Source organism: Nerophis lumbriciformis, linkage group LG11 (genome assembly GCF_033978685.3).
Source record: "Nerophis lumbriciformis linkage group LG11, RoL_Nlum_v2.1, whole genome shotgun sequence".
Lineage (NCBI taxonomy): Eukaryota > Metazoa > Chordata > Actinopteri > Syngnathiformes > Syngnathidae > Nerophis > Nerophis lumbriciformis.
In genome coordinates, this window is record NC_084558.2 from 5,035,474 (window position 1) to 5,107,562 (window position 72,089).

Consider the following 72,089-nt stretch of genomic DNA (forward strand, 5'->3'; position numbering starts at 1 on the left):
TGGACAGCCAGCACTTCATCCATGGCCACCGGACCTGTGCCCCCCCCCCCCCTCAAGGAAAAGGGGAGCAGAGGAGAAAAGAAAAGAAACGGCAGATCAACTGGTCCAACAGGGGGGCTATTTAAAGGCTAGAGTATACAAATGAGTTTTAAGATGGGACTTAAATGCTTCTACTGAGGTAGCATCTCTAATTGTTACCGGGAGGGCATTCCATAGTACTGGAGCCCGAATAGAAAATGCTCTATAGCCCGCAGACTTTTTTTGGGCTCTGGGAATCACTAATAAGCCGGAGTTCTTTGAACGCAGATTTCTTGCCGGGACATATGGTACAATGCAATCGACAAGATAGGACGGAGCTAGACCGTGTAGTATTTTATACGTAAGTAGTAAAACCTTAAAGTCACTTCTTAAGTGCACAGGAAGCCAGTGCAGGTGAGCCAGTATAGGCGTAATATGATCAAACTTTCTTGTTCTTGTCAAAAGTCTAGCAGCCGCATTTTGTACCAACTGTAATTTTTTAATGCTAGACATAGGGAGACCCGAAAATAATACGTTACAGTAGTCGAGACGAGACGTAACGAACGCATGAATAATGATCTCAGCGTCGCTAGTGGATAAAATAGAACGAATTTTAGCGATATTACGGAGATGAAAGAAGGCCGTTTTAGTAACACTCTTAATGTGTGATTCAAACGAGAGAGTTGGGTCGAAGATAATACCCAGATTCTTTACTGATTCGCCTTGTGTAATTGTTTGGTTGTCAAATGTTAAGGTGGTATTATTAAATAAATGTCGGTGTTTAGCAGGACCGATAATCAGCATTTCTTAACTTAGTTACATGGAGAAAGTGTTATGATAATAAAGTCATGTTTTTTTTCCCCTCAGGAAAACAGTATTATTAATGTGTGAGGTACTAACCTTAGATTGATTCATAAATGTATGATTATCAGCATGAATACTTTGCTGATCCAGAGGAAGAGAATGCGTCATGCTCATGTGTTTACACACTAAAGTGATCGATCAAACATTGCGCGCGCGCGCGGGTACATGTGTGTGTTTGCTGTGCGAGTGTGTTGCCACTCTGTAACTTCTCATGTCGCAGAGCGTTGGTGAGAGCGAGAGGCTGATGCACAATGGCAGCTCCCCCCTCGCAGCCACGGGCCAGCCCAGAGCCACTGCAGATGATAGTTTTAATTGCTTTCAATCTTTCAGGCTAGGCTCTGCCCACTGGCACAGGCTGCTTGTGTGTGTGTGTGTGTGTGTGTGTGTGTGTGTACCAGTGGCGTGTTTACGTGCTGCTTGTCTAAGGATGCTCCTCACATATGGTTAAGTGATGGATGTGTTTGTCCATTATGAGCAAAAGGATGGGAGAATAAAGGCCTTGCAGTGCTACATAAGATGCACATATGTTTCTCACCAAACGGTGTGAGTGTGTGTGTTCTCATTAAAGAGTATGGTGCCTATGATTAAATAAACCTTTTTTTTTCCATAGAGCTCACGCGTGTCTATAAATAATAAAACTCCAGCATTTCATGCAAAGACCTCAAAACATGCACTCGTGTCCTTAAAAGCATTTTATAGGCGGTGAACTACAAAACCAAGACATCAATAATTCACGGCCAAATGCCGAGATGGCATAACAACACCTAAAAAAACATCCACAATTTGAATTAAGAATTCAAAATTCAACACTCTTTTGCCAATATGGTCACATTTAAGCAGGATATAAACTCCCCAGTGTGGCAAATAAATGTGACTAATGAGGTATTGCATTAAAATAACATGGATTTGAATTACAACAGTGGTCCTCAAACTTTTTTCACCAAGTACCACCACAAAGAAAACTAAAGTAACAAATAAAGTAGCATGGCAGGCCTCAGTATTCAGTAAAAGTAGGGCAGAGGTCTTACTTAAGTATATTTTATAGGGCTGCGAATCTTTGGGTGTCCCACAATTCGATTTGAAATTGATTCTTGGGGTCACGATTGGATTATAAATCGATTTTTTCGATTCAACGAGATTCTCGATTCAAAAACGATTTTTTCCCCGATTCAAAACGATTCTCTATACATTCAATACATAAGATTTCAGCAGGATCTACCCCAGTCTGCTGACATGCAAGCAGAGTACCGGTAGTAGATTTTTGTAAAAAGCTTTTATAATTGTAATGTTTTATCAACTGATTGCAATAATGTCAATTTGTTTTAACTATTAAATGAACCAAAAATATGACTTATTTTATCTTAGTGAAAATATTGGACAAAGTGTGTTGTCAAGCTTATGAGATGCGATGCAAGTGTAAGCCACTGTGACACGATTGTTCATTTTTTTATTTTTTTTATTTTTATAAATGTCTAATGATAATGTCAATGAGGGATTTTTAATCACTGCTATGTTGAAATTGTAACTAATATTGATACTGTTGTTGATAATATTCATTTTTGTTTCACTACTTTTGGTTTGTTCTGTGTCGTGTTTGTGTCTCCTCTCAATTGCTCTGTTTATTGCAGTTCTGAGTGTTGCTGAGTCGGGTTTGTTTTTGGAATTGGATTGCATTGTTATGGTATTGTTGTGTATTGTTTTGTTGGATTGATTAATTAAAATTTTTTTTTTTTTTAAATCGATTTTTGAAAAATGAGAATCGAAACTGAATCGTACAACGTGAGAATGACGATTTGAATTCGAATCAATTTTTTCCCAAACCCCTACTATTTAACATTTTTGGCCACGGACATCACACACAGTTTGAATACAGGAAAACAACTGTAGTTTAATTGAGTGATTCTTTGGCGTACCACTAGATCAGGTGTGCCCATTATGTCGATCGTAGATCGCGCAGGGTGTGTCAGTCGATCGCCAGCCAGGCATTAAAAAAATTGTCTTAAAAATGAACGATCATCAATCTTCACCAAGACGTCACTTTCGTCACTTGATTGACATTCGCGACACCTGAGGGTCTTGTGAGATGACCTGCCTACTGCGAGATCATTATTAAGAAAAAAATGACTGGCAGGAAGGAGAGAAACACTTTTTATTTCAACAGACTCTCGCATCGTACCTGCTGTCGAATCCCTAAAGACCGACCGCACAGTTCCTGTCTTCACAATAAAAGCGCTGCTACATCCTGCCTGTGCTAATAAAATAAGAGTCTCAGAAAGCGAGCACGCACAAGCTAGCATGCTACGGAGTTTGCCGTCAATGTGTTTCTTGTAAAGTGTTAAAAACAAATATGGAAGCTGGACAAATAAGATGCCAAAACCAACCACTTTCATGTGGTATTGGAAAGAAAGGAGGACTTTTTCCCCCCTCCACATTGTAAATTGGAAATGTGGACGTTATCAGCTCTACTGTGAATCCTGTCTGATTTGAAATCAATGCAAGTCATCAGAATAAGATATTACACCAACTTATGTTCTAGTCTTCATGAAAGAAAGGAATCTAATATATATATATATATATATATATATATATATATATATATATATATATATATATATATATATATATATATATTAGATATCTTTGGTTTATCCGTTATACAGTGCTCAATAGGGGTAGAACGGTATATACGTTAGGTCATATATATATATATATATATATATATAATATGTATATATTTATAAATATATTATTAATATATACAGTATATTATATGTATGTGTATATATGTATATATATATATATATATATATATATATATATATATATATATATACACATACATATAATATACTGTATATATTAATAATATATTTATAAATATATACATATAATATATGTGCTCAATAGGGGTAGAACGGTATATACGTTAGGTCATATATATATATATATATATATATATATATATATAATATGTATATATATATATATATATATATATATATATACACATACATATAATATACTGTATATATTAATAATATATTTATAAATATATACATATAATATATATATATATATATATATATATATATATATATATATATATATATATATATATATATATATATATATATATATATATATATATATATATATGACCTAACGTATATACCGTTCTACCCCTATTGAGCACTGTATAACGGATAAACCAAAGAAACCTTGACTAACACACACACACATTTATATATATATATATATATATATATATATATATATATATATATATATATATATATATATATATATATATATGTATATATATATATATATATATATATATATATATATATATATATATATATATATATATATTACGGACGGTAGATGGTGAAATTCCCAAATTTCTTGTAACAGCTGGTTGAGAAAGGTTTTTCTTAAACTGTTCAACAATTTGCTCACGCATTTGTTGACAAAGTGGTGACCCTCGCCCCATCCTTGTTTGTGAATGACTGAGCATTTCATGGAATCTACTTTTATACCCAATCATGGCACCCACCTGTTCCCAATTTGCCTGTTCACCTGTGGGATGTTCCAAATAAGTGTTTGATGAGCATTCCTCAACTTTATCAGTATTTATTGCCACCTTTCCCAACTACTTTGGCACGTGTTGCAGCCATGAAATTCTAAGTTAATTATTATTTGCAAAAAAAAAAAAGAAGTTTATGAGTTTGAACATCAAATATCTTGTTTTTGTAGTGCATTCAACTGAATATGGGTTGAAAAGGATTTGAAAATCATTGTATTCCGTTTATATTTACATCTAACACAATTTCACAACTCATATGGAAACGGGGTTTGTATATATTCATTAGGTCAGGAACAAACCCACAGGCTATTTCATCCCTACAAGCCTGTTTTTCAGATTTCCCTGCTCTTCAGGGGAGTTTATAACTCCCCTGCATCCGACAGTGAGACGTTTGTAATATTGTGGTTTTCTTACATGGAAGCACACAATAAACATCAATCATCAATCAATCAATCTTTATTTATATAGCCCTAAATCACAAGTGTCTCAAAGGGCTGCACAAGCCACAACGACATCCTCGGTACAAAGCCCACATACGGGCAAGGAAAAACTCACCCCAGTGGGACGTCGATGTGAATGACTATGAGAAACCTTGGAGAGGACCGCATATGTGGAGACCGAAAGCAATGGATGTCGAGTGGGTCTGACATAATATTGTGAGAGTCCAGTCCATAGTGGATCCAACATAATAGTAAGAGTCCAGTCCATAGTGGGGCCAGCAGGACACCATCCCGAGCGGAGACGGGTCAGCAGCGCAGAGATGTTCCCAGCCGATGCACAGGCGAGCGGTCCACCCCGGGTCCCGACTCTGGACAGCCAGCACTTCATCCATGGCCACCGGACCTGTGCCCCCCCCCCCCTCAAGGAAAAGGGGAGCAGAGGAGAAAAGAAAAGAAACGGCGGATCAACTGGTCTAACAGGGGGGCTATTTAAAGGCTAGAGTATACAAATGAGTTTTAAGATGGGACTTAAATGCTTCTACTGAGGTAGCATCTCTAATTGTTACCGGGAGGGCATTCCATAGTACTGGAGCCCGAATAGAAAACGCTCTATAGCCCGCAGACTTTTTTTGGGCTCTGGGAATCACTAATAAGCCGGAGTTCTTGAACGCAGATTTCTTGCCGGGACATATGGTACAATGCAATCGACAAGATAGGACGGAGCTAGACCGTGTAGTATTTTATACGTAAGTAGTAAAACCTTAAAGTCACATCTTAAGTGCACAGGAAGCCAGTGCAGGTGAGCCAGTATAGGCGTAATATGATCAAACTTTCTTGTTCTTGTCAAAAGTCTAGCAGCCGCATTTTGTACCAACTGTAATCTTTTAATGCTAGACATAGGGAGACCCGAAAATAATACGTTACAGTAGTCGAGACGAGACGTAACGAACGCATGAATAATGATCTCAGCGTCGCTAGTGGATAAAATAGAACGAATTTTTGCGATATTACGGAGATGAAAGAAGGCCGTTTTAGTAACACTCTTAATGTGTGATTCAAAGGAGAGAGTTGGGTCGAAGATAATACCCAGATTCTTTACTGATTCGCCTTGTGTAATTGTTTGGTTGTCAAATGTTAAGGTGGTATTATTAAATAAATGTCGGTGTTTAGCAGGACCGATAATCAGCATTTCCGTTTTCTTGGCGTTGAGTTGCAAGAAGTTAGCGGACATCCATTGTTTAATTTCATTAAGACACGCCTCCAGCTGACTACAATCCGGCGTGTTGGTCAGCTTTAGGGGCATGTAGAGTTGGGTGTCATCAGCATAACAATGAAAGCTAACACCGTATTTGCGTATGATGTCGCCTAGCGGCAGCATGTAAATACTAAAGAGTGCAGGGCCAAGAACCGAACCCTGAGGAACTCCGCACGTTACCTTAACATAGTCCGAGGTCACATTATTATGGGAGACGCATTGCATCCTGTCAGTAAGATAAGAGTTAAACCACGACAAAGCTAAGTCTGACATACCAATACGTGTTTTGATACGCTCTAATAAAATATTATGATCGACGGTATCGAAAGCAGCGCTAAGATCAAGAAGCAGCAACATAGATGACGCATCAGAATCCATCGTTAGCAGTAGATCATTAGTCATTTTTGCGAGGGCTGTCTCCGTAGAGTGATTTGCCCTGAAACCGGATTGAAAAGGTTCACAGAGATTGTTAGACACAACTAGACAATTAGCTGCTGTGCGACAATTTTTTCGAGGATTTTCGAAATAAAGGGAAGGTGGGACACCGGTCGGTAGTTTACCATGAGGTCAGGATCAAGGTTAGGTCTTTTGAGCAGAGGATGAATAACCGCTTTCTTGAATGCTAGGGGAACAGTGCCAGAGGAAAGTGATAAGTTTATAATATTTAGCACTGATGGACCTAATAATACAAAAAGCTCCTTGATAAGTTTCCCAGGGAGTGGGTCAAGTAAACATGTTGTTTGTTTTATCCCACTTACACGCTGTAATAGTTCCTCTAATGTTATTTCATCAAAAAGAGAGAGACTATTTTGTATTGCAGTATCCGTTGTAGATACAGTTGTATCTGTGTTCATAGAACCCAGTTGTAGCTGGGATGCGTTGTCTTTAATCTCCTTTCTAATGAGTTCAATTTTCTTATTAAAGAAATTCATAAAGTCATCTGCCGAGTGGGTGGAGCTATTGGGAGGAGTCCCTTGTTGGGTTAGCGATGCTACTGTACTAAACAAAAATTTAGGGTCGTTTTTGTTGAGGCGGATGAGATTTGAGTAATATTTAGCTTTAGCTAAGGTAAGCATGTTATTGATAAAGAAATAACTCTGTGACACTGCCATTAACCATTGTAGAAAGCCAGTACAAGCACCCCAAAAACGTAGAAAAGTATTTAATTCATGTAGAACACCACCCCCTCCCTGCCTGGTCTCACACACACACACACACACACACAGGCTTGTGGCCGCAGGGTAAATTAAGCCCTAACATTCCCACAGAGGCTAATCTCCATCCATTTAGAGGGCTGTAATATTTAATCAGGAGGCCATGGAGCGTCTCGCAGCCTCGTGCACACTGGCAGCACTCATATGTTGTTGGTTTTTTTTTGGGGGGGGGGGGGGGATGCAGGAGCCCACAGGCCACTGAGGAAGAGGAGGAGGAAGAAGGGCTAATCTGACGCTAAAAGCTGCAGCACGCTCGACCACAGATGTCCACGGAGGTTAGACAATTTGGCAATGTGTTTTTCTGTTGTGCACTTTTATCCATGCAAGAGTTTGAAGCCTGATGTGTATTTGCCAATCATGTACCAGCTGATTGGATGGGCCAGTTGTTGTACTTTTTCATTTTGTCCAATTTTGCACACAAATTATGTTACAAATACTTCATCTTTTTTCACAACTTACATTTTGTAAGGCAATCAGAGCTAGTTTTTCTTCTATTTAAATTAGATGCTAATTCTAAAAGTTTTATTGTTTTGTATTACTCAAAATGGTGTTCTTTTATTTTGTTAAGTAATCCAAACTACTTTGTCTGTTTTAGCCTTTTTTTTTTACATGTATTGATTTAAAAAAAAAGTTAATTTTTTTACTTAAATTGTATTTATTTTCATTGTATGTGGTCATCACAGCTATTTATTTCAAAATGTATTTACTTTTTTTTTTCTTAATTTTGTTCCCACCTTAATTATATTGAAATTATTTTAATATTTTATATTCTAAATTAATATTTTACTCAATTTTTTTGAGCTCATCTGAGCAACATATTTTTACCACTTAAATTATGATGCTAATTAATTGTATTATTTTTAATTTTTTAAATTCATTATTTTACTTAAATTCTATTTATTTTGTGAGGTCATCAGAATTATTTTTCTGTTTTCACCTAAATTATGATGCTATTTTTTTTTTTTTACATCTCATTTTATTTTGTTTTTTCTAATGAATTAAATACTGTATGTAATGTCTCTTTAAATTTCTGATGCATGAATAATGCAAAAGTTACTTTGGTCATTGCATGGATGTTATTTTATTGTGGTGGAGAGGCTCTCTGAAAAGAACAGTAAGTAATAATTGTTAAAAAAAAAATGTTGTCCAGTGCTCCACACACAGTAATGTTGTGTACACTACATACTTTATTATTATTATTATTATTATTATTATTATTTCTAAGACGTGACAAAAAGCCACAAAAACAGAAATACCGACTAAAGACATTATTTTCAAACCGTGTCAACAGCAACAATGCTAAGGCAACAGGAGAGGTGTACAGGCTGGTCCACCACGATGATACAGCAGTACTAGAATGCTGTAGCATCCAAGGCTAATTATTTTGAGTTTAAATTGTTACACATTGTGGCTCTAAAGTCTTGTAATTTGCCTGGAAGTATGATAATACTTTTGGGAAAAACTCACCAAAAACTCACAATAGCAAGGATGCTTGTGCAAACAACATGTTGTGTCCTGGCTGGTCCATTACTATCATCAGACTACTAAAGGAGTACGAGATATTCTCTATACTTTATTACAAGGCAGCATTACAGTCCAAAATAAGTTAGTTTTGATGAAATTGTTACATAGTGTGGCTTTATAGTCCAGTAATCTCGATAAAAAAAACTAACAAGATAGCAAAATAGCAACAATGTTTGTTTGAACACATGATAGGTGTCCTGGCTGGTCCACCACTAATATAAGACCACTAAAGTAGCAGTACAGATACTCCACACAGCTTATTACGAGAGAGTGTTCCATCAAAATAAGTCATTGTAAGTTCAAATTGTTCCGTAGTGCAGCTTTAAAGGAGCCATATGTAGGAATCTGCAGAGATTTGTGTGCGCAGTGACAAAGAAAACATCTTGTATCTTCTTAAAGTCAAATTGTTGGATAGTGTTTCTTTAAAGGCCAGAAATCTGCCTGGCCCTGTCGGTAAGACTCTTACCATGTACATTTAGTCACACAACAAAGAAATGGTCGAGAGCTACATAAATAGAAACTCATTACTTCCAAACAGTAGCAAAAATGGTAACGCTAACTCAAAGTAGTTATTTTAAGTTCAAATTGTTACATAGTGTGTCTTTAAAGTCCAGTGGTTATTTTAAGTTAAATATTTTACATAGTGTATCTTTAAAGTTCAGTAATCACCCTAGGTATAAAACACAGTCAAACAGAAATAGCATGATATGTGTCCAGGCTGGTGCACCACTACCATAAGTCCAAAAAAGGAGCACTAGAGAAACTGTACACATCTTATTAAAAGACAGTGTGCCATCCAAAATGAGTCATTTTAAGGTCACATTGTCACTGAGTGTTTGTTTTAATGTCAAAGTTGTCATTTTAAGGTAAACTTGTTACATAGTGTATCTTTAAAGTCCAGTAATCTGCCTGGCCTTGTAGGCAAGACACTTACCTTTAGTGAAATAACAAAGACATGGTCAAGAGCTACAGAAACATTGCTGAAAAGTAGCAAAAATGTTCACGCTAGCCCAAAGTGGTTATTTTAAGGTCAACTTGTTACATTGTGTATCTTTAAAGTCCAGTAATGTGCCTAAAGGCGTGACAACGGTGCTTGCACCCTCACCTACTGTAAAGGTCAGGCCTCGCACCGTCGGTGTGAAAGGCCGCGACTGAAAAGGGTATTTGTCCGTTTGTTTTTAACTAACCAGGACTGCTGTATACGTGTGTGTGTGTGTGTGTGTGTGTGTGTGTGTGTGTGTGTGTGTGTGTGTGTGTGTGTGTGTGTGTGTGTGTGTGTGTGTGTGTGTGTGTGTGTTGTATTTCTACCCTTCTTGAGACATCAACTTGGAAAAGTACCTTCCATATGAGGACCGGTGAACAAGTTAGGACATAAATCATGGTCCCAATACGGAAAACCATTGCATCTAATAGAGAATGTATTGTATGCACTCCCGGGTGGTGAAATCTATCAAAATGAGGGTGGTGCCAAAAAGGAGGGATTTTTCAAAGTGACTTGTGTGTCGGTTTTAAAAGTGCTCCCCCCTCTGGTCAACATATGAAATAACAAGTGTGTGTAAGAAATTGAAGTGCTCCCCCTCTGGCCAACATATCTAATAACAAGTGTGTGTAAGAAATTGAAATGCGCCCCCTTTGACCAAAATTAATTAAAAAAAATAAAATAAATATGTATATATATGTAATAGCTTGAAGTAAATAATGCAGATTAAAAACCAATTACAAACAAAAAGCAGTCTTTTTCTCACTGTCTACTTTTTTCTGATAAAATGTATTTCCGTTTCTGTAATATTTCTCGTAAAATTATGACTTTTTGTAATGTAAAATTATTAATTTTTAATGCAAAATGGTGACATTTGTCATATAAAATACTGACTTTTATCACAATATTGCCAATTTGTTTGTTGTTCTTGTAAAATAGTGACATTTTTTTGAGTAAAATTCCGATTGCTATTTTTTATTTTTTTTTGTCCTGTCCAGCTTCTCAGGCAAATCATATAGTTGATGTAGATGCCCATGTCGGCTGTTCAGATTTACTTTACAAAAGAGAAGTGTAGGATACTTCTCTTGTTGCCTTATTTGTCCATCCATCCATCTATCTTCTTCCGCTTATCCGAGGTCGGGTCGCGGGGGCAGCAGCCTAAGCAGGGAAGCCCAGACTTCCCTCTCCCCAGCCACTTCGTCCAGCTCCTCCCGGGGGATCCCGAGGCGTTGCCTTATTTGTATTTGACTTTATTAAATGTATTTATATTATCATTTGGTGCAGCCAGGCCGGAGCAAGAGGGGATAGAAAGAGAAAAAAAAGAAGACAGAGGGGGAAATTGTGGGGACAAGAGGGGGATTAAACAGAGACAATAACAACAACAACAACAACAACAATAGAGCAGCATCAGCAAATACGACATGTACAAATATGATGGTAAAAGTAATAGCAAATAAGCAGTTAGCGAAAAAAAATAATAATACAGAAGTGATAATGAGCATTATTACACTACAAATGGAGCAATACAAATACCAATAGAAATAGCGCTATTGATAATGAACTATACCAATACTTTACTTTTATTATCAACAAAACAGTTGTTCAAATGCAACAATACATATACGTAATGATAACTTGAGATACGAAAGAATGCAGAAAAATGGAGGGGAAGAAAGAGATGCAACCTATATTAACCTTGTAGATTGTTATAGTAACAATAGGTTAAGCTTTGTCAGTGTGCCATGTGTTACCCAGTTTACCCTAGGGCAACAACGTTAATATATGTTTGATGAAATGTAATTATGTGCAAAAGTGTATGTATGTATATGTACTTGTATATGTACAGAATGTGTATATGTGTTTGTACAGTGAGTGTATATGTACAGTATGTGTATTATATACAGTATGTTTGTATAATGAATGTGCGTGTGGATGTACGAACTTTGAGTATGTAAATATGTACTGTATTTGTATATGTATGTGGGAGCGTAGGTACCTATGTATGTATGTATATGTGAATTTGTATGTACAATATATTTGACTACCAGTGTGCGTGGGAGCCAGAGTACGGCCCCAGCCTCCCTGAGAGCCCAACCCACAAACAGCAGGTGTGGTGCCCAGGGAACCAGGGACCACCGTCCCCACGCAGCCAAGCCGGCCAGCGACAGGAACCCCAGAGCCAGGCCCACCGTGCCGCCCACAAGGGCCAGCAGCAGGTCGCAGACAGGCACGAGAAAAGCAGGGGACAGCCAGACACCAAGCCAGCGAGAGACCACACCCCACATGGGCAGAAAGGCGGGACGCCCCGCCCGGGGGGCCCAGAGACTCCCCGCAACCGGACGGGAAGACCCCCCCCCCCCCCTCCACCGGCAACCGGGCCCCCATGAGCCCACCCCCCCACCCCCGGAGAGCGCGGCGAGGCCAGCCCCCGGCCACCCCACCCAAGTCGGCCGCCGCAGGACCACCCAGCACGGGGCCACGGGAACCACCCACCAAACGATGGAGATGGAACAACCAGCAACCGCCCCGCCGAGTTCTCCCCCTGAAGGAGGGGGAAAATACAAAAAATAATATTAATAAAATATATTTAAAAAATAAATAAATAAATAAAATTAAAAAAAAAGAATTAAAAGAAGATCACAGACATGCTGACACACAAGGTCACTACCGCAGCAACTGGCCGACTCGCAGCACCTCGGAATACCTTGCAGCACCAAGCTACCACAATAGACACAGGGACTAGACCCAGCAGGCCCCAACCAAGACGGGCACCCGGAAGGGATGGACAGTGGGACCCAGGAGCTCCAGACACGCAGTCCAGATGCAGTAGCCTGTGGCGCCAACCCCCGCCTGACAGGCAGGTCCAGAGTGTACCCCCAGAAATATACATGCATACATACAGTATATACATATACATACGCATACACATACACATATACTGTACATGTACACATACACACACATACACATATATACATATATATATAAATATATATACACATACATACACATATATACACATACACATACACATATACAGTATATACATACATACATACATACATACACATTAGAGATGCGCGGATAGGCAATTTATCTCATCCGCAACCGCGTCAGAAAGTCGTCAACCATCCGCCATCCACCCGATGTAACGTTTGATCAGAACTGCATCCGCCCGCCATCCGCCCGTTGTTATATATCTAATATTAATTTAAAAAAAAAAAAGGGTGAAAACTACGCGAATTGCACCTTGTGCAGACAAGATTTTTCGATCGGACACGGAGGAATTAGCGATGTAAAAGACCACGTTGGGACAAAAAAACACAAGTCTAATGCCGTTGCTAGCGATACAAGTGGAAAACTTTCAACGTTTTTCGTCGCCCAAACAGATTCTTTGGATGTGATAAATGCCGAAGTTTTATTTACGGAGGCAATAATTGAGCATGGACTTCCAATTGCACTGGCTGATCACATGGGACAGTTAATAATGTAATGCAACCTTTAAAAATCATTACGCGGTGATCGCGATCCCAAAAATAAACTTTTCTTGCATGATAATGTCCAGAAAAATTCGCTTTATATTACTATAGAGTCCTTTTAACGAATGAGTTTGATGGTTTATCACAAACCTTAAATGAAATTCCATGGCCACTGTCCTGCTCTCTATATCAACCAGGGTGAGCCCCACCCCTTTCGTGAGCGCACTGAGCGCGGAGTGACCCCTTTTACGCGCCCCCGGCAACAGGGGTGGCAAGCAGGTAAGCTGCGCGGGCGGAGCGCGCGGAGTGACCCATGTTACGAGCCCCCGGCCACGGGGGTGGCGGGCAGGTAAGCTGCTTACCTGCTGAGCGTGACGCCGGCCGCGTCGAAAGCGGACGAGGCGGGGTGTCGGTGCGGTGGGCGCGGTAGTGACCCTGGACGTGCGTCAGGCCCTTCTCGCGGATCGCCTCAGCTACGGCTCCCGGTGGGGCCCTCTCGGGGGAAGGGGCCTCGGTCCCGGACCCCGGCGAGGCGTCGGGGGCCTTCTCCGCTCCGTAAAAGTTTTTTTTTTTTTCTTCTGTTGTGGCATATGCAGCAGGTGCCTGCTCGTTTTTCGTATGTGGGTAACAACATTTAACTATGTATATATATTTCCCAATTGGTTTAACTGCCACCCGCAAAAAAAAAATAAAAATAAAAAATAAAAAAAATATCTAATTAATCCGCCCGACCCGACCCGCGAGCGGATAAAATCTTTTTTTTTTTTATTTCATCCGCCCGATCCGCGGATAATCCGCGGACTCCGCGGTTGTGTCCGCAAACCGCGCATCTCTAATACACATACACATACATATACACAGTTCGTCAGCCCCGACAACCACCAGTCACATCAGCCACCCCCCTGCACCAGACCCAGCAGCCACGGGCGCCTGATTGCTATTTTAATATTGCCAACATTTTGAAAGTTTTTTTTATAAAATTGTGACTTTTGTCGAGTAAAATTACGACTCTTTTCATAAAATTGCCAAAATCTTGAGCTTTCCTTGTAAATTTGCAACTGTTATTGAGTAAAATTCCAACTTTTATCATAATATTGCACAAATGTTCAGTTTTTCTTGTAAAATTAGGACTTGCGTTGAGTAAAATGACGACTTTTATTATAATACTGCCAAAATTCCAAGTTTTTCTCGTAAAATTCCAACTAATTTTTCACAACAAGCTTTTTTATATTTGCATAGTATGTATATATTATTAATGTTGTAAAAAAATCTTTATATATGTAGAAAGGGTGGTCCTATAGAGGTAGGCATTTTTCTCAGGTCTCGAGAAAGTAACAAATGCAAGAATGTGTGTTTGTGTGAGTGTGTGTGTGTGTGTGTGTGTGTGTGTGTGCTGAAAATGCAGCTGACCTAACCTGAAAGGGGAACATCTTTGCAGTGATTTTTGTGTTTGATAAACACAACATTTGCGTTGCTAAGTGTCAAGAGATAAAAGTGTCGTGTCGGTCCAATGCGACGCGTTGCTCGCTGATTCGGAGTGACTCTAATGGGGAGGCCTGGTGAATTTTTCATACAGCCCAGAGGGGGAGGACGAGCGGCCATACTGGCACATTACATCCACTTTCTTATTCCCGTGGAGGAAGGAAAGCTACGTTGCTGCCATGAATGAGGAAGGATGTGCGATCAACAAGAGCAGCTCGATCCAAACCAACAAAATGCCCAAGATCTCACTTCAATGGGCAGAAATGTCTACAAGAAAGCTGTAGAAAAAAAGAGCCATCTGCTCAGTGCACACACGCCACACACAGCTCGCCGGGATAGCTCGTAGCACCGTCTTGCCGTATGCAAATACGTTTTGCCTGGAAATCTATTTGGAGTTGCTCGAAGGAATCCAGAACGGCCCTCCTTCTGTCTCCCCCTGCGCCCAGCTCACGCCGCTTCTCCTTCCTCCCGCCCGTCGTCTAGCTCCTCTCGCCTGGAAAACATTTCACCAGCTCCACACGCATGTGGAGTCAGCGGCACCTCCTCGCCGCCGCAGACAACTCAAAGCACCGTGGGCCAATATGCAGATCTGGCGGGGCTGGCCGCCAGCGGGACATGGAGGGGTGAGGGAGGGGGGTGGGGGGGGCTTGGGCCTGCAACTGTTTGCTCACTTGGATGAAACATGTCACATTGGACGCACAAGGAATAATTCAAAAGCTACTTATCTCCTGCATCTCCAATAATGAACACGCTTGGCTTGTGCACATACTTCATTCACCTTTTTCTCCTCCTTTTAAGCACTTATTTGAACTTTACATCATCTCATTTTCCAGCAACCATCTTCAAAGGGCAATATTTTTTTTTTTGTGTGTGTGTAAAAGTAGACAGTTTTATGTCGTCCACAGCTCCTTTACCACATGGGGTCCCCCAGGGCTCAATCCTTGCCCCAATTTTATTTGCGCTTTACCTTCTCCCCCTTGGTTCTATTTTTAGGAAGTACAGTATTGCATTTCATTTTTATGCCGATGATTGCCAGATTTATTTTCCCATGGCACAAAATAACACGGTTCAACGTCTTATTGACTGCCTGCACGATATCAAAGTCTGGCTTTCAGCTAACTTCCTGAGCCTAAATGAAGATAAAACAGAAGTTATGTTGTTCGGTCCAAGTCGCTCTCCCTCCCCCAACGTTGACCTCGGCACTCTGACCCCGTATCTCAGCGACTCTGTCACAAACCTGGGGGTAAAGTTTGACTCAGATTTTAAATTCGAAAAACAAATCAGCAGCGTCGTTCAAAAAAGCTTTTATCAATTACGCCAAATAGCGAAAGTGAAACCGCTTCTATCAAGACATGATCTTGAGAAATTAATCCACGCTTTTATCTCGACTCGTCTTGATTACTGCAATGCCCTGTATGTTGGCATTAGCCAGGCCTCCCTCGCCCGCCTGCAGCTCGTGCAGAACTCTGCTGCTCGTCTGCTAACACAGACCCGCAGACGTGAGCACATCACCCCTATTTTAGCGTCCCTTCACTGGCTCCCTGTGCGTTACCGAATACATTTTAAACTCCTTTTATTTGTTTTTAAATGTCTAAACAACCTCGCGCCAACCTATCTCTCCGACCTCCTTCAGCCTTACTGCCCCACCCGATCCTTAAGATCAGCCGATCAGCTGCTGTTGACGGTCCCTGACACAAGGCTGAAGCTTAGAGGTGACAGAGCTTTCGCCGTTGCTGCTCCCAAGCTCTGGAACGACCTACCCCTGAGTGTTAGACAAGCCTCCTCTCTTCCTGTTTTTAAATCTCTCTTAAAAACATACTTTTATTCCATGGCTTTTAACACTGAGTGATATCCATCCTGCAATGGCGCCCCATAATACACCTGCTGTGATCCTGTTTTTATGTTTTTATGTTTTTATTAATTCTATTTTAATTATTTATTTTTTATCGTGTTCTGTTTATGTTGTGTTGTGTTTGCTCGGTACTCGTTTTATCTTTTAACCTGCTCATTGTACAGCACTTTGGCTACCCCTGTGGTAAATTTTAAATGTGCTCTATAAATAAAGTTGATTTGATTTGATTTGAATATTATGGAAATTAGAGTAGTCCGTGTACAGCTTGTATAGCAGTTTAAAGTTACTATCTGAAAATACCTCAACACACATTGAAATAAAGTATAAACAAACACTTTTTAGTAGCAAAAAGGTACCCATTCATAAAGATTAAGTTGTGTTTTATTTATCCGTCTAACAAGCAGACTACCCTATGAGCTGTTTGTTGTTGTTTTTCCTATTGTTTCCCTTGGATATTGCACATATTGTTTCTACAGACAGAAAAATAATACATATTTTTTTTATTTTAATTTGAAGTCTCAACAAGTCATCCAACAATTTGATATGTTTTTCTGCATTATATTTTCAATTATTTCAATATACATGAAGTTTTATGGTTAAACATTTGAAAAAGGAGGTAAATAGCTTTTACAATAACATCTATTTTTTTGTTTAGTTTTTAAACATACTACAGTAATTCTATTGGGTCATTTTTAATGCATATGTATAAACATAATTTGTTATTAATATTGTAGTATACGCATACATATATATATATATACTTCCATGCCTCTCTGCTCTGTAAGGTTAAATATAGAACAAATAAATACATTAAAAAAACTAAATATACAAACCCCGTTTCCATATGAGTTGGGAAATTGTGTTAGATGTAAATATAAACGGAATACAATGATTTGCAAATCATTTTCAACCCATATTCTGTTGAATATGCTACAAAGACAACATATTTGATGTTCAAACTGATAAACATTTTTTTTTTTTTGCAAATAATCATTAACTTTAGAATTTGATGCCAGCAACACGTGACAAAGAAGTTGGGAAAGGTGGCAATAAATACTGATAAAGTTGAGGAATGCTCATCAAACACTTATTTGGAACATCCCACAGGTGTGCAGGCTAATTGGGAACAGGTGGGTGCCATGATTGGGTATAAAAACAGCTTCCCAAAAAATGCTCAGTCTTTCACAAGAAAGGATGGGGCGAGGTACACCCCTTTGTCCACAACTGCGTGAGCAAATAGTCAAACAGTTTAAGAACAACGTTTCTCAAAGTGCAATTGCAAGAAATTTAAGGATTTTAACATCTGCGGTCCATAATATCATCAAACGGTTCAGAGAATCTGGAGAAATCACTGCACGTAAGCGGCATGGCCGGAAACCAACATTGAATGACCGTGACCTTCGATCCCTCAGACGGCACTGTATCAAAAACCGACATCAATCTCTAAAGGATATCACCACATGGGCTCAGGAACACTTCAGAAAACCACTGTCACTAAATACAGCTGGTCGCTACATCTGTAAGTGCAAGTCAAAGCTCTACTATGCAAAGCGAAAGCCATTTATCAACAACATCCAGAAACGCCACCGGCTTCTCAGGGCCCAAGATCATCTAAGATGGACTCATGCAAAGTGGAAAAGTGTTCTGTGGTCTGACGAGTCCACATTTCAAATTGTTTTTGGAAATATTCAACATCGTGTCATCAGGACCAAAGGGGAAGCGAACCATCCAGACTGTTATCGACGCAAAGTTGAAAAGCCAGCATCTGTGATAGTATGGAGGTGCATTAGTGCCCAAGACATGGGTAACTTACACATCTGTGAAGGCGCCATTAATGCTGAAAGGTACATACAGGTTTTGGAGAAACATATGTTGCCATCCAAGCAACGTTACCATGGACGCCCCTGCTTATTTCAGCAAGACAATGCCAAGCCGCGTGTTACATCAACGTGGCTTCATAGTAAAAGAGTGCGGGTACTAGACTGGCCTGCCTGTAGTCCAGACCTGTCTCCCATTGAAAATGTGTGGCACATTATGAAGCCTAAAATACCACAAAGCAGACCCCCGAACTGTTGAACAACTTAAGCTGTACATCAAGCAAGAATGGGAAAGAATTCCACCTGAGAAGCTTCAAAAATGTGTCTCCTCAGTTCCCAAACGTTTACTGAGTGTTGTTAAAAGGAAAGGTCATGTAACACAGTGGTGAACATGCCCTTTCCCAACTACTTTGGCACGTGTTGCAGCCATGAAATTCTAAGTTAATTATCATTTGCAAAAAAAATAAAAATAAAGTTTATGAGTTTGAACATCAAATATGTTGTCTTTGTAGTGCATTCAATTGAATATGGGTTGAAAAGGATTGGCAAATCATTGTATTCCGTTTATATTTACATCTAACACAATTTCCCAACTCATATGGAAACGGGGTTTGTAATATTAAATTAATTATAGCGATCGTAAATATTACTGATGACAAACATTTGGAAACAATCTTAAATGATACTATAATAAAAAAGAACTAAGAACATATAGTATTAAATAAATTAGGTCAATCTATCCTAAATATTACTGGTGACAAATATCTTTCTTGATACTATAATAATAATGAAATGAGAAAATGTAATTCTAAATCAAGTAAATCTATCATTGATATTAATGGTGAAAAAGACAATATACTAATAATAAAACAGTCAAAATGTAATATTAAATAGACTTGTGCGTCATTCTAGGAATCAATCAGTCATATATTACTAATTACAAAGATTTTCAAAAACATTAAATGATACTATAATAATAATGAAAGAAGAAAATGTTATTATAAATAAATTAGGTATAACTATCATATATTACTGAATTTATTTTAAAGTATTGCAATGATACTATAATAATAATGAAATAAGAAAACATGGTATCAAATAAATGAAGTAAATCTATCATAAATATTACCGATATATTTAAAAAAAAATACTATAAAAATGGCGGATCGGTGCGGCATCTTCAGTAATGCGGACGCTGTATCGATCCGTTGTGGTGAAGAAGGAGCTGAGCCGGAAGGCAAAGCTCTCGATTTACCGGTCGATCTACGTTCCCATCCTCACCTATGGTCATGAGCTTTGGGTCATGACCGAAAGGACAAGATCACGGGTACAAGCGGCCGAAATGAGTTTTCTCCGCCGAGTGGCGGGGCTCTCCCTTAGAGATAGGGTGAGAAGCTCTGTCATTCGGGGGGAGCTCAAAGTAAAGCCGCTGCTCCTCCACATCGAGAGGAGCCAGATGAGGTGGTTCGGGCATCTGGTCAGGATGCCACCCGAACGCCTCCCTAGGAAGGTGTTTCGGGCACGTCCGACCGGTAGGAGGCCACGGGGAAGACCCAGGACACGCTGGGAAGACTATCTCTCCCGGCTGGCCTGGGAACGCCTCGGGATCCCCCGGGAGGAGCTGGACGAAGTGGCTGGGGAGAGGGAAGTCTGGGCTTCCCTGCTTAAGCTGCTGCCCCCGCGACCCGACCTCGGATAAGCGGAAGAAGATGGATGGATGGATGGATACTATAAAAATAAAAAAATAAGAACATTTAATATTAAATAAATTAAGTATATGAAAAACATTTGGAAAACTCTTAAATGATGCAATGATTATAAAACAAAAAGTACAAAATTAAATAAATCTGTCATTTTACATATTACAAATGACAAACATTTTGAAAACAATCTTAAAATGATGTAAGTAAAAACAATTATTGGGTATAATGGTTTACCATTTCAATACTTCAAATTTGATCAAAAATATTTGCATACCAATACAATGTTAGTGGGTGTAAATAAACCACAGGACATATTTCATTCAAACAACATATTTCTAACTACACGTAGGAGGAATTAGTATCGCTTTTGGGCGGAAATGCATGAAGGCGTTTGTGTGTGTGTGTGTGTGTGGGTGTGTTTGTGTGTGTGTGTGTGTGTGTGTGTGTGTGTGTGTAGAGGGAGGCAAGGCTTGGTCCACCAGATGGTCCACAAAGGTGTTACCACACAGTGAGTGGGCACCACGATTGATGCATTGCAACATCCAAGAAGGTGGAACATTTGGCTGCTGACCCGCAGTCAGAACTCATTGGCCCTGCCTTCTTATTTAGCAGGAGCTAGAGAGAGAGAAAGCCCACGGCAGACACGTTCTACATACAGACACACACACACACACACACACACACACACACACACTCAAAACACGGCACTTTCCCACCCTCAAGGGAGCCTGGGCTGCGCGCCGCAAACTTCTCGGTGGTTTTCTGCAAGGAGGTCACGATGGTTGGAGCAGGCAGGGATAATGAGTGCAAGGAGCCATGGACACAAAGTGCAACTTACACTTGGATGGAGAACATCTGACCTAAAGCTCATTCTTTGCTACTCCATATGGATTCTAGTAGTAACAAATCCTTCCTTTCATGTCTCTGCTGAGAGTTACATGGAACAAACTTCTTCCTTTGACCATAATATGAAAAGAAATACCCAGAACTGCCATGGCACTAAATCTCCTTCAAGGCCTAACGTTCCAAAACATCTGACATAAAGTTCCCCTCTGGTCCTGTACATGTTCAAAGATGATTTTATTTTTTTCTTACAGTAATGCTTTTCCATTTTGTTTTGTCATTCATTTTAACCCTAAAATTTGATTGTTAAATTGCAAAAATAAAACTTTCAGTAAAGTTGTCATATGAGATGCCATCTGCAATAATATACAGTATATACATATATAATATATATATATACATATATTATATATACATATATAATATACATACACTGTATATATATACCCTGTTTTTATTAATATAATGTATATACACACACTGTAGATACATATAGTGTGTGCATATATATATATATATATATATATATATATATATATATATATATATATATATATACATACACTGTATATATATATATATACGTTAGGTCAGGAAAAAATACAGAGGCTATATCATCCCTATATATATATATATATATATATATATATATATATATATATATATATATGTGTGTGTGTGTGTGTGTAAAGAAGAGCAATTTGGATGCTCACAATTCCAATAATTACAGACCTGCATTACACTTACCATTTTTCATTTTTAAGTAAACATTTAAAAAAAAAAAATTGTTTTTAAACAACTATTCGATTTATTTAAATAAATGCAATATTTTTGAGAAGTTTCAATCTGGATTTAGGGTGAACCGAAATCCTTTTAAAGATCGTGAACAATCTCCGGTTGTTTACGGACTCTTAAAAACTGTCAGTCTTGGTTGTACTGGATCTTAGTGCTGCCTTTGATACAATAGATCACCTTATTATTTCAAATACACTGAAACACCTGGTGGGCCTCTCCGGTACTGTTCACGAATGGTTCACTTCCCATCTTTCAGACAGAAAAGTCTCGGCAAGTATGGCTAAATGCTCCTCAAAGACCCATGAAATCACATGTGGTGTGCCTCAAGGATCAATTTAAGGTCCTATTTTTTTTTTCAGATTTACATGATTCCACTAGGCTCTGTCATCGGGAGACATGGAATTCATTTCCAGTTATGCTGATGGAACAAGGTTGTACATCTCCATGCCTCCTGATGACACAAGACCATTTGATACTCTCTTTAATTGCATTTTAGTTATTAAGTCCGGGATGGCAGATCAAATCAAATCAAATCAACTTTATTTATAGAGCACATTTAAAATTTACCACAGGGGTAGCCAAAGTGCTGTACAATGAGCAGGTTAAAAGATAAAACGAGTACCGAGCAAACACAACACAACACAAACAGAACACGATAAAAAATAAATAATTAAAATAGAATTAATAAAAACATAAAAACATAAAAACAGGATCACAGCAGGTGTATTATGGGGCGCCATTGCAGGATGGATATCACTCAGTGTTAAAAGCCATGGAATAAAAGTATGTTTTTAAGAGAGATTTAAAAACAGGAAGAGAGGAGGCTTGTCTAACACTCAGGGGTAGGTCGTTCCAGAGCTTGGGAGCAGCAACGGCGAAAGCTCTGTCACCTCTAAGCTTCAGCCTTGTGTCAGGGACCGTCAACAGCAGCTGATCGGCTGATCTTAAGGATCGGGTGGGGCAGTAAGGCTGAAGGAGGTCGGAGAGATAGGTTGGCGCGAGGTTGTTTAGACATTTAAAAACAAATAAAAGGAGTTTAAAATGTATTCGGTAACGCACAGGGAGCCAGTGAAGGGACGCTAAAATAGGGGTGATGTGCTCACGTCTGCGGGTCTGTGTTAGCAGACGAGCAGCAGAGTTCTGCACGAGCTGCAGGCGGGCGAGGGAGGCCTGGCTAATGCCAACATACAGGGCATTACAATAATCAAGACGAGTCGAGATAAAAGCGTGGATTAATTTCTCAAGATCATGTCTTGATAGAAGTGGTTTCACTTTCGCTATTTGGCGTAATTGATAAAAGCTTTTTTGAACGACGCTGCTGATTTGTTTTTCGAATTTAAAATCTGAGTCAAACTTTACCCCCAGGTTTGTGACAGAGTCGCTGAGATACGGGGTCAGAGTGCCGAGGTCAACGTTGGGGGAGGGAGAGCGACTTGGACCGAACAACATAACTTCTGTTTTATCTTCATTTAGGCTCAGGAAGTTAGCTGAAAGCCAGACTTTGATGTCGTGCAGGCAGTCAATAAGACGTTGAACCGTGTTATTTTGTGCCATGGGAAAATAAATCTGGCAATCATCGGCATAAAAATGAAATGCAATACTGTACTTCCTAAAAATAGAACCAAGGGGGAGAAGGTAAAGCGCAAATAAAATTGGGGCAAAGATTGAGCCCTGGGGGACCCCATGTGGTAAAGGAGCTGTGGACGACATAAAACTGTCTACTTTTACACAAAAACTCCTGTCGGTTAGGTACGACCGGAACCAGTTGAGGGCGACGCCCTTAATGCCCACACAGTTCTCAAGACGAGTGATTAAGGTGGCGTGGTCGACGGTGTCGAACGCAGCAGACAGATCTAAAAGCACCAGGACAACATATTTACCAGAATCAGTGGACAGGAGGATATCGTTAAAAACTTTTAGAAGCGCTGACTCTGTGCTGTGGAGGGCTTTAAAACCGGACTGGAACAGCTCAGTGATACCATTATCCTCTAAGAAGGGCAACAACTGACTGTAGACAACCTTCTCTAATATTTTGGAAATGTATGGAAGATTAGAGATAGGTCTGAAGTTAGAGAGGAGAGAGGGGTCGAGGCTGGGTTTTTTAAGTAGAGGTCGTACCACTGCATGTTTAAACTCTACTGGATAACTTTTTACAGCTTAACAAGGACAAGACTGAAGTTTTAGTCATTGGCCCTGAGGCCCTGAGAAAAATACATATCGAAACTACAATCATTGTGTTTAACTCCCTCACTACAAGTGAAACATTTGGGCGTCGTTTGACTCTGACCTTCGTTTTATACCACATATAAAAAACATAACAAAATAGTTTTTTTATTATAACAATATAGCCACCGTTCGCCCAATTCTCTCTCAGGGCAACACGCAGTCGCTAATGCATTCTTTATTACCGGTCGTACAGATTATTGTAACACCCTGCTTTCTGGTCTTCCTAAAAAGGTTATTGCACCTTTACAACTACTGCAATATTCAGCGACACGTGTCCTGACAAAGACTTTATAAAAAGCAAGCTCACATTACACCAGTTTCTAAATCTCTGCATTGGCTCCCTGTTTGTTTTAGGATCCATTTTAAGGTTATTCTTATAAATGTTTTATGGTACTGGGCCTTCTTATCTTTCAGATTTGCTTTTACCCTACGACCCTTCACAGACCCTGAGATCCTACGGCACTCATCTCCTAATTATTCCAAAAAGTCAGGACACAAAGTCAGTGTGGCATCTTTACACTATTATGGCCCCCGTCTATGGAACAGCTTCCCGGAGGACCTCAGGGCTGCAGAGAACATTCATGTTTTTAAGAGCAGGCTTAATACTCACCTTTTTGATTTGGCTTTTAACTAATCTTTATTAATTTTATTGAAGTCACATGTACTTTACTTTTTATCTTACTAGTTATGCAAGATTATATTATATATATTTTTAATCTTAATATGTTTTACCTGTATTTTAACCTTTATTCCTACTAATAGTTCTTGCTATTTTAAAGGTTTTATTATTTTTACTTTCCAGCATTTCTCAGACGGACAATCTACATCAGGGGTTATCAGTCGTACTGCGGGGGCGCTTTGTGTCAGCGTCCTTGTGGCCGTGGTCTGGTGACCTACTGGTGGGGCGGTATAGCTCGGTTGGTAGAGTGGCCGTGCCAGCAACTTGAGGGTTCCAAGTTCGATCCCCGCTTCCGCCATCCTAGTCACTGCCGTTGTGTCCTTGGGCAAGGCACTTTACCCACCTGCTCCCAGTGTCACCCACACTGGTTTAAATGAAACTTAGATATTGGGTTTCACTATGTAAAAGCGCTTTGAGTCACTAGAGAAAAGCGCTATATAAATATAATTCACTTCACTTCACTTGTGCAGATGGCTCCTGTGATAGTGTTTACTCACCTGTCTCCTCTGTACTCAGCCATGCATTCATTTGTTCATATAAGTGCATATGCGTGCGTGTGTATGTGTGTGTGTGTTTTAGTATTTGTGTGCATGTGTGTGTGTGTGTGTGCGATGATAATAATAATAATGGATTAGATTTATATAGTGCTTTTCTAGACACTCAAAGCGCTTCCCAGAGAAGTGAGAACTAAGGATGTCCGATAATATCGGACTGCCGATATTATCGGCCGATAAATGCTTTAAAATGTAATATCGGAAATTATCGGTATCAAAATTATCGGTATCGGTTTCAAAAAGTAAAATTTATGACTTTTTAAAACGCCGCTGTGTACACGGATGTAGGAAGAAGTACAGAGCGCCAATAAACCTTGAAGGCACTGCTTTCGCGTGCCGGCCCAGTCACATAGTATCAACAGCTTTTGACACACTCACAATTGAATGCAAGCCATACTTGATCAGCAACCATACAGGTCACACTGAGAGTGGCCGTATAAACAACTTTAACACTGTTACAAATCTGTGCCACACTGAGAACCCACACCAAACAAGAATGACAAACATATTTCGGGAGAACATAACACAACATAAACACAACAGAACAAATACCCAGAATCCCTTGCAGCACTAACTCTTACGGGGCGCTACAATATACCCCCCAGATTACCTCAACAAATTAACAGCTAGAATGCCAAAGGTCTGCAATGCTGTAATTGCTGCAAATGGAGGATTCTTTGACGAAAGCAAAGTTTGATGTAAAAAAAATCTTATTTCAAATACAAATCATTATTTCTAACCTTGTCAATGTCTTGAGTCTATTTTCCATTCATTTCACAACGTATGGTGGTGAATAAGTGTGACTTTTCATGGAAAACACAAAATTGTTTGGGTGACCCCAAACTTTTGAACGGTAGTGTAACTTTTAATATATATATAAAACAATTCTTAAAAAATGTTGTCAGTACTTGATTCTTATTTGGTTCTGTTTATTTAGTGTGTTGAATCAAATTTCACATTTAAATAGAGTGTAAATAATAATACACAACTCAGTTTGACATGAGCGGGAGTGCCACCCGGTGGATACATGGATAATGCAATAAATGAAATAAATATAATTATCCCTATTGTTGAGTGTTGTTATTATTTTAAGTATGAAAAAATTAGTATATGTGAAAAATAAATAAAAAATACTATCAATTATACTCTTATTGTACAAAGGAGTACAATTGGGGGGGAAACAGCAAAAAGGTACAATGTAATGACAAGAAGTTTAAATGTTTATCTATCTATTATCAAAGATATTACCAATAATGACAAAATTAAAACAAAAAATCTTAAATAATACTATAATGATAAAAAAAATAGGAAAATGTAATATAAAATAAATGGCTAATAATTATTAATTGTTTTACTATTATCATTATGGATGCATCATGTTGCTTAGAGTGAAACAAACACCTATTGCCGGACTGCAATTGTTATATTTAAAATGACCGTATATCAGAAACCAAGCACATTGAGGCCTGTAAGGTAAGATTACATATATAAAAGTAAGGCACACTTCAGGAGCAGTCCAACACAGATGTTTATCACCCCTCCACATGATGCCACACTGAGTCAGTCGTCATCCACCACCTTCACGTTGCCAGTCAGCTCATACTCAATAGTGGCCCAGTTAAAGATGTTGCCTTCAGGGACCTTGCGGCCAGAATGCCAAGCCTGAATGGTACTCCCGGACAGAACAAAGTCCCACATATTCACATCAGTCATCTCCCCCACGAAGCTCTGCAGGGCCTCCAAGCCCCCTAGGTGTTTGTCAGGGTCCTGGCCCAGAAGGACAGTGCCTTTGGGACTGATGCTGTGTCCAGGTTTGTAAACCTGGTATGTACTGCGCTTCCCGTCGACCCAAAAAGCAGTGAGTCCAGCAACTGACTCCCATGTCAAGCACAGGCTAGTGCGAAAGGTTCCCAGCGGTGGGAGGTGAAAGAAAGTGCCGTCGCCGCTCATGTGAACGGAAATACGCCCGTCCTTCTCTCGCCACACGTTGAGCTCGTCATAGTCGTCCGTGCGGTAAGCAAACAGAATGATCTGGCGCTCTTCGGGCAGCTCGGTGGCCACACGTAAGCACAGAGTGAAGGCCTTGAGAGTCATCTCCTTGAGCGGAGTCAGCGTCACGTAGCTGAAATCCGTCTCATACGGGAAGAGCAGAACCTTGGCGCTCAGACCCACTGGTGGACATCAGACAAGCGTCAGGACAGTTTGCTACACCCTCACACAACAAAGCTGATCAGTGTGACATTTTACCTTGCGTGGCTGAAGACGCCAAAGCAAAGGCACCAAAAAGAAAAACAGCTGGCATAGCGAAAGTCTGCAAACACAGACAGGGAATCAGCATATAGAAGTCACAACAAAGTCTAAAAAATATCCTCTTACCATGACGATGCTGTGCTGTTGCCTGCCAGTCAACACTAATGTCTCCTCCTGTCCTCTGCCCTCCTTGTACCAGCCATGATGTCAGCTAAAACAATGGGCTCGCTGTCCAACCGAGCGTTCACATCTCATGACCAACAGCCAAACACAAAAGGCTTTAAAGGTTGGGGCTCTGTCACAATTTTTTTAAATCTCCATTGACAAACGTGAATTCTATTAAAATAACTGATCTGTACCGCACCACTTATTGGTGAGTGGTAGAGTACAGCGGAACTTCAGTCTACGGACGCCTCTATTTGCGTATTTTTTTCGGTATAGGAATGTTTACATCGAGCCAAATATGTCTCGATGTGCGACCCATGTCTCGGTGTACGATCGCTTCTTTCATTTATTAATTAATTTTGTGTGCCGCTGGATGCTCTATGGAGGCTGCCAATTTGAAGACATCGCTACCTGTACACGCCGTTTTGAAGAGGTGGGTCCCCGACGTTTACATATTTGCAAGGAGTAGAATGCGGCGGTGGCGCCATAGGCACATGGAAGAACAAAGTCCGCAATTGCAACCATTATCAAAAATTAACGTTTATATGGTTGCTGACTTTGCAAAAGCAAAAAAATACCTCCGCAAGGTCAGAGACAAAGCGCAAGACAAAGTGGAAAAGTTTCACCTCCTACTACAGGGAGGAGGTGAAACATCTAGTTGACTGGTGCAGAACCAACAACCTGGTCCTGAACGTCGACAAGACCAAGGAGATCATCGTTGACTTCAGGAAGCACCAGTCCAGCCACGCTCCACTCTTCATCAACGGCACAGCAGTGGAGATGGTAAGCAGCACCAAGTTCCTGGGGGTGCAGATAACTGACAATATGACCTGGTCCCTACACACCGGAGCTCTTGTAAAAAGAGCTCAGCAGCGCATGCACTTTTTGCGTCGGATGAAAATAGCACAGCTTCCTCCCCCCATTCTCACCACATTCTACAGAGGCACTATAGAGAGCCTGCTGACCAACTGCATCTCTGTCTGGACTGGAGCCTGCAGTGCCTCAGACTGGAAGTCTCTTCAGAGAGTGGTGAGGACGGCGGAAAAGATCATCAGGACTCCTCTTCCTCCTATCCAGGAGATTGCAAAAAGCCACTGCCTGACCAGGGCTCAGAAAATCTGCAGAGACTCATCCCACCCCCACCAAGGACTGTTTTCACTGCTGGACTCTAGAAAGAGGTTCCGAAGCCTCCGAAGCAGAACCTCCAGGTTCTGTAACAGCTTCTTCCCTCAGACCGTAAGACTCTTGAACGCATCATAATAATCCCCTCAATTCCCCCCAAAAATGGATTAACTCGCTGGAATATAAAGACAATATAACATACATCCATAAACCTGGATGAATATGCAAAAGTGCAATATATTTATCTGTACAGTAATCTATTTATTTATATCTGCACCTTATTGCTTTTTTATCCTGCACTACTATGAGCTAATGCAATGAAATTTCATTCTTATCTGTACTGTACAGTTCAAATTTGAATGACAATAAAAAGGAAGTCTAAGTCTAGTCTAAAAGCTGTATTTAGATTGGATAAATGAGAAACAGCTAACCTGCGATAGCATTTCCGAGGCTATCACTTGAAAGAAGGCTCGCCATCCATATGGCGACTTGATGTCCAAAACTGACCATGCTCGAACCCAGCATGCAAGAACAATTTAAGGCGAGCCGTGGGTGTTTGGTAAAGTTTATAAAAAGACGAGCCGTCATTCACAGCGTCGGTGCAGCATTGCAAGGCTGCTCAGACAAAGCTGCCATTTCAAGGATTTTATCGGTGCAGGGGGATTTGTACCTTGACAACATTTTAACTGTGATAAGATCGGACCTGGAAAAAAACGCCAGGGGACCTTTATAACAGCAAAGGACAAAGACAAGGCGACAGAAGACCGCCTCACACTAGAGATGCGCGGTTTGCGGACACAACCGCGGAGTCCGCGGATTATCCGCGGATCGGGCGGATGAAATTAAAAACAATAAGATTTTATCCGCTCGCGGGTCGGGTCGGGCGGATTAATTAGATATTTTTTTTATTTTTTTATTTTTTTTGCGGGTGGCAGTTAAACCAATTCGGAAATATATATACATAGTTAAATGTTGTTACCCACATACGAAAAACGAGCAGGCACCTGCTGCATATGCCACAACAGAAGAAAAAAAAAGAAAAGAGATGGACACTTTTACGGAGCGGAGAAGGGACGCCTCGCCGGGGTCCGGGACCGAGGCCCCTTCCCCCGAGAGGGCCCCACCGGGAGCCGTAGCTGAGGCGATCCGCGAGAAGGGCCCGACGCACGTCCAGGGTCACTACCGCGCCCACCGCACCGACACCCCGCCTCGTCCGCTTTCGCAGTGCGCTCACGAAAGGGGTGGGGCTCACCCTGGTTGATATAGAGAGCAGGACGGTGGCCATGGAATTTCATTTAAGGTTTGTGATAAACCATCAAACTCATTCGTTAAAAGGACTCTATAGTAATATAAAGCAAATTTTTCTGGACATTATCATGCAAGAAAAGTTTATTTTTGGGATCGCGATCACCGCGTAATGATTTTTAAAGGTTGCATTACATTATTAACTGTCCCATGTGATCAGCCAGTGCGATTGGAAGTCCATGCTCAATTATTGCCTCCGTAAATAAAACTTCGGCATTTATCACATCCAAAGAATCTGTTTGGGCGACGAAAAACGTTAAAGTTTTCCACTTGTATCGCTAGCAACGGCATTAGACTTGTGTTTTTTTGTCCCAACGTGGTCTTTTACATCGCTAATTCCTCCGTGTCCGATCGAAAAATCTTGTCTGCACAAGGTGCAATTCGCGTAGTTTTCACCCTTTTTTTTTTTTTTTATTAATATTAGATATATAACAACGGGCGGATGGCGGGCGGGTGCAGTTCTGATCAAACGTTACATCGGGTGGATGGCGGATGGTTGACGACTTTCTGACGCGGTTGCGGATGAAATAAATTGCCTATCCGCGCATCTCTACCTCACACTGCTAATTTGTGCTCACGCTAGCGGTGGCTGGAAGGTGACGCTGTGCTTGTTTACCACTCCCAGACTGTTCAACAAATACCACAAATATTCAAGGAGACGTTTAAGGATTTTCCTTTTTTTTTTATTGTAGCAACATGTTTGGTAACATGGACCAAAATGACTTTTGTGTGTGTGCAGACACATTGACAGATGAGCTGGCTGTTGTTGTGTTTGGATAAAATAATAAGATTGTTGAGCCATTACCCGCTTGTTATGTTAGTTTGATACATATACAGTATGTACACACATGACAGTGTCTTCAAAGTGTGCATTTTTAATATAAAATAAGGACTTTTGTCCAGGCTAGAACCAATTATTCATGTTTACATTGTTTATTATGGGGAAATCTGTTTCAAGATATGAACCTTTCGGTTGGCGAACAATGTTCAAGAACTAATTAACTTCATAAATCGATATCTCAAGATTCATGGAGATGAGAATCAACACTTCTACACAACCCTGGGAACAGCGTCCATGGGAACACAAATTGCACCCTACGGCCATTGCTAGCATAGTGGTTTGCATAGCTGAGTTTTATCACATGCCAGAAATAAATGATAAATAAATAGTACCTCAACTTGAGTGTGCCCCCAATTTAAGAGAAGAGCTGTCTTTCGGCTAATTGTCATGCTTTATGTTACAAGCATCCTTGTCATTAGTTGGCTTACAAAATGTCACAGTGAAGATCTGCCTAAAACATCTGGTCTTATTCGCTAGAATTAGCGTATGGATACGAAAAAATGGACATAACTTTGTTTTTCTAACAAGGGAAGAAAGTGGGTGTGAGGGACAGTGCTGATAAGAAGAAATTGTTGATATTCATTGAATTAATGCAAGAAACCATCAAAAACATGAGTGAGTGGAGAGTATCAGTGGTAGTCTGCACCATACTGAAGCATAATGTGTCTAACGCCAGCCAAAAAATGTTAACATATCTAAACGTCAGATATTAATCTATGAAAATATGGAGAAGCTGCTTATGGTGTGTTCGATGGAGAAGTAGCTAGAAGGAGATACTGTAGTGTAGAAGTCCACTCTCTAAAGTAAATTCTTAAATTGATGTCAAAGAATATCAATGGGAGACGTTGACAAGTATTTTGAGTTAAGAACTCCATTACAGAACCAATTAAGCTCGTAACTTGAGGTACTACAGTACACAAATGTCCTCCATTGTTGGGTCTCTGTTGTAGCGCTAATATCTACATAAAACTTAACTCATATTTAGACAAAACATTTGTTGGACCTTAATTGTATGAAAGTATACAAATATTAAATATCTGTTAATAGGCTTTTGTCTTGTTTTTTTCCTGTATTTCAACTAAACAAATTGGTTATATGCTAATATTTAAATGAATTATCTGATTGATTTGATATAAGTGGTTATAACTCATGCTATGCCAGTCCTTCTCAAATAGTGGAGCGCGTATAACCTCGGGGAACACACTTTTCTTTTGCCGTACCAGAATATGACGAAGGGTATGAAGCACTTGGCTTCACTGTAACCACAAAATATTTTCTTCTTCTTAGGGGGGCGTAACAGAAAATTATTGAGAAGCACTGTGCTAGGCTAATATAACTGGACTTAAAAGGGGAACTGCACTTGTTTTTGGAATTTTGTCTATCATTTACAATCCTTATGTAAGACAAGAACACGTGTTTTTCCTTTTTTTTAATGCATTCTACCTTGTAAAATACGGCACGAGGTGGCTTACAATGCAGCTAATGAGAGTACTCTGTTGTACCCATAAAGCCCTCTAAAAACATCCAAAAACCACCAACAATACCCCAAATGGTCTGTATTTATATAGCGCTTTACTATACCTGGAATAACACAAAAAGTGCTTTATATCAGGGGTTCTCAACCTTTTTGACCTTGAGGCCCAACTTTTCCACTACAGAGGAGCCCACTTAAATATTAACACTGAACTAGTAATCATACTTTTTATTCTAATCGTATTCAATAATTAAATCTAACCTACTTACATTTGAACTAGGATAAACCTTATCAAATGATTTGAAACCATGCTAATCACAAAAATTATCATCAAGGCTTAGGTCAGACTAATTACAAAATACATACTCATCAAACATACTGCAAAAGAGGGAACTGATGACAATAATAATAATAAAGAGTTGTATCATAAAAATAAATGTACATACAAATATACAGTGCTAAAAGGAACAAAAAAATGTATTAATAATTTAATAATAATTATGTTTCTTAAACAAATTGTAAATAAAATTTAAGTGCAAATTAAAAAATACACCTCCAACGCTTTGGATCGAATTGGTAATCCTTCGGTTACAAGACAGCCGCTCCACACACTGGGTCATGCCGCCCCATCTTATTACATGTCGTGATCTACATATTAACCAAGTATAAGCAATATTTTTATTACAAGCGCTAACACAGGCAAACTACTTTTATCAGTGCTCATATAGAGGTAACTAGCAGCTACAGTATTGAGCTGGTTAAAGTAAATTCTAGATCAAGGGTGTCAAACGTACAGCTGAGTTGGCTGGAGCCTATCCCAGCAGCATTCGGGCGGAAGGCAGGGCACACCCTGGACAAGCCACAACTTCATCGCAGCCTCCTCCTTATATTCAAGCTTAAAAAAGAAAGGTTCTGAAACATAATTTGTCCCAAAGCAGTCTTTATTGTCTCTCATTAAGCCAGTCATGATTAGTAGTGTTGTTGTTGAACGGAAAAGCAAACGTTGTGATGAGTCTGTGAAATGAATCCGCCGCTGTATGCTTAAAATGTGCAAAAAATGTAAATATCATGTTGTTATGAATACATTAAATATATAGCGTGTATATAAAACTTTAGGGGTGTTGTGGGTGTTTTTTTTAGAGCGCTTTATAGGCGGACTAGAGCAACTCCCATTGTCTCCATTGTTAGTTGACTTTTGCTAACGTTTATTTACTAGTTAGAAAGCATAAAAAAAGAAAAACGTGTTCTTGTCCTAGATGGGGATTGTGAATGATGGTCAAAAAAAAAAAAGGTGCAGTTCCCCTTTAAGCTAGCTTCTATGAGCAAATAAAGACACGGAGTAAATGCCAGCTTTTACATGATATTCCAATTAACATGAAAAGACAATTTGTGAATCATGGAGAGGATGTGGAGCCTGTTAGCTGCTATTTGTATATTTGAATATGTGAACTGGAAGCTATTTGAATACACAACACTGAATTTGAGACACTTTTTTGAGACATAACATAAAACAAAATCAAATCTAGCTATGCCCAAAATAAAGGGGACAGATAATTCAAAGATTTTGATTTTATTCACAAGTTAATGTCGTTTGCTTTGTCGTATAGCTATGATAATCGCCAAAAATACAATACTAACGTGAAAGCAAGAGTTGGCATGTTAACATCCTGAATGTATTTTGAATGATACTTTTGTGTGCAATATCACAAGGTTGAATCAATGGGGGTGAACAAGAAAAAAAAAACTGAACCGGGCCTTTATGTTATCAACATATCTACATTTAATACACCGGAGGACAGCAAGAAAGAAAAAAATAACAAAAATAGCCCATTTTGTCAGAAAAGAAGATCTGAGATACACAAAGCTAATAATTATGTACACTGTCTGCAGCCGGTCGTGATACACTTTGCTAAAATATCAGTCAATGCAAAGTGGAGTTTTCAGGAAAGCTGGGAGGTATGGATGATAAATTACGCTCTCTGTCCAGCATTTCAGGATCACGGATGACACAGTGAACTTTGACCTATACTTTTCCACACTGATGATTGTTTAAGCAACAGATTTCTCATGAAAAGATAACCGCTAACAGCAATTTTGTATGCGTCGCTGCGCAACTTTGTGCGCATCCAAAGTGGCTTGTTTTAAGTGATGTCTTTAGATCAGTTAAGTTCTTTTTTTTTTTTTTACTTTAAACAAAACTCACACATTTAATGGAATATTCAGCATTTATAAAAATCCAGCAGCCATTTTTTTCATTAATTTCTCCAGTTCGAGCCTGATTTTTAAGAGAAGAACGTGTCCTGTTTAAAAACATGTTCAGCTCCATACTAAACAACACAGAATGCATACATTCATCTTATTCAATTGTCTGTACTTGAGTTTAACAAGAAGAGCTCATCAATCAAAAGCGTGCAGCCGAGGCTCAAAAGGGTTTGTGTCGCCATCTAGAGGTGAAGCTTGTAACAGTGAAAACACACACTTTTTTTTTTCCCCCTCCACTGTCATGTAAACTTGCATACAAAGTAACCCCCCTCAATGACAACGTAATTTTTTGGCATAGTTACCATTTCAGGTTGAAGTGTTTCAATGAATGCAAAAAACATATTTTCCCTTGGCAGGACACGAGAGCATTAGGTGATGCTTTGCTGGGATTGTGGCACTCGAGATAGAAATAGACCGAGAGAATGGCCTCCATGTTGTGGAAAGAAATCGGAGGATGAAAGTGTAGACGGTGGGACAGTCTTAAAGGGAGTACAGCCTCACAGGTTCAGAGCAGGATTCAAAGGGTTGCGGCATCTCCTGTTTGGTCGTCCATAGTGAGACAGTTCATAACTGCGCAAAGGTGAAGTGTCCTCGACAGTCTCATGTTGATTTAAGATGGAGAAATGGGGGACAAGGTGGCCAAGGGGGGGTTCCAACTCTTAGTAGTCCTCCACCCAACCGTTCTCCTGGATAAAGGCATCGATCACTTCCTTCATTGCCAGGTTGGGGATCAGCTGGTCCTGGGTCAGGGGGCTTCGAGTGACCGGGTCAAAATGGCCCACTCGCTGAATAAAGTGTTAAAATGGGATGTTGAAAGTGACAGAGTTCCACCTTGTTATTTCAAAACTACGCATATCCACTTAGGCCATGTTCACACCAACACGGATATTTCTTTTTTTTTTTTTTTTAATTTTTTAAACTCACATTTTCCACACTTTGTTAAAAAAATATCCAACAAATGTGGAGTTAAAAATAAAAACCCTGTCCACATAAAAACAATCACTGGCTGTCAGGCGCAATCTGCAGAAACCTGAAAAAGCTACCACAGCTGACCTGTGTAATCAATATAGTGATATATTAGAAATTAGGGAGGGTAATCTTACAACAACTAACAATTCGATTTGATTCTGATTCCTGTAGTGACAATTCGATTCTTAATCAATGCTCGTTTCTAACTGATTGTCGCAATATATTATTTGGTATAAAATGATAGAGGTTACAGATTACAAAAGCTCCTTTGGTTGCTGACATATGACGTACACGCACAGCCAGTAAAGCCTGATATATACTCTCTCGTCACGTAAATTATGTTAACGACGGCGTCTTGCTCCTTCCTCCTTGCGCCTCCCAAAAATCCTAGTGGCGACATGGACTGCAGAGCTGATTGGTCAGCTTTTGCCAATCAGGTTCCCTGAGCACAGGAGAGCAGACGTTGTGCTTGAAATGCACAAATTATTGCATGTAATAAAGCAAAAGTGATAGAACATTTGCATGCAGACTAATATTGTGTACTTAATATCTCAGTGCGCAATAAAAATTATTATTGAATGTGTTGTTTTTTAGCTTGTTCGGTTGTTGTTGTGTCCAAAAGAAGTTATACAATCCTATATCCTGCCGCTTCTCTCTTTTTGCCCTCTTCTCTTGCAAGGAGAGGATACCAGTCTGGAAAATGTACTAACTATTCTAAGTCAATACCTTCGGGAATATCTTATCCTTTGGTTTCTGAGTAAAACACCCATTAAAAGAAAACTGATGTTTCTGAATGATTAGTTCCACTGCCAACAAAGATGTCTATGTTGCATCTGTCATTGTCACTCTTCACAAGAAGGTAAATATCAAGTCAATGACAGCTATAGTTGCTTCTTTAAGAGACACTGCCCTTAAGTGTTTCAATGAGAATTACAAGTCAAGCGCTAGCCCCACAAAAGAGCTATAAACTAATTACGACGCAGGGGATGCAAGCTGAGTGATGCGAGAGTATATACCAGCCTTAAGCGCAAAGATGGCCTAAAAAAATATTTTTAAAAGACGGATTCTTAAAAAAATATATATATATATATATATATACATACAATTATTTTTTTACATTTATTCTTGGGTGTACATTATCTTTAAAATAAGCACACACTTACACGGTGCCAAGGAAACATGAATGTTTATTTTTTAATTCGCCTGTCCGTGCATGTTATAAGGTGTACAAAATTAAAACAAAAACCCAGAAGTCAATATCTTTGTCTTTGGTTTAAAAACATTAAAAAATAATGTTGCACCTTTCTACTGCCACAAAGCAAAAAGCCCCGCTGTACTCATAAAAACACACACATGTTGAAGCCAGAGTTTTTCAAAATGTACAGTCTGGCCTGAGTTTTCCCAATAAGCTCTGTTTTTAAGGAGAAAAAAAAACTATGTTTGCGTCTGGACGAGATGCCAAAACACAAGGGAAAATATGTGATTTTAAATATGCCTATTCGTGTGGACATGGCCTTACTATTGTCCACCTCTTTTCTACATATTGCCTTGTTCCTGTGTTTAGAAAATATACATAGATGCAAAGAGCCTATTTTTGCAGAAAGATTATTTCTTGAGATTTTATTTTTTTATCTTTAAGATTTATCTCCACCTGTTTTTAAGAACAATGTGAAGATGACAGGCTTGTTTTAACAAGTAACACTAAGGGCTTGATTTACTAAAGGTTTGCATGTACTAAAAAAACACGTGCAACCCTGATAGCAGATGCAAAGCTGATCTACTAAACATGTGCAAAGTAGATTGCGTCTTTACAACGTGATACGCTGATCATCAAAACGCCACAATACTGGATGGAGATGATGCAAATACAATTATTTAGCATGCCCAATGTGATTTTTCAAGCACCATTTTCTGTTTTATTTAGCAAGTGTCAGAAGGACGTGGAAACTGACAGTTCCACACACGGCTGCAAGATCAGTACCACCGCTGCACAGACATACGAGAATCCTCCGTCATTTGTGTGGGTGTCAACACTTTGGACGATCAGATATATAAAATATTCAACATATCGTCTATTTAGCAACATCATTTTATAACTTTATACTTTGCTAGATGACTTAAACGGCTAATTAAAACAAATTAATTGATGCATTTTGAGCTCCTTTAGTATTTTTTACTGATGTTCCTTTTTTTTTTACACATAATATATATTATTAAAATATTTTTTGTATGAATAAACTTATTGTAGTATGCATTTTTTGCGTATTGAGCGGAGTAATAAGTGCAGCGCCTCCCTTCCATGCACCTTCAGCGGTAATGAAAAAAAAAGAAGAAAAAAAAGAGGTCTCATTGTAGTTGCACTGCACGACTGCTTCTAAAATGTCCATAAAAAGAGGAAGATGTCTCCTGCTTGTTTAAAAACATAGCAACACCCCACAGATAAGGAGCATGATAACATGAATGTAAAGTAAATGAGTTTCACAGTGGTGATGTCCCATATAGTACACACAAAAACCTCATTTAGATAAGGCGGTCTGCACCACTTTTCAATTGCACACGCTTGATAGCAAGCAACACGCCCACTAACAGTACATACAATTTTATAAATTGCACACGCTGTACTACGTGGTGTTTGGATCTTAGTAAATCAGGCCCTAAGTATTCTAAGCCCACTGGCCAGAAATGAGGCAATGAATATAGAAGTTTCCCTGCAGGTTTTCTATTAACTACAGCTTTTCTTTATAAAGCAACTACTGATTAACACACCATACACATTTGATAAGTGAGCAGACTATTGGAGTTGTTAGTGCTACTTTTAAGTGTATTTGAACACAAATACTCTCAATAAATTCATGTCATGGTATTATTATCAAAGGTTTTTGTTCCCGTGTACGTCTTGACCGTCTATTGTTAAATATTTGTACCTGCAGGTGCTCCTCGATGTCCTTGCGGTCGTAGGTGATCCCGCTGGGTGTGATGCACGGCTCCCTCATCAGCTCAAAGCTGATCTTTCCACACAGATAATCTGGGATCTCGCGTTTCTGGTGAAACGCAAAACACAGCTTGCTGGCCAGAAGATTCTGTATTTACTCATCTGCACCTTTTACACACAACACCGATTTGCATTTAAGATTAATTTAACCTAAATACAACTAAAAATGACCACAGTGTACATTAGAGATGTTCTGCATTTTCACAAGCATTTCCAAAATGCAAGTGCACCTAAAAGTGTAGGAAAAGGCAGGGATGTTCAGTGAACAGTCAGGGGACCATTAGCGGCCACAGCTTATTTTATTCGTTGGCCTTTAAGTCTAAAAATAACATAAAACACATAAGAATGTAACAAAGGAGGATTAGAGTTACACTGAAAACATTTTTTAAAAGTTGCTTTGAGATATCATATCTTGACTTACAACAGACTGGTTGTAGCCATAAATAAACAGGCATACTGTATGCATATATCATGATGTATATAATGTATTGTATATTTTTATAATGTGATTGTTTCGCCACAAACAGCAAAATGATTGTCTGATTCTCAGAGGGACACAACTGTGATGATTATTGACAGTACACACACCATAGGTCTGTGCTGGTATCATCACTTTACTCACTTTTCTTTTCTCGTCGACTTGAGAGAAGAGCTCATCCATGTCCATTAAGTACTTGTCCTAATCAAGTCACATTCATGTTAGTCAAATGTAACGAGAAGCCAATCAGGACGTTACAAATATTTCCAAAACATACATGTTTGGATGCAATCTTGGCCGCGTCGCCTCCGTTTTGATCTTCGTCCTGCTTTTCCTTGTAGTCTTCAAGTTTTCTGCAGTAAATTAACAGTAAATTAGTTTTATGCAAAAAAAAACTAAATTAGCAAAAAAAAAGTCCCTGCTCTCACCGCTCCTTCTCAGCTAATATGAGTTTGCTGAGATAAGCGTGCAACTCGTTCTCCTGGTTGATGCGCTTCTCCTCAATGCTGTTCCAACGCTTTTTCTTGGCAATACGCAAGGCGCTCGGGATGTCGTCTCCAAAATTCAGCCTCTGTTCTTTTGCCAGATTGTATGCTGCAAAAACAACATTTTCATTTTCATCAAAAGATACCGGCGGTATTGTCTCAAGTATATGCCGCTTTCTAAAATATACCAGTATTAAGTATAATACCGGTATAGCATGCAGACCTAGCTACACATCTTAAAAATGAAGCAAGCTGCATACAAGAAAGCTGTTATTCATCCATACAGTTTTGTATACATTTTTATTTTTTTCCCAGCAAAAAAGCTGAACTAGCATGATATGATGTTGCTGTTAAAATGTGAGTGTAATGTTAACACTGTAGCTAACATAGCTATGTTAGTGTTACTAATGTTTGTGTTTGCAGTCACAGTCCTTAATGTTATATTGTTGTATGTCAAATATGTCATCAATTACTTCGGAACAATGCAGAATTACAGTGTATATGTAAAATTTGGATTGAGTGCACCACCACAGCGTTTTTTTAATCCGCACAGTCAAAGACAGGGGTGGACAAACAGCTAATTAGCATTCAAGCTACAAACACACAAAATGGAGTGTTTCTAAAAGGACTTATAAAAAGCACTTTTAAACTATAAAAAAGTCCAGTATTAAGGTTAGATATTGGACAACATACTTCCAATACACGATTGTGGGACCTCTAAATGTGGTTAAAATCGTTAAAAATACAATAATACTGGACCTTTAGTCATTTTTTAAAAATCAAAGTGGGTATGCTCATATTACAGATGTTTACAAAATAAAAATATTAATGATTGGATGGACTAGAACACAAAAAGCACCTGCACAATTTAATAAGAGACAATACAAATGCTGAATCAAAGATTCTGCCTTTTTGTTGGTATTATTTCAACAATATTTTGATTAATATTTCACACTTTAACAGGTAGGTTGAAATCACGTGACCTAGCGGCACATCTAGGCACTTCTGTGTTTCAGGCGATGGTCTAAGCCCCAATAGGGGAATAGGCTACTGTTTAGTTACCTGAATCCGTGCAGATTTAGGCTTATTTTGAAAGGTTTACAGGCAAATATAAAAGCGATAATGAAAAAATATTTAAAATGGGATGGAGTGGATTTTTACACTCTTAAAAAATATATATTTTTTAATGATTTAACCCATTTATCATCACCAAGAGGTTCCTGCTACCTCACTTCAATTGACACTTACGGTATTTAGAGAAGAAAAGATTGGAGGCAAATCATGTCTTTACATCTGAGGGCTCCACAATTTAAGCAATAATTCGTGAAAGATAAAGTTGGATTTATTTGTGCATTGTAAGTACCATATTTGATTGACATAACGAGTGTGGTTCTGCTGTGATCGTGACACTAACGAGAAAAAGGATACGTTTGTTTGAAGTTGATTTCCTGCTACAAATTTTAGTCTCATCTGCAATTCATGTCTGAAGTTGTTTTTATGGTGTGAAGTTCAGATTTTGTCTCAATATTTAGCTTTCTATGTCCCTGTTGTTCAGCAATGTTTGCTAGTTATACAGTATCAAGATTACAGTATATGTTGTTGAGCATACGAGAGATTTATTCATCTAGTTTATTAATACTATTAAGGATATTTTCTTGATGCTAACAAATATCACCAAAGAGGCTATAATTCAATCGTCCGTGTCGAATTAAGCACTTGGCTTTCCTACACAACAACTAAGCTCTTAGTTTCTGTTATGAAAATCGACAACAAAAATACGGTGTATTGGACCAACAATCACAATATTTATTACTAGTTAGACTTGAGTTTATTTGCACAACCAGGTCTTCGTATTTATATTTAGGCATAGCAACCACAAAAGAACAAAAAACAAATGCGATCTATTGCCACTTCTTTACGTTTAGTTCTGCTATCAAACACAACTAATATAGTAGAGAATAAACTTGAATGCATCACAGAAAGTTTCTCAAACAAATCAAATGTTCAAACAAAACATTTTACAAAGTGATCGCTGCAAACACAAGCAATTCGATTGTATTCCACAAGATGATGTGATTATTTTAGGAGCCATTTCCTTTGATGCACTTTCATTTTATCCTGACTTTATTACCTTTATGAGCCACTTCTTTCGGGATTCTATGACATATATTTCCTATCTCTCTATTTGAACAACTGGGACAACCAAGAACAGAACAGCAATACGGCATATTCCACTCAACGCTACACTCACTCACTTGTTTAAATGCTACGCTCAAGCTGCTTGATCGTCGTGTGAATTAGGCCACAAAGAAGAAAAAGTGATCTGACGTCATATGCAACCCTCCTATTGAGGACAATGTTAAATTTTATGATACAGCTTTTATATTGAAAATCCCTTGGATGACACAGGTGTACCTGATTTTGTGATCAGTGAGTGCGGTGCCATGTTTCCTACAAGACAGAGAGAAAAAAAAACACCAGGTTTGTTCTGACCTTTCTGCAGGTTCCCGATGGCTTCGTCGTAGTTCTCTAGCTCCAGGTGACACTGCCCCAGGAAGAAGTGGGCCTTGACTGACTGACTGTCCAGCTCCAGGGCGTGCTTACAGTCTGCCAGAGCCTTGTCGTGCTGCTGCAGCTTCACATGGCACAGGGCCCTGTTGGTGTAGTACACTGCCACGGACGGGTTCCGGTTCTGGAAGGCAGGACATGGCAAACTTCACACATTCAAACAATTCCAAAATGCATCAAACAACAATGCAATTCCCTCACTATAGCTTTGCTGTAGCATGTAGCAGCCTCCTGGTACTTGCGACAGAGGAACAAGCGGTTCCCTTGCTCTTTCAGCTCCTGCGCGGTGGAACTCTTCTCCGGGCTGCCAGCCATCTTCTCCACCGGCTCCGCGGGGCCCGCCTCGCCCTGCTTCCCAATCCTGTTCCCCGTCTCTTCGGCTGGCTGAACTGACAGGTTTTAAGAACACCCTGTCCTGCCTGGATCTCGAACACTGTTCCAAGAGAGGACATGCTGGTTTGTTAGGGGTGTGCATATATGCAAGTTTTGTTAGAGGTGTGCATGTGAGGTCTAGGCTTGTTTTGAATATGAGTATGAATGACTTATATGACTTACTTATGATGATATATTGAGAATTGTAAGCACATTGTTCTGGGCAAATTGAGTTATGCGGAACCAGATGAATGTGATAAACTGTGGTTCAGAGTGTTGGGATATATTATGTTGGTATATAATTAAGATAATGAAGGATGAAGTGATTAAGAAATGTTTAGTATATATATGCTTAGAATAGGCCGTGCAACAAATCATATCCTTTAAGTTCCAGTTGAAACTGGGTGCAAGTTCGCCCACATTCTTTCCACTGTTGATGTGACTTCTTTGCCGAGATCTGAAGGACAACACCAGATATGAAGTCGGAGTCCAGGAAGGACAAGGCAGAGGAAGATTCCACGCCTGGAAACAGACACCTCAATGCATATTCATACATTGTGATGTATATTGTATAGCGCTCAGACAAATTGTATTAGAATTGTATCCAATAGGGAATAAATACTTTTGATTTTGAGTTTATGCATCGTGTCCTCTTTAAACATCTTCTGGCTCCAGATTAAACAAATACGTCGACAAGAGGAAACTGGATATTAATTAGACTTAGACTTCCTTTTTATTGTCATTCAAATTTGAACTTTTACAGAACAGATAAGAATGACATTTTGTTGCATTCGCTCGTTGTAGTGCAAGATGAAAGAGCAATAAGGTGCAGAAATAAATAAATAGATTACTGTACGGATAAATATATTGCACTTTTTCATATGCATCCACGTTTATGGATGTATGTTATAACGTCTTTATATTCCAGCGAGTTAATCCGTTTTTGGGGGGGAATTGAGGGAATTATTTTGATGCGGGAATAATAAGCTGTTACAGAACCTGGAGGTTCTGCAGAACCTCTTTCTGGAGTCCAGCAGTGAAAACAGTTAACACAGTTCAAGTAACTATGTAAAAAGGGGGGAGATTCAAAAAGTTTATACTTCTTCCCATTACACTTTTGAGACATGTTTGCTTTAATTATATTTAATTTTAATCCTGCGCTCTGGATCTTTCTGTGTGGAGTTTGCATGTTCTCCCTGTGACTGCGTGGGTTCCCTCCGGGTACTCCGGCTTCCTCCCACCTCCAAAGACATTCACCTGGGGATAGGTTGATTGGCAACACAAAATTGGCCCTCTTGTGTGAATGTGAGTGTGAATGTTGTCTGTCTATCTGAGTTGGCAACTTGTCCAGGGTGTACCCCGCCTTCTGACAGAATGCAGCTGAGATAGGCTCCAGCGCCCCCCACGACCCCAAAAGGGACAAGCGGTAGAAAATGGATGGATGGATGGATTTATTAATTCAATTTTCTTTTCTTTTTTGTGAAATAATAATATTGCCATTGAGCACAAGACTGCTCACTGGAGATAAGCATGTATATTAAGTACTACATGTAGGGCTGGGGGATATATCGATATATCGCGGGTTTGTCTCTGTGCGATATAGAAAATGACTATATCGTGATATTCGAGTATACGTTCTCACGCAGTTGCTTTTAGCTGCAGGCATTACACTACAGGCTCTTCTCACTCTTTCTAGTCTCTCCTTCTCACAGAGACATAAACAGGCGCACCTTCTTACATACGTCACATACGTATACGCCCTCGCTGAGCAGAGAGGTAGCAGCATGGCTAAAGTTAGCTGTGGCGCAAGTGGTAATACAAGAGAAAGAAGGTGCGAATCTGGTAACAAATGAAGGAAGAATTAATTCCTAAGAAAAACAGCACAGGGTCCATCGTCTGGCAGTGGTTTGGCTTCAAGTGGGAATATGTCGAACAGACAACCGTAATTTGTCAAGTGTGGGGCGAAAGCGTTGCTACAAAAAGTAGCATTACTGCTAATATGTAGCATAATTTGAAAAGTCACCCGTGAGAGAATGAAGAGTGCTTACTCCGCACGTCAACATCTCCGTTCGGTGCCACACCAACAAAATGCCGAGGCAACCATTTCCACACCAACACCGTATGAAAAAAAAATAGTCCACGACATAAGGAGATAAAGTCCGCCGGAACCTACAACAGTTATTGAAATATCTTGTGTGACATCATGCACAAAAGTGCACTTTATTTGTTTTAAACTATTGTAGTGGCGTTCTGTACAAAAAGTGCACTTTAATTTAGTGTTGTTTTGATTTGTCATCTTGAGGACATCATGCACAAAAGTGCACTAATAGCTTGTTTTAAAATGTCTCTGACAATCTTGCACGTTCTGTTTTGAAATGACATGAATCTTTGTGCCACTGCTTAATAACTGTTTAATAAATACAATTTTGGTGAATTGACTTAGTTGTGATTTCCCTCTCAGCATGGAAGTTTAAAATGAGCATATATTAATGCAGTATGAACAAAAATGTTTTAATGTAGGCACGTAGAATCATCATACTGGTGTGATTATATGCATCATGTGTTCATTCAAGGCTAAGGCAAAATATCGCGATATACAGGTAAAAGCCAGTAAATTAGAATATTTTGAAAAACTTGATTTATTTCAGTAATTGCATTCAAAAGGTGTGACTTGTACATTATATTTATTCATTGCACACAGACTGATGCATTCAAATGTTTATTTCATTTAATTTTGATGATTTGAAGTGGCAACAAATGAAAATCCAAAATTCCATGTGTCACAAAATTAGAATATTACTTAAGGCTAATACAAAAAAGGGATTTTTAGAAATGTTGGCCAACTGAAAAGTATGAAAATGAAAAATATGAGCATGTACAATACTCAATACTTGGTGGGAGCTCCTTTTGCCTCAATTACTGCGTTAATGCGGCGTGGCATGGAGTCGATGAGTTTCTGGCACTGCTCAGGTGTTATGAGAGCCCAGGTTGCTCTGATAGTGGCCTTCAACTCTTCTGCGTTTTTGGGTCTGGCATTCTGCATCTTCCTTTTCACAGATTTTCTATGGGGCTAAGGTCAGGGGAGTTGGCGGGCCAATTTAGAACATAAATACCATGGTCCGTAAACCAGGCACGGGTAGATTTTGCGCTGTGTGCAGGCGCCAAGTCCTGTTGGAACTTGAAATCTCCATCTCCATAGAGCAGGTCAGCAGCAGGAAGCATGAAGTGCTCTAAAACTTGCTGGTAGACGGCTGCGTTGACCCTGGATCTCAGGAAACAGAGTGGACCGACACCAGCAGATGACATGGCACCCCAAACCATCACCCAACCATGCAAATTTTGCATTTCTTTTGGAAATCGAGGTCCCAGAGTCTGGAGGAAGACAGGAGAGGCACAGGATCCACGTTGCCTGAAGTCTAGTGTAAAGTTTCCACCATCAGTGATGGTTTGGGGTGCCATGTCATCTGCTGGTGTCGGTCCACTCTGTTTCCTGAGATCCAGGGTCAACGCAGCCGTCTACCAGCAAGTTTTAGAGCACTTCATGCTTCCTGCTGCTGACCTGCTATATGGAGATGGAGATTTCAAGTTCCAACAGGACTTGGCGACTGCACACAGCGCAAAATCTACCCGTGCCTGGTTTACGGACCATGGTATTTCTGTTCTAAATTGGCCCGCCAACTCCCCTGACCTTAGCCCCATAGAAAATCTGTGAAAAGGAAGATGCAGAATGCCAGACCCAAAAACGCAGAAGAGTTGAAGGCCACTATCAGAGCAACCTGGGCTCTCATAACACCTGAGCAGTGCCAGAAACTCATCGACTCCATGCCACGCCGCATTAACGCAGTAATTGAGGCAAAAGGAGCTCCAACCAAGTATTGAGTATTGTACATGCTCATATTTTTCATTTTCATACTTTTCAGTTGGCCAACATTTCTAAAAATCCCTTTTTTGTATTAGCCTTAAGTAATATTCTAATTTTGTGACACACGGAATTTTGGATTTTCATTTGTTGCCACTTCAAATCATCAAAATTAAATGAAATAAACATTTGAATGCATCAGTCTGTGTGCAATGAATAAATATAATGGACAAGTTACACCTTTTGAATGCAATTACTGAAATAAATCAAGTTTTTCCAAAATATTCTAATTTACTGGCTTTTACCTGTATATCGTGTATCGCGATATGATCGAAACACATCGAGATATTAAAAAAATCGCCCAGCCCTAACTACATGTATGATGTGGAGCTGACTATGACATACACCAACTACATGTCCCCTGCAATGCATCTGCAGTGCGTGTTCAAAGCACCCGAAAAAAAAATGTAGTCTTTATTCCGCTGACTGAGCACGCAGCTCGATTGGCTTGTACACCCGGCAATTTAACGCTTCATGAGGCAAATAACGGCTCGTTAACGCACAATCACAGCAAACTACAATGCAATTTTTCCTCGGCGTGTTGCATTAACCGAGGTTGGCTTTTTTTTTGCAAACAAAAGTAGCAACAGCAGAGACAGTGACAACGCTGCTATCATGTTAGCATATAGCATTCCAATTGACGTTAGCTAATTAGCCACCTAGCATACCCATAAACGCTGTCCCTAGTGTCTGTTAACGAATCACTTACACTCACTGTGGAACATAAACCACTTTCAGCAGCACGAAACGCGAATAACGTTTAGAATTTGTCCAAAAGCAGGCCTTTAAAGGCCTCAGCGTGTAGTTTAAATACCACCGCTAGGCAACATCAACAATGCTAAGTTAGCTAATATGCTGGGCGGTGTGTTGCTTACAAAATATCTATAATTGTGTTTCCGACGACAGCTGCCATTAAATTGCAGTTATGTGATGGCAGTTCCAGCACCCACCTTAGAAAAGACGTGTCACATCTAAACAAAGCGCGTTTCATAAGATCCGCTATGAAATTGTGTTGGGTTCAATGTCTCTCCGGTGAGCTATCATGACAGATTGTTGTTGTGCTGACGTCACGCTAAGTGACGTGGACGGAAGCCGCAATGGCTATTTCCTGGTCTGTAAACAAAAAAAGTAACTATTCTATCATAACGCATTTTTGATGCATATTCAACAACATTGCCTAATATAGAGAACAATTTTATTTTCATTCATCAATTTGGACTCACTGCTTTGTTGAGTCACAAATCAGTGCAGTGCAAAGTAACACCAGCAGAGGACGTTCTAACTACAGTTTTCGTAAATTGGCCCGAGTGTGTGAGTGTGAGTGTGAGTGTGAATGTTGTCTGTTTTTTTTTTTGGTTGATTGAAACTTTCATTAGTAGATTGCAGAGGTGGGACCAAGTCATTGTTTTGCAAGTCACAAGTAAGTCTCAAGTCTTTGCCCTCAAGTCCGAGTCAAGTCCCGAGTCAAGACAGGCAAGCCCCGAGTCAAGTCCAAAGTCAAGACTGGAAAGTCTCAAGTCAAGTCCTAAGTCCTGCATTTTGAGTTTCGAGTCCTTTCAAGTCCTTTTAACCACAGACTAATATATTAACACAGATTGTGTATGCTTTTCAAACGCTGTATTTATTTATTAAAACAAGTGCATTTTAAATTGCAGGAAATAAAATTGTGCTGACATTGCACTTTATAATAGCACTATTAACCAGTCATTTTAAACATTAACTCATTCCTTTACAGAACAAACACATTGAAAAATAAAGTGCAAATGTACTTATTTGTACAAAAGTGTTAACATTGAAAAAACATGACATATACGTGAACATAACAAAAAAGTTGTACTTTTTATATGTCAGGGCCCTATGCTGCATTGCATTTGCAAAAGACCAAATTAGCCAAGAGTCTGTCAGTCATTTGTGCACGATGGGGGCGTAGTATGATGCCACCATGGCTGAAAACTCGCTCCACTGGAGCACTGGAGGCAGGCACTGCCAAGACTCTCATGGCCACTCGGAACAGTGAAGGAAGAGTCTTCATGTTCAATGCCCAGGACAAAAGGGGGAGAGAGTTTTTTTGGGTTGGTGCACTACTTGTAAGTGTATCTTGTGTTTTTTATGTTGATTTAATTAAAAAAAGAAAAAGAAAAAAATTATTTCTTGTGCGGCCCGATACCAAATCGATCCACGGACCAGTACCGGGCCGCGGCCCGGTGGTTGGGGACCACTGAGGTAAACAACCAACAGTATGTCAGAAAGCTAGCTAAAACGGTACACATATTCATAATATAGTATACATTTTAACTGACCTTTATTTTACTATTTTTGTCTTTTTTTAGGTGGCTAAAATACGCGGTGCTGCTGACCGCCGTCTAACGTTACGTGTGATATATTGACTAACGTAACCCTGCTTGAAAAAAATCACTGAACAAAAAGTATGAATAAGGTAGTGAACTGCAACGGATTCCCGTGTTTGCAATAACGTTATAACGTTAGCAGTGAGTTTACAGCCTCACTGATTTAACTACACAGCAAATAAAAGTCACGTTACTTAGCCAATAAACGTTATCTTACATTCAAAACTTACCGTTCTTTGTGCAACTTCAAATGCCGGACGAAGTTGGAAGTTGTTGCCTCTCCATCAGTCATTTTCGAACCGCATGTGTTGCATACTGCAAACCGTTTTGTGTTGACCACCTCGTAATTTTTATACCCAAACAAAGTTATTTTAGGTATCATTTTTTGTTCACTGACGTGTGGTTTGGACATGTCTTCTTCGTTGGTTGTCCTGCAATTTGATTGGATGAATGCTGTGTGATGAAAACAAAGTAGATCTAATTTGATTGGCTGTTGTACTGAGACCACACCAGCTGACACACGCAACGCTGATAGACAAGTACACAATGAAAAATACGGAGCGCTCCCGAATAACTTTTTCATCTTTGGGTTTTGGGGAAAGTAGCAAGTCATGTCAAGTCATGTCAATTCAAAAGGCTCAAGTCCAAGTGAAGTCACAAGTCATTGATGTTAAAGTCTAAGTCGAGTTGCAAGTCTTTTTACATTTTGTCAAGTCGAGTCTAAAGTCATCAAATTCATGACTCGAGTCTGACTCGAGTCCAAGTCATGTGACTCGAGTCCACACCTCTGGTAGATTGCACAGTGCAGTACATATTCCGTACAATTGACCACTAAATGGTAACACCCGAATAAGTTTTTCAACTTGTTTAAGTTGATTCATGATACAGATATATACTATCATCATAATACAGTCATCACACAAGATAATCATCAGAGTATATACATCGAATTATTTACATTATTTACAATCCGGGGTGTGGGATGTGGAGAGGGGCGGAGGGGGGGTTAGGTTTAGTTGATATCAACACTTCAGTCATCGACAATTGCATCATCAGAGAAATGGACATTGGAACAGTGTAGGACTGACTTGGTAGGATATGTACAGCAAGTAGTGGACATAGAGAGAGAGATCAGAAAGCATAAGAATAAATATCTACATTTGATTATTTACATTTGATTATTTACAATCCGGGGAGGTAGGATGTGGAACGGAGGGTGTTAGTTTAGGGTTGAAGTTGCCTGGAGGTGTTGCCTGTCTATCTGTGTTGGCCCTGTGATGAGGTGGCGACTTCTCCAGGGTGCACCCCGTCTTCCGCCCGAATGCAGCTGAGATAGGCTCCAGCACCCCCCGCCACCCCGAACGGGACAAGCGGTAGAAAATGGATAGATGGAGGGTTTTTGTTCAGTGATGATGCGACATTTTTGAGTTGAGTCGAGTTCCAGTTTATTTCGAACATGCATGCATACAACTTGATACATCACAATTTGCTGTTTCTCATTTTAGTTTTAAAATTTAAATTAAAACGAATCAATCAATCAATCAATCAATGTTTATTTTTATAGGCATAAATTACAAGTGTCTCAAAGGGCTGCGCAAGCCACAACGACATCCTCGGTACAGAGCCCACATAAGGGCAAGGAAAAACTCCAGTGGGACGTCGATGTGAATGACTATGAGAAACCTTGGAGAGGACCGCATATGTGAGTTGTCTTTATTTTTAAACTATCGTGCCGTGATTTTACCAGTCTGACCCTCTTGGGAGTAGATTTTTCTCCATGTGGCCCCCCATCTACAATGAGTTTGACACCCCTGCTAAAGTCATTTCAAATGTCAACTTTCTGGCTTTAAGAAACACTAAAATAAATCAAGAAAATAAATTGTGGTAGTCAGTAACAGTTTAATTTTAGATCAAGCGGAGTGAAAACAATACGGAATCACTCAATTTTAAGTATAATTATGGAATCACCCTATACATTTTCATCTCCAAAACTAACGCCTGCCTCAGATTGCCTCTGTTCATTAGTCTGCAGTTAAAAAGGAGTGTTCACATCTTGGAGAGCTGTTGCACCAGGTAGATTAAAATGACTGATGGCTTCAATACGAGAGATGTCAATTAAAACAAAGGAGAAAATTATTAAAGTTCTTCAATCACGTAAATCATCAGGCAATGGTGCAAAAGTTGTTGATTGTTCACAATCAGCTACGTCTAAAATCTGGAACAGGTACAAACAGCATGGAAAGGTTCAAATGCAAGCATACTGGTAGACCAAGGAAAGTATCAAAGTGTCAAGACAGAAAACTTAAATCAATATGTATTGAAAACCGAAAATGCACAGCAAAAAAAATGTAGTGTGACGATCGGTTTAGCCGGAGTATGATTTCAACGCAGAGCAAAAAATAAATAAGAATAATAACAAAAAGCGCACCCAAAAAGGAGTGAAGGAAAATAACAGAGGATGCACACAAGGTGTGGGGAAACAGAACTTGCACACAGAGAATGTGGAGAAGTAACAGTTAACAGAACACGGCAAGCCCGGGACTAAGCCACAGGGAACAAGAAACGTGAGTGGAGCCAAAGCATAGGAGATGTACGCAACTTGAAGAGTTAAACTGTCAGGAATCCACTGGAGCCGAGTGAAGGGACTGGAGAGTTTAAGTAGCCAGGGGAAAACAGGCATTGCAACAAAAGGAAGATAGACCCCAGCAGAGCTGTCAGATCATGACATGAAGAACAAATGGGCGGAAACTGGAGTCATTGTCCGTGACAGAACTGTAAGAAAGCACCTAAAGAAAGTGGAATTTAAATAGAGAAAATGTACAAAACCCAAAACCAGTGAAGTTGGCACGTTGTGTAAATCATAAATAAAATAATACAATGAATTGCAAATCCTTTCCAACCTATATTCAATTGTATACAATGCAGAGACAAGATATTTAACGTTCAAACTGGTAAACTTTGTTATTTTTTGCAAAACAAAAGTTGTCATTAACACCAAAACATAAAAAACAGGGTTGCAACGGGCTAAAGAAAAGCAATCATGGACTATGGATGACTTGGTCAAGGTCATATTCAGTGATGAATGGTGAAACTGCATTGGGCAAGGTGATGATGTTGGAACTTTTGTTTGGTACCGTTCCAATGAGATTTACGAAGACGACTGCCTGAAGAAAACATGCACATTTCCACAGACAGTGATGATATGGGGCTTGTGGTCAGGTGAAGGCACTGGAGAGACAACTGTCATTACATCTTCAATAAATGCACAAGTTTATGCTGGCATTCTGGACACTTTTCTTATTCTGTCAAACGAAAGGATGTTTGACGATGATGGCAATATTTTCAAGAACTGTAAAAACTTTCCTTGAAGAAAAACACCCAAGGTTAATGTCATGACTTTCAAATAGTCCGGATCTCAATTCAATTGAAAATCTGTGGTGGAAATTGAAGAAAATGTTTCATGACAAGACTCCGACTTGCAAAACTGATCTGACAACAGCGATCAGAGAAAGTTGGAGCAAGATTGATGAAGAGGACTGATTGTCCCTCGTTAAGTCCATGCCTCAGAGACTGCAGGGCAGCTGTTATAAAAGCCATAAGTGGTGCAACATACTACTATTTTTCTTTGTTTGTCTTTCAATAATCCATAATTATCTCCTCAGAATTGATTGATTTCATATTTTCTTCTCTGATTGAAAAATGTATGTGTTACTGAATACCACAATTTATTTTCTTGATCTATTTGTTTGTTTGTTTTTTAAGCCAAAAAGTAAATAGTTTTGTGTCATGTCTGTTATCTGCTTTTTTTTCCTTTCAAAATTAAACAACTGAATGAACATCCTGCAATTTCACAGATTTTTGCCAGGGGTTATATACATGTCTGCAGTTGGCACAATTAATGCTCCCCCCCCAAAAAAAGTCTATATATATATATATATATATATATATATATATATATATATATAGCACAATTAATGCTCCCAAAAAAAAAAGTCTATATATATATAAAAAGTCTATATATATATATATATATATATATATATATATATATATATATATATATATATATATATATATATATATATATATATATATATATATACATATATAATGCTCCCAAAAAAAAAAGTCTATATATATATAAAAAGTCTATATATATATATATATATATATATATATATATATAAATATATATATATATATATATATATAGACTTTTTATATATATATTGACTTTTTTTTTTGGGAGCATTAATTGTGCCAACTTTGTATATATATATATTTATATATATATATATATATATATATATATACCGTATATATATATATATATATATATATATATATATATATATATATATATATATATATATATATATATATATATATATATATATATAAATGTATATATATATATATATATATATATATATATATATATATATATATATATATATATATATATATATATATATATATATATATATATATATATATATATATATATATATATATATATATATATATATATAAAATATGTGTGTGTATATAAATATATGTTAAACTGCGCAAGTGTAAACTGATTACTGGGGATGGCGTTGCGCAGTTGGGAGCGTGGCTGTGCCAGCAAACTGAGGGTTCCTGGTTCAATTCCCACCTTCTCCCTTCTCCCAACCTCGTCACGTCCGTTGTGTCCTTGAACAATGCACTTCACCCTTGCTCCTGATGGTTGGTGGTTAGGGCCTTGCATGGCAGCTCCCGCCATCAGTGTGTGAATGTGTGTGTGAATGGGTGAATGTGGAAATAGTGTCAAAGCGCTTTGAGTACCTTGAAGGTAGAAAAGCGCTATACAAGTATAACCCATTTACCATTAAAAAATATACCGCATATGTCTTTAAAAGTGTAATAATATGCACTTCTCTTCTGATTAGATCCCAAAGTGGATGTTGTTGCCTGTTCAGCGCCATTATCACTATAGCAAATTTAAAAGGAAGATAATCCGTAATAATTTGCATTGGTGTTTGATATCAGGGGCATCCCACCCATGAAGAAAATTCACCACACGCACGCATGCACACAAACACACAACCAGAGATAAGTCTATAGCTGACCCCCTGTGGCCCCCTTTATAATACAAAGACCATTTCGATTTCAGATGAATTAGCAAGATAGTGATTGTGGACGGGATCACTTTCATTCCAGGTTGTGAAGCCTCGGCAAAGGCCTTGTGTGAAGATTAGTGCACATCCTTAGTGCAAACACACTGATAAATAAATGAGTGAAGGTTGGGGGTGGGGGCTGGGGGGTATTGCTGTGTGTCCCCAGCTGTGTTTACCAGACTGGTTCCCCCCTTATCCCATAGAGCACCCACCTATGCTGTAGGAGTACAGGCCCAAACTGGCACAGGGGTGCTAAATGTTTAGTGACAAGATCGTCACACCGCTCATGAAGTCACTTTTTTGTGTTATTTTGTTTTCTATCTGGTCTCGATTTTGTTTGCAAAGTTTAATAATATGGCCATGCTTCAAATAAATACTGTTTCAGTTGTTTACGTTTAAACTGCCTGCCCCTCACTCGCTGCCATTGTGTCCCTCGTATCCCAACCGCCGGTCCCCCCCTCGCCTCAATTCAAACCTATACTGCCCGCTGCACCAGCTGGCTGAGCTTCCTGTCGCCGTGGCAACGGGATGAGGAAGTTACCCGGCTCTCTTCTGGCAAACAGCTGAAAGGCAGCCACTTCCTGATTGATTCTTTCTATCCTTTCCTTCTCCCGTTTTTCGGTGCCAAAATGTGGCTGAAAAGAGAGCAAGAGAGGGGAGGGAAAAAAGGGAAGTCTTCTTAAGGGAAAGCTCAGGTTCAAATGAGTAAAACAAAAGTAGCATTGAGCCACGTTGGCGGCCCTTTGTGGGCTGTCTTTGCTCATTTGGAGAGAGGTAAAGGCTGTTAGACTTTTTGGATGCAGCAAATATAAAATAACACACGGAAGAGGAAAAACAGTTGGTTGTTCATGTGATTGATGAATGGCCATTGTTTTATGCAATACATGCTTTTATTACATCGAGGCAAGACTACTGTAACTCACTTTACTTTGGCCTTGGACAGTCCTCCCTTTGAGGAGGTACAGAATGCAGCAGCCTGCTTGCTAACAGGGACCAAGCAATGGGAGCACATGACCCCTGTGCTCTCGGATCTCCATTTAAGGATCGATTCTAAATGCTGTTCTTAGTTGTTAAATGCTTATGGACTTGCCCCCATCTTAACTAGCTGTCTGAGCAGGTAGAGCATTGAGGTCTGGGAAAAAAACTGCTCCTGTCTGTCCCACGCTCTGGACTCAGCAATGGAGGGGACAGAGCCTTGGCTGGAGTTGCCTCTAAATCATGGAATAATCTACCTCTCCATATTAGGGCTGCTTAAACATTAGAGCATTTTAAAACCTTGCTAATTCATTTTCTCAAGCATTTCGCGAACAACACCTTGGTTTTATATTGTTTCACCTCAACAATTTTTTTGCTGTTATTTTATTTGTGTTTATTCTATTATTCACTGTTTTATTGCTTTAATTGTCTTATGTGCAGCACTTCAGTCAACAAAGGTTGTTTTAATGTGCTGTTTAACTAAAGGGATTGTTTCCATATATTCATACTTGCCAACCTTGAGACCTCCGATTTCGGGAGGTGGGTGGGGTGGGCGTGGGCGGGGGGTGGGGCGGGGGCGTGGTTGGGGGCGTGGTTAAGAGGGGAGGAGTATATTTACAGCTAGAATTCACCAAGTCAAGTATTTCATATATATATATATATATCTAAGAAATACTTGACTTTCAGTGAATTCTAGCTATATGTATATATATATATATATATATATATATATATATATATATTTATTTTATTATATATATATATATATATATGTATATATAAATAAAAGAAATACTTGAATTTCAGTGTTCATTTATTTACACATATACACGCACATAACACTCATCTACTCATTGTTGAGTTAAGGGTTGAATTGTCCATCCTTGTTCTATTCTCTGTCACTATTTTTCTAACCATGCTGAACACCCTCTCTGATGATGCATTGATGTGTGGCACTCACAAAAGTGCTTTCATCAAATGCATTAGAGACTGGAATCTTCCATCTCTCCCTAGCATGCCCCAAAACCGGTCAATCTTTGCTTCCTGAGGAAGATCTTCAGTGCCAAGCACTTGGTAGTCCACTACTTCTTCCCGGAGGCTATCCAGGTCCAATCGCAGCTGCGGCTTGGAATTTACAAGCTGTTATGAGAGTAGCGTATGTGTGTGTGTGGCCCTTTAATAGGTGAGCATGTGAGGTGAGTGACGTCAGTGAGTGTGTGGGCGAGAGAAGAGAGGGAGCGGTAGCGTCAGTGCGAGCGGGACTAGTTTGTTTTGTGTTGGATTGACTGTGTGCAAGCAATCAATAAAGCAAGATTTGCAACTAATCGCAGGCAGGAAAGGTGCAACAAAGCGTATTTCTTCATCTTACTCGTCGTCGGCGTCGCCATGGCTGTATCTTCCTCGTTCTTCTGCTTCGTCTCCTTGTTGTGTGCACAGTTGTGCACTGCACTCTCTAAAAGCCGTATATGTTATTGATGTTATAGATGGCAGTATTGTCCTGTTTAAGAGTGTCACAACATTGCTGTTTACGGCAGACAAAAAACGTGACTGCTGCTGTTGTGTGTTGTTACCGCGCTGGGAGGACGTTAATGAAACTGCCTAACAATAAACCCACATAAGAAACCAAGAACTCGTCCTCGATCATTCTACAGTTATAATGTGATTGGGCAGGGACACTGTTTTTATCGTGGGAAAGCGGACTCAGGTCCGCATGGAGCTGGAGGGGGCGTGGCCTCCAGCTCCGCCTGAATTTCGGGAGATTTTCGGGAGAAAATTTGTCCCGGGAGGTTTTCGGGAGAGGCGCTGAATTTCGGGAGTCTCCCGGAAAATCCGGGAGGGTTGGCAAGTATGATATATTACAAGAAAAGTACAAGGAGTGTCCTGATCCGAGAATTATATCGGATATTGGTCCGCTAACAGAAATAAAAACGGATTATATGGTATTGCATCTAAAACAGTGGTTCTTAACCTTGTTGGAGGTACCGAATCCCAGCAGTTTCATATGTGCATTCACCGAACCCTTCTTTAGTGAAAAATAAAAGTTTTTTTTTTTTTTTTAATTCAAGACAAAGTTATATGTTTTTTTTTTACTGGTGCACAAAATGAACCACAACAAATTACACACCTGCAAATCAGATGGAAAATTAGAGGGAACATTGTTTAGGGGTATCCATAATACGCCGATAGGGAGAAGTTTTTATTTACACGGTGAGTCGGGTGTGTCTTGACCTCCGCCGAACCCCTGAGGCCGACTCACTGAACCCCTAGGGTTCGATCGAACCCAGGTTAAGAACCACTGATCTAAAATCTCCGATATAAGCTTCGATAAAAACTGTTTTGCAGCATGTTTACTTCTGCAAAGCTGAACAGCCAGTTAAACACAAAAGGTTGGTCTTTTCTCATGTTTTAGTGAAGTAATTTACAAAAAAGGCTACTAAAAGCTAGCAGCTACACAACAGCTAAGCACACAATAGCACACAAGCTAGACACACGCAATAAATGTCCTTAACTGAACAATATTGCAGTCTTAAACACCACGTTTGTCTATAGAGACAAGTGTTAAATAATTATGGTATATTTCTTACAGATACTGAGTCTCGAAGGTGAAAGCATATTAGAAAGTATCTAGTAACAAACGTGTCCGTATCATTCAACTTACTCCGTCACAAGCTTAACCAAGTTAGTTGCTTTATCTAAGCAGTTGGGTTGACATCAAACATGTAACAAGATTCATGGGGGGAAAAAAGCAACACAATGCTCAACAGGAGTAGGCTGAAACATGTTTCTTATTTAAGCCTGCCCCTGACTTACATAGTCCAGTTTCCTGTGACCACAATTAATATACAATCATTGATTTTCATTGAGTCAATACACGTTCATCAGATCACTACATATATGCTCAAACATACGCCCGACCAGAGCATATATACCTAAATGTACAGTATATTCATTATAACGCACTGTAAACACAGGAGAGAATATTTTAAGTACCTGGTATAGGCTCCAGCACCCCCCGCAACCCAGAGAGGGACAAGCAGTAGAAAATAGATGGATGGATGGACTTATGCAGAAGTTCAAGTCCATGGTACACCTGAATATTTGCTCCTTTACACCTTACACTATGCAATGCACTACATATATATATATATATATATATATATATATATATATATATATATATATATATATATATATATATATATATATATATATATATATATATATCAGTGGTGGACCGTCAGGGTCAGCAAGGCCTTCTCTGCTGGCCTAACATAACCAGAAATCATGATCATAATTAAAGATGAAAGTATGTTTTAATTTACTTTCCCTAAATATCTAAAAGTATTCATATTGTCTTCATGTCATATTATGCTCCTTCCAGTGCTGTTGTTTTTAGGTTATAGAGTTCTTATCCAATCAGAATTCATCTAGCTTATGTTGCCATGCTGTACCAAATCTGCCTGGGGCCTTCAGAATCAACAATGAGGGCGTCCGTGCGTAAGTGAACGGACACAAACATTTGACAGACAGTTGCGATAGCCAATCAGATCACAAGTTGTTTTCAATAAAGCCTTCTAGCTGGCCTAAGGCAGATATATATTGTGATGTTATGAGCTAGGTAACATAAGAACTCCATTACCCAGCATGCCACAGTAGTGTAGAGCATGCGCAGTAGCCCCATTGAGGTTGAACGTAGCCATGCCGGCAGCTGGTTGTTTTTGATGAGCACGCTGTGGAGTAAACTTTAAGAACTCAGCCAACACGCTTCATCTGCATCTTTTATGATTTGACAAGACAACACATATACTGTATTTGCAAGGCCATTTTCAAGAAGGATATTTAAAGAGAAACGACATCTTGTGAGACCATGTCGGCCGGAAGGTCGAATGGGTTCTACTAATTGTGAGTTCATGTTTTATTTATTTATTTTTTCACATTTAATGCGTTTTTTGCAGTTTTAATTTTGACAGTACCACATAAGATATGTTTTAATTGCTGATGCCAATTATATTCACATTTATATACCCGTATTTCAAATGCACATATTTTGAATTACTCATTGAATTAAATTAATTACTGTCCACTCCTTTGTTTTTTTATTGTCATTTTTTCAAATACATTTTAGGTTTTAATTTTTAACATATTTTTATTAGACTTTCAATTTTAATTGACTAAATTTGTAAATGTTAAACTCAAATCCCCATATTTCATAAAGAAGAACAAATGTTTTCTTTATTATTACATGAATAAACACAAAGCATGGCACTATTTAGACACACACGTACGTGAGCACATGAACCCAACAGTGTTATCAAGCGTCTATTTCCACTGGCAGGAGACATGTGATGTGTTTTCAACCATCGTCACTGCAAAGACAAATAAATGTACGCCATGCGAGTAACATGTGACTAATTTTGACATGCAGGAGCCAGCAGGGAGCTCACAGGAAGTAAAACAAGGGGCGACGTGATGAGAGACTAGAAGCTGCAGATGCCGCCTTTGCACTTAACATGGCGTCATCACCTCTGGTATCCTTCTGTCATTCCAAGTATTCAGTCCTGTGGTTTCAAAATGGACTTGGCATTAGGTGGGGTTAAGAGCTAAATGAGGGACATCCTGATGCTATGCGCAGAGACATAACCCAGGGGTTAAAGGTCATCTACACACCTCTGATTAAGCTTCCTGACAAAGGATGTGTGCAGCCAAAGTCAGAAAGAGAACTTTACAGCAGAAAAACAACAATCACTTTCAAGTGTGTTTTTAAAAACTTGGCATGTTTGCACAAAAATCAGTCACGCCCTCAGGGATCGGGGGGGGGGGGTAATCACCCACACACACACACACACACACACATACTGGTTATCATTTGGAATGGGGACCAAGTTTTTGATCATCACTTGTGGGGACCACCTTTTCTACAGGTTGTTGAGGCATTAAAACAAAACATCCATCCATCCATCCATCTTCTTCCGCTTATCCGAGGTCGGGTCGCGGGGGCAGCAGCCTAAGCAGGGAAGCCCAGACTTCCCTCTCCCCAGCCACTTCGTCCAGCTCCTCCCGGGGGATCCCGAGGCGTTCCCAGGCCAGCCGGGAGACATAGTCTCTCTAAAACAAAACAAATTAGGTAAAATGGCCACTGCCCAGTTAGCTCATACACGTCTTTAAATCTCTGGATTGATGAAGTAATGAAGGGGCAGACACACAGCTTTGGTGGCCATGGATGAAGTGCTGGCTGTCCAGAGTCGGGACCCGGGGTGGACCGCTCGCCTGTGCATCGGTTGGGGACATCTCTGCGCTGCTGACCCGTCTCCGCTCGGGATGGTTTCCTGCTGGCCCCACTATGGACTGGACTCTTACTATTATATTAGATCCACTATGGACTGGACTCTCACAATATTATGTCAGACCCACTCGACATCCATTGCACTCGATCTCCCCTAGAGGGGGGGGGGGGTTACCCACATATGCGGTCCTCTCCAAGGTTTCTCATAGTCATTCACATCGACGTCCCACTGGGGTGAGTTTTTCCTTGCCCTTATGTGGGCTCTGTACCGAGGATGTCGTTGTGGCTTGTGCAGCCCTTTGAGACACTTGTGATTTAGGGCTATATAAATAAACATTGATTGATTGATTGATTGAAGTAATGTGCTGATCATTCTTACTGGGGACCCTGGGGAAAAAGAGTTAATATGGTTCATGGGGACCAAATTTAAATAATTTTGCATAATTCACACAAATTTTGAACGTGACTACCGAGGACCATTTAAAAAAAAAAAAAGTTCAAAATTAAATATGACATGATCCTCAGAACACAGCACTACAGCTGTCCTCTTGTAGGAAGTTTCTCCACTTAAATGTTAAAGTAAATCCTGCATCTTCTGTGACATTACTGAAAACTGCTATTTAGCAGTAATGAAGTTGTCTGCAACCCTAACTACCATATATACAGGTAAAAGCCAGTAAAATGAAAATCCAAAATTCCGTGTGTCACAAAATTAGAATATTACTTAAGGCTAATACAAAAAAGGGATTTTTAGAAATGTTGGCCAACTGAAAAGTATGAAAATGAAAAATATGAGCATGTACAATACTCAATACTTGGTTGGAGCTCCTTTTGCCTCAATTACTGCGTTAATGCGGCGTGGCATGGAGTCGATGAGTTTCTGGCACTGCTCAGGTGTTATGAGAGCCCAGGTTGCTCTGATAGTGGCCTTCAACTCTTCTGCGTTTTTGGGTCTGGCATTCTGCATCTTCCTTTTCACAATAATACCCCACAGATTTTCTATGGGGCTAAGGTCAGGGGAGTTGGCGGGCCAATTTAGAACAGAAATACCATGGTCCGTAAACCAGGCACGGGTAGATTTTGCGCTGTGTGCAGGCGCCAAGTCCTGTTGGAACTTGAAATCTCCATCTCCATAGAGCAGGTCAGCAGCAGGAAGCATGAAGTGCTCTAAAACTTGCTGGTAGACGGCTGCGTTGACCCTGGATCTCAGGAAACAGAGTGGACCGACACCAGCTGGACTGCTGCTGAGTGGTCCAAAGTCATGTTTTCTGACGAAAGCAAATTGTGCATTTCCTTTGGAAATCGAGGTCCCAGAGTCTGGAGGAAGACAGGAGAGGCACAGGATCCACGTTGCCTGAAGTCTAGTGTAAAGTTTCCACCATCAGTGATGGTCTGGGGTGCCATGTCATCTGCTGGTGTCGGTCCACTCTGTTTCCTGAGATCCAGGGTCAACGCAGCCGTCTACCAGCAAGTTTTAGAGCACTTCATGCTTCCTGCTGCTGACCTGCTCTATGGAGATGGAGATTTCAAGTTCCAACAGGACTTGGCGCCTGCACACAGCGCAAAATCTACCCGTGCCTGGTTTACGGACCATGGTATTTCTGTTCTAAATTGGCCCGCCAACTCCCCTGACCTTAGCCCCATTGAAAATCTGTGGGGTATTGTGAAAAAGAAAGATGCAGAATGCCAGACCCAAAAATGCAAAAGAGTTGAAGGCCACTATCAGAGCAACCTGGGCTCTCATAACACCTGAGCAGTGCCAGAAACTCATCGACTCCATGCCACGCCGCATTAACGCAGTAATTGAGGCAAAAGGAGCTCCAACCAAGTATTGAGTATTGTACATGCTCATATTTTTCATTTTCATACTTTTCAGTTGGCCAACATTTCTAAAAATCCCTTTTTTGTATTAGCCTTAAGTAATATTCAAATTTTGTGACACACGGAATTTTGGATTTTCATTTGTTGCCACTTCAAATCATCAAAATTAAATGAAATAAACATTTGAATGCATCAGTCTGTGTGCAATGAATAAATATAATGTACAAGTTACACCTTTTGAATGCAATTACTGAAATAAATCAAGTTTTTCAAAATATTCTAATTTACTGGCTTTTACCTGTAGAAGCTGCTGTGCAAATGTCTCACACTCAAACTAACCAGTAAATATGTTTTATGGGCCAAAGCTTAAAAATCACTTAGGCATCTTCAGAATGGATCTGACTATCATTTAAAAAGGTTTCCCTTTAAGGGACCTGTTTTTTTGTCCCCATACCGTCAGAGGTCCCCTAAGGGTGACTGTGTAAACAGAGCAATGTCCCCATTAAGTAAGCATTGCCAGAACACACACACACACACACACACACACACACACACACACACACACACACACACACACACACACAGTGGATTGATGTGTGGCGGCTGAAGGGGGGCTGCTGAAGTGGCTTGAGTGGCGGCTAGGGGGTCCACAATGGAAGTTTTGGAGGGAAACCAAACCTCCTGACTCCCAGTGAGGATGAGGAGGGAACTCCATCGCACACACCCCCCCCCCCCCTCACCTTGAAAACAATACCAGCTCTCCTCTCCGCATGGGGACAATATTTGTTTACAAGATCAATTGTTGTAATGAAATTGCCTTTGTTTTGGCCGCATTATCAAGTCAAAGGTAGTTTTGACAATCAACGAGGAAGCTTCAGGCAACCAGCAGGGGCACCAAAAAGTGACTTTCTCCCCCTGTATGAACCCCCCGCCCCCCACTAGGAACACCGTGGTCCTTCCCCCACGTCCCTTAAGTCTCGTTGGGTCATGCACTGGGGGGTCACCAACCCCCCAAACCCATAGCCAAAGAAGAGCATAATGAGCTAAAGAAGCTAACTGTGTCTATAAAAATACAGAGCTAATATGTTTTCATCACTATTCTATATGAAATATGACTATGTTGTGTTTTCACAAACAGTTAATCTCCAATTTGCCAATTTGTGTCCATTTAAATCCAACCAAAAGCCCATTTTTCCCAGTCCCTCTTGTTTTCCTGAATGCAGCATTCTTCACCCTTGCAAGTGTGTTGTCGGCACATTCCAAATTGAACGCTAATCAGATCAGGGCTTAGGGTTTGACTAATGACCAACGACGAGCACTGTGGACCTTGAAGGGGGCGGGGGGAGTAAGGGTATGGTGGGGAAGAGTACGGGTGTGGTGGGGGTGATGGGTCAAAGGTCGGCCTTTCAGAGCCGCTCAATTGAAGCACTATTAAAATCTATCTTTGTGTGATTTGGTGTATGTAGCGAGGAGGTTCCAGTGCATACTTTACGTGCAATGGTCATCAACAAATACATGCAACACTGGATTGTCCATGCATGGAGGCGACAGTGAACGCAGCACAAATTAGTCAAGCAGTGAAATACTTGATACAATGATAAGCTTTCTTTCAAATGTGGTGTCATTATGTTTAAATTTGATAAATTACCATATAGGATTTTATGTCTTTGTTTATCATTTTTACTAACGCACTGTTTGTTGAACGATACAAAATAAGACTCATTACTATTACAATTACACTTAAAATGTATTTATTTATTATTTCTAGTGGAGGATAAGATGTGTATTGTGCTACATATTGCAACTGTTAAACATGATTTGTTTCGCTGTATTTTTAATGATATATTCAAGCAAACAAACTTTTATAATGTGCTCAGGTTTTTTTTTTACACATAAGATACTTTTTAAGCTAAAGAAGAACACTTTTAAAGCTACATTAAATCTTTGTAATGTCATATCATTATCATATTTAACGCTGCTAAAGCATTTTAACGTGCCTTGATTTGATGTAGATATGTTCTTTTGTTTTTGGTTAGTTAATTGTTGGGGTGTTTTATTACACACAGTATATTTATTGGACTACATAAGACATAATTAATGATTTATTTTAAAGGTTTCATTGTAAATTAATACATTTTTATTAAAATAACCCATTATTATGTTTTGATCGTATTTTGTTTTCCTTAATGTATTTTTATGATGAAATTAATTTTATTTTAATTACAGTAATCCATAATCATGCTTTGATTTATTTTATTTTTTATGCATGTATTTTTTAATTGAATTAATTTTAATTTGATAAAAACAACTCATTATTACTACGCTTTGATTTATTTTTAAACATTTTCAATGATGTATATATATATATTTTTTTTTACAAACAAGATCTTTATAGGACTACATAATCAAACTTTTATAGAACTTTGTTAAAATGTGGTATGATTATCATTCCATATTTACATATATTATAAGATTATAATGTATTATATTTAATACTGTTGTTTAAATCAATAAACTTATTTTTATTCATATAACTAGCTAATATTACCAATAAAACATATCAATTTTAGTATAGTTAATTTTTTTAAATTAATTTAATTGTTTTGTTATATATTTTTATTCTCTGACTAGCTGGGGTAAAAATGACCAATAACCTCATAAAGTACAAACAAAGTTTCTTGCCTGACAAAATATTATTTCAGAACTTGACGCAATCCAAAAATTATCTTATAATTCAGTGAAATCATTATGTGCTTTATCAGCAATATGACACGCTATTTAGTCCTCATTTATGGATGTATTCCTCCCCCAAATCCTGCATGTGTTATGTCATGTGTAAAATATGTCGTCTCTGGGACGTCCTGTCTACTCGTTTTGTTTTCCTACGCCTGCCGTCCAAATTTCCATCACAAACATCTCACCCTGAGTGACCTTTTGCTTTCTGTCAGTGAAGAGGCCCTGATTAGCCTGCATACATGTGCAGATATAGGCCCAAAATCCTCAAGGTTGAAATGTGCATGAATCAGTGTGTGTGTGTGTCTCTCTGTGTGTGTGTGTGTGTGTGTGTGTGTGTGTGCAGAAAGGCAAGTGCAAGCGCTCATGCATATGTCTGCATGCATGAATGTGTCGGCTAGAATGGCTGAAATCCTGCATGCTCTAATTATTCAGCTGCTTCTTGCATCCGTGTTTGCTTGTCGCAACAGTTGATTGCAAAAAGATAGAAGAAAGGAAAAAAAGCGCCTCTTTTTTGGGAGTCAGGCAGTCACCAGAGCGACTACTTTTACTTTGGCTGTTCATTAGTCTGTGGCTACATGGAGGAAATGAAGAGAATCAACCAGCATGCATCTGGGAGGTGAATATTTACCACCTTAAGTATGGTTATCTAACTCCCTGATATCCTTTTCATGTCACAACTGATCATCCCCTCATGGAATTAATATTTTATTATATTATTATAAACCATGCATCTCTTCATCATTCAAATTATCAGCTTCATTAGGATAAAAAACAGTCCAAAACCAGAATTTATGCCTCTTGATTGCAAGCATAATCACACAAAATGAAAATTCAAGTCCTGACTGATTAAAACACAAATTACTGGATACTCTTTCCTGATCTTACCATTGTAACCATGACAACCAAGTACAAAATGCTTGAATATGACCAAATAAATCCTTGCTAATCGCAATGTATGCTGAGTGACATTCTTTGACACCTGCCTCACTGATCAAATTAAAACACCAACACGCATATTCAAAATTAATAATAATATAATGTAATAATAACAAAGGATCAATGTATAGTATTTTCCAACACTGAACCCCCCAAAAAAAAACATGGTAGGTAAAAAATACAGTATGACATAAACAGTCGAAATTATGAGATACGAGAGTTAAATAAACTATTTATGGAATAAAAATCATAATTCTAAGATGAAAAATTGAAATCATGAGATAAAAAGTTGAAATTATGAAATAAGAAATTTGAAGAAACTTTTTTTTGAGATAGAAGGTCGTATTCATGACACATAAAGTTGAAATTATGAGACAAGCAAACCCAAAGTATGAGATTAAAAATTCAGAATTTTCTAGATTAAAAAGCCTAAATGAGAAGATATAGACTTTTTAATTTCACAAGTATGACTTTATTTCTCGTAATTTAGAATTTTTAACTATTTATCTCGTAATTATGATTTACCGCGAGGGGATTTTTTTTCAGTGGGGAAAACAAGCTTCCATTTATGAGGCAAAAAACCCATTGTCAGGTTTGTGTGGTACGTTACCAAGCATATTCATATTAGTTTTTTGTATCAACATTTCTGCTTTTTCTCATTGCTTTAAAGAGGAACTATGTACCTTTCAGCATTAATGGTGCCTTCACAGATGTGTAAGTTACCCATGTCTTGGGCACTAATACACCCCCATACCATCACAGATGCTGGCTTTTTAACTTTGCGCCTATAACAATCAGGATGGTTCTTTTCCTCTTTGTTCCGGAGGACACGACGTCTATAGTTTCCAAAAAACAATTTGAAATGTGGATGTTCTCCCCGTGACTGCGTGGGTTCCCTCCGGGTACTCTGGCTTCCTCCCACCTCCAAAAACATGCACCTGGGGATAGGTTGATTGGCAACACTAAATTGGCCCCAGTGTGTGGATGTGAGTGTGAATGTTGTCTGTCTATCTGTGTCGGCCCTGCGATGAGGTGGCGACTTGTCCAGGGTGTACCCTGCCTTCCGCCCGATTGTAGCTGAGATAGGCTCCAGCGCCCCCCGCGACCCCGAAGGGAACAAGCGGTAGAAAATGGATGGATGGAATTTTTCTAACCTGATAGTACCTGCTTATATGTATTTAGGTCCCCATAAGTCCCAAAAATTTGAAATCAAACCGTGGAGGCATTGTAGAGACATTTGTAAAATACTCTTGCCTTCCTTCGTAACAAACCATTTGGAATTTGCTCTGTCCTGTGACGTTTTCTTCCCCGTGTCGTCAGCGGATATCTCCATATATGGTAGACATTTACCGTATTTTCCGCACTATAAGGCGCACCGGATTATTAGCCGCACCTTCTATGAATTACATATTTCATAATTTTGTCCACCAATAAGCCGCCCCGGACTATAAGCCGCGCCTACGCTGCGCTAAAGTGAATGTCAAAAAAACGCTGCGCTAAAGTGAATGTCAAAAAAACAGTCAGATAGTTCAGTCAAACTTTAATAATATATTGAAAACCAGCGTTCTAACAACTCTGTCCCAAAATGTACGCAAATGTGCAATCACAAACATAGTAAAATTCAAAATGGTGTAGAGCAATAGTAACATAATGTTGCTCGAACGTTAATGTCACAACACACAAAATAAACATAGCGCTCACCTTCTGAAGTTATTCTTCATTCGTAAATCCTTCGAATTCTTCGTCTTCGGTGTCCGAATTGAAAAGTTGCGCAAGCGTGGTATCCAAAATGGCCGGTTCCGTCTCGTCGAAGTCATCGGGAGTCAGTGTCGCTGTTGTTCTGTGAATCCTGCCTTCCGGAAAGCTCGGACCACAGTTGTGACCGAAATATCTTCCCAGGCATTTACGATCCACTGGCAAATGTTGGCGTATGTCGTCCGGCGCTGTCTGCCCGTCTTAGTGAAGGTGTGTTCGCCTTCGGAGCTGTGTGAAAAAAGCCACCCGGCCTCTTCGCGTAAACTTCCCTTAACCACTCGCTCATCTTTTCTTCATCCATCCATCCCTTCGAGTTAGCTTTTATGATGACGCCGGCTGGAAAGGTCTCTTTTGGCAAGGTCTTCCTTTTGAATATCACCATGGGTGGAAGTTAGCATGGCAAGCTAGAACCACAGTGAAGGATGACTTCTCATTCCCTGTGGTGCGAATATTCACCGTACGTGCTCCCGTTCCACAGTGCGGTTCACAGGAATATCAGTTGCTGTGAAATACGGTAGTAATCCATGTGCGGATGGAGAGATTGCGTCTTTTTATGAACCGGATCCTTTTCGCTTAGTAGGAGCCATTTTGTGGTCTTTACAGATGTAAACAGGAAATGAAACGTACGGTGATATCCGCGCGTTTTTTCTTCTTCTTCCGGGGGCGGGCGGTAGCTTACAGTAGAAGAAGAAGCGCTTCCTGTTCTATGGGGGCGGGTGCTTACCTTGGCGGTTGCTTGCGTAGAAGAAGAAGCGCTTCCTGTTCTACCGGGAAAAAAGATGGCGGCTGTTTACCGAAGTTGCGAGATCGAAACTTTATGAAAATGAATCGTAATAAAGCGCACCGGGTTATAAGGCGCACTGTTAGCTTTTGAGAAAATTTGTGGTTTTTAGGTGCGCCTTATAGTGCGGAAAATACGGTACCCAAACATCTTTGCGCGAGTCCGCCATTTGTAATATACTGTTTGTAGGAGCGTTTGTAGACCACAACATCTCCACGATGGAACCCAGTGAAGGAAAATGCTCTGTTAGTTGCTTTAACCAGCACAAGTCACTACACAATCTTTTAGTCTCATCTGAGGAAAGAAGCGCCTTACTTTTAACTTTTATGATTCGTGGAAATGTGCCTTCAACTGTGAAAAAGTCGCTCTGAGTGTGCGCAAACCACCTCAAAGACTCCTGCTTCACAAACCGGCGCCAATATAAGGATGGATTTTCGAATAAACTACTTTTAATGGCGGGCTTGGTTTCTGCTAGTTATGGCACTAAAGGAGACAATGAAACGGTAAGTAATTACAGTAGGTTAGACATGTGTAAATGACGTGTTAGCAATGTTAGATTGAGTTGTAGTGTAGCTACTAGAGATGCGCGGTTTGCGGGCACAACCGCGGAGTCCGCGGATTATCCGCGGATCGGGCGGATGAAATTAAAAAAAAATTAGATTTTATCCGCGGGTCGGGTCGGGTCGGGTGGTTGAAATAAAAAAAAATTAGATTTTAAATAGATTCAGGCGGGTGGCAGTTAAACCAATTGGGAAATATATATACATAGTTAAATGTTGTTACCCACATACGAAAAACGAGCAGGCACCTGCAGCATATGCCACAACAGAAGAAAAAAAAAAAAGAGATGGACACTTTTACGGAGCGGAGGAGAGGCCCCTTCCCCCGAGAGGGCCCACCGGGAGCCGTAGCTGAGGCGATCCGCGAGAAGGGCCCGACGCACGTCCAGGGTCACCACCGCGCCCACCGCACCGACACCCCGCCTCGTCCGCCTTCGCGGCGGCCGGCGTCACGCGCAGCAGGTAAGCAGCTTACCTGCCCGCCACCCCCGTGGCCGGGGACTCGTAACAGGGATCACTCCGCGCGCTCCGCCCGCGCAGCTTACCTGCCCGCCACCCCTGTTGCCGGGGGCGCGTAACAGGGGTCACTCCGCGCGCAGTGCGCTCACGAAAGGGGTGGGACTCACCCTGGTTGATATAGACGGCAGCTAGGACGGTGGCCATGGAAGTTGGAACCCGCTAAGGAGTGTGTAACAACCCACCTGCCAAATCAACTAGCCCTGAAAATGGATGGCGCTGGAGCGTCGGGCCCATATACCCGGCCGTCGCCGGCAGCGAGACGCGCTTGGAGGTGCGCTCAGCGCGGCTCCCATATGATTGCGCACTGGTGTGCGTCTGGGTCGTGACAGCGCGGCACGCGAATGTCTGTGCTGCATTGGATCAGTCTCCTTTCTTTAACAGGCAAAAGCTTTATAACCTCACTAATGCCTTGCATCGTCTATATTAGATATATAACAACGGGCGGATGCGGTTCTGATCAAATGTTAGATCGGGTGGATTGCGGATGGTTGACGACTTTCTGATGCGGTTGCGGATGAAATAATTGCCTATCCGCGCATCTCTAGTAGCTACCTTAGCCTTCTAACTAGGGATGTCCGATAATGGCTTTTTGCTGATATCCGATATTCCGATATTGTCCAACTCTTATAGCAACCAATACTGATATCAACCGATACCGATATATACAGTCGTGGAATTAACACATTATTATGCCTAATTTCGACAACCAGGTATGGTGAAGATAAGGTCCTTTATAAAAAAAATTAAAAAAAAAAAGATCAATAAATTTAAAAAAAATTCTTGAATAAAAAAGAAAGTAAAACAATATAAAAACAGTTACATAGAAACTAGTAATTAATGAAAATTAGTAAAATTAACTGTTAAGGGTTAGTACTATTAGTGGACCAGCAGCATGCACAATCATGTGTGCTTACGGACTGTATCCCTTGCAGACTGTATTGATATATATTGATATATAATGTAGGAACCAGAATATTAATAACAGAAAGAAACAACCCTTTAGTGTGAATGACTGTGAATGAGTGTTGAGGGAGGTTTTTTGGGTTGGTGCACTAATTGTAAGTGTATCTTGTGTTTTTTATGTTGATTTAATTAAAAAAATAAAATAAAATAAAAAATAAAACAAACGATATCGATTATAAAAAAAAACGATACCGATAATTTCCGATATTACATTTTAAAGCACTTATCGGCCGATAATATCGGATGGTCGATATTATCAGACATCTCTACTTCTAACATAAGACAACAGCGTCACCGTCCTGCCGCAATATAAAGAATAGTTTTCCTAAAAACTAGTTTTAATTGAATCAGTGCCTACTGTGTTTGGCAGTGACAATCTATCAGTCCCTCAAGGTTCTGTGTTGGGCCCATTATTATTCCCTATTTACATAAATAATCTTGGACAGAATATTCCAAACTCAATACATATACATTTCTACGCTGATGATACTGTCATATACTGCACAGCACCCACTCCTGTTGAGGCCTTTAAATATTTACAACATGCATTTGACAGAGTACAAGAACAACTTTGCTATCTTCAACTGGTTTTAAATGCAGCGAAAACAAAGTGTATGTTCTTTACCACATCAAAAGATCAGTACTGTGTGAGAACATTTTAACAAGAAATGGGCAACAAATTGTGTTAGTATCTTCTTTTAAGGAGCACATTCAGTATGTTGTAAAAAAAAACCTGAAACTCATCCATCCATCCATCCATCTTCTTCCGCTTATCCGAGGTCGGGTCGCGGGGGCAGCAGCCTAAGCAGGGAAGCCCAGACTTCCCTCTCCCCAGCCACTTCGTCCAGCTCCTCCCGGGGGATCCCGAGGCGTTCCCAGGCCAGCCGGGAGACATAGTCTTCCCAACGTGTCCTGGGTCTTCCTCGTGGCCTCCTACCGGTCGGACATGCCCTAAACACCTCCTTAGGGAGGCGCTCGGGTGGCATCCTGACCAGATGCCCGAACCACCTCATCTGGCTCCTCTCGATGTGGAGGAGCAGCGGCTTTACTTTGAGCTCCCCCCGGATGACAGAGCTTCTCACCCTATCTCTAAGGGAGAGCCCCGCCACCCGGCGGAGGAAACTCATTTCGGCCGCTTGTACCCGTGATCTTGTCCTTTCGGTCATAACCCAAAGCTCATGACCATAGGTGAGGATGGGAACGTAGATCGACCGGTAAATTGAGAGCTTTGCCTTCCGGCTCAGCTCCTTCTTCACCACAACGGATCGATACAGCGTCCGCATTACTGAAGACGCCGCACCGATCCGCCTGTCGATCTCACGATCCACTCTTCCCTCACTCGTGAACAAGACTCCAAGGTACTTGAACTCCTCCACTTGGGGCAAGATCTCCTCCCCAACCCGGAGATGGCACTCCACCCTTTTCCGGGCGAGAACCATGGACTCGGACTTGGAGGTGCTGATTCTCATCCCAGTCGCTTCACACTCAGCTGCGAACCGATCCAGTGAGAGCTGAAGATCCTGGCCAGATGAAGCCATCAGGACCAAATCATCTGCAAAAAGCAGAGACCTAATCCTGCAGCCACCAAACCGGATCCCCTCAACGCCTTGACTGCGCCTAGAAATTCTGTCCATAAAAGTTATGAACAGAATCGGTGACAAAGGGCAGCCTTGGCGGAGTCCAACCTTCACCGGAAACGTGTCCGACTTACTGCCGGCAATGCGAACCAAGCTCTGACAC

General features: G+C 39.9%; 2 protein-coding genes across 4 annotated transcripts; both read right to left on the reverse strand.

The window, feature by feature from the left end:
• Positions 1 to 26,142: 26,142 nt before the first annotated feature.
• On the reverse strand, positions 26,143 to 31,836 carry crp1 (C-reactive protein 1). Of its 2 annotated transcripts, none has more exons than XM_061967643.1 (3): positions 30,707 to 31,836; positions 27,558 to 29,615; positions 26,143 to 27,481 (listed from the first exon to the last, which is right to left on the reverse strand). In XM_061967643.1, the coding sequence occupies exons 2-3, from the start codon at positions 27,646 to 27,648 to the stop codon at positions 26,871 to 26,873; spliced, it is 702 nt and encodes a 233-aa protein (XP_061823627.1). In that variant the 5' UTR covers positions 27,649 to 29,615; positions 30,707 to 31,836; the 3' UTR covers positions 26,143 to 26,870. The 2 variants fall into 2 exon arrangements, with proteins under 2 accessions (XP_061823627.1, XP_061823628.1); XM_061967644.2 differs by lacking the exon at positions 30,707 to 31,836 and having other exon boundaries at positions 27,558 to 27,621; positions 27,687 to 30,029.
• A 2,387-nt stretch (positions 31,837 to 34,223) lies between these two features.
• stub1 (STIP1 homology and U-Box containing protein 1) lies at positions 34,224 to 47,593 on the reverse strand. Of its 2 annotated transcripts, none has more exons than XM_061967642.1 (8): positions 47,463 to 47,593; positions 42,423 to 42,654; positions 42,147 to 42,345; positions 39,597 to 39,762; positions 39,446 to 39,521; positions 39,313 to 39,369; positions 38,623 to 38,739; positions 34,224 to 35,514 (listed from the first exon to the last, which is right to left on the reverse strand). In XM_061967642.1, exons 2-8 carry the CDS (start codon positions 42,534 to 42,536, stop codon positions 35,389 to 35,391), a joined length of 855 nt encoding a protein of 284 aa, XP_061823626.1. In that variant the 5' UTR covers positions 42,537 to 42,654; positions 47,463 to 47,593; the 3' UTR covers positions 34,224 to 35,388. The 2 variants fall into 2 exon arrangements, with proteins under 2 accessions (XP_061823626.1, XP_061823625.1); XM_061967641.1 differs by lacking the exon at positions 47,463 to 47,593 and adding an exon at positions 43,014 to 43,110.
• Between the last annotated feature and the right edge of the window lie 24,496 nt (positions 47,594 to 72,089).

Coding starts and splice junctions, on each gene's coding strand:
- crp1 (XM_061967643.1), bottom strand. CDS start 27,648: ATGCTGATTCCCTGTCTGTGTTTGCAGACTTTCGCTATGCCAGCTGTT. Junction 27,482..27,557: donor GGCGTCTTCAGCCACGCAAG/GTAAAATGTCAC, acceptor GATGTCCACCAG/TGGGTCTGAGCGCCAAGGTT.
- stub1 (XM_061967642.1), bottom strand. CDS start 42,536: ATGGCTGGCAGCCCGGAGAAGAGTTCCACCGCGCAGGAGCTGAAAGAG. Junction 39,522..39,596: donor ATATTAGCTGAGAAGGAGCG/GTGAGAGCAGGG, acceptor AATTTACTGCAG/AAAACTTGAAGACTACAAGG. Junction 35,515..38,622: donor ACATCGAGGAGCACCTGCAG/GTACAAATATTT, acceptor CACTTTATTCAG/CGAGTGGGCCATTTTGACCC.